This window comes from Lissotriton helveticus, chromosome 7 (assembly GCF_964261635.1).
Source record: "Lissotriton helveticus chromosome 7, aLisHel1.1, whole genome shotgun sequence".
Classification (NCBI taxonomy): Eukaryota; Metazoa; Chordata; class Amphibia; order Caudata; family Salamandridae; genus Lissotriton; species Lissotriton helveticus.
Genome location: NC_136068.1, coordinates 1,655,207,118 through 1,655,279,206, shown reverse-complemented (window position 1 = coordinate 1,655,279,206; position 72,089 = coordinate 1,655,207,118).

Sequence of the window (72,089 nt, the reverse complement as noted above, 5' to 3'; positions counted from 1 at the left end):
GTCTGCGTTTTTGAAGCATGATTGCTGTTCTCTACTCCCATCCCTCGGCCCGGGCGTGATTGAATTGAGTCCTATTAGACTCCTTCTCCATTAGGTGCTGCACCAGAAAGCTTGCCCCTTGCCCAACCTTAAACACAGAGCCCCTGGCCCAAATCATCTGTTGTTACTCGCTATTTAAGGGTTGGCAATGTGCCGCCAACCATGAGGATCACAACGCTCTATATGTGGATGATGGCGTCCTGTATTTGGCGCACCCAGCGAGGAGCTGCCTCCGATGACTTCACCTCTTCAAGGCCTTTAGACAAGCCTCAGTCCTGAAAGTGAACCCTTCCAAATCAGTGCTGGTTCCTCTGGCCCCTTCGAGGGACTACTCTGACTGGCAGTCATCCCTCCCTCTCTGTAAAATAATCTTCAAATATTTGGGCGCATGGGTGGCACTGTACCCAGAGCTCACCTGGGCCCTGAACCTACAACTGTTGCTCCTGAAAGTAAAAGTGGACCTGGCCAAGTGGCAAAGCATCCCCCTTAACGTGATGGGATTCGTAGCACTATACAAAATGATGATATTGACCCGCTGCCTCTAAATCCTTCTAAACTTCAATCTCCAGATCCCGAGGTCCTGGAAGCTAGTAAGTGATGCACAGACTGTTTTATGGATGGGATCTCAGCTGGGGCTAGCGCTTACCCACTGTCAGAGAGGCCCCTATGATGGTTGGCTGGGCATGTCCAATTTGTATCTCTACTACCTTGCCTTTCAGCTCCTTGTCCCCCGCGACTGGTTCAACGGGGGATGGTCGGAGCCAGCCTATAAGTTAGAACTCTCTTAACTCTCAGGCACTGATATATGGCTCACCGATCCCATCCCAGTTGCCTGTTGTCACACGGGTAGTATTCCTATCTTGGTGTGCTGCCTTACGTTTACGCGTAATGGGAAAGTAGACTCACACAATAAACCCCTCAATGGCATGGCACCTGACTGAAGGAGGTGGCATCACTTTTCGGCTTCAAAACATGGGATAACATCAAAATCTCCCAATTGTTTGTCATATGGTCAGGAACACACATACGCTCCTTTGCAAAACTGCAAGAGTCCTTTGCCATTGTGCGCACCTAATTTTAGAAGTACCTCCAGGCCAGACACGCCCTTCACATCTACATACACGACGCAGCGCCCCTCCAGTAGTTCAGTCCGCTAGAGGCCAAACTCCTAATGGGTAACTTAGGACATGGGGGAGTCTCACAAATCTACTGAACCCTAATTATAAATTCTCCTGGCTCAATACACCAGCTCTGTACCCAATAGGAGGGTTGGGTACTCCCACTGGAAGAAGACGACTGGCGTGACACCCTGATGGCCCCTCGTGAGCTCACCATCTCCCCCAAATGAAGGCTATTACAAACATATTACCTTGACGCACAGTACCTTTTCCCTTAATGCCTGCATAGGGCTGGTCTCCATCCAGATGTCACCTGTCCCAGGTGCGCAGTTACACCTACAGTCTTCTTCCACATGGTGTGGTCCTGCGTCACAATACAAACATACTGGACTGCAGTCACCAGAGATCTGGCAGAGGTGCTGGGGTGGGCGATTCCCCTCTCTCCTAACTTGATTCTTCTAGGAATTATAGAGGGCGCAGAGCGCACCAGGGCCAAGAAGGCCTTTTTAGGTATGGCCCTTCTGCTGGCAAAATGTAACACAGCAGCAAAGTGTCTGAATCCCACTCCTCCAACCATTGCATTGTGGCAGCGCAGAGTATACTGGTGTACTCAGCAGAAGAGGGTGGTATTAGAGGCAAGATGCTATCCTCAAAAGCATGGCCATGTGTGGGGGAAGTGGCTGCAACTCTAACCTACTGTTTCTAACCCTACAGAGTCACCCATGCATACAACTTGGCTTGCTTTGTTGCTACTTATACATGTGGCATCATATGCTAAATGTGTGCCGTGTGTACTCGTTGGCCACTCCATGTTCAAACTCAATAAAATCGTTTATCAAAAAAACAATAACAAGGAAAGCGCATTAAAAGTTGGCTATAAGGGCTGACCTGTGAAGAGTAGTTGCCGAGTGTATGTAGGGATTGAGGCACACCTGTATGGGAGACTGCATGCATGTGTGCTGGATTGTCACAGGCCATGACTCAAGAAGCCCACAGCTGACCCCACCGACCTCAAGAACTACCAGCCCATCTCGCTCCTCCCCTTCACGGCCAAAGTAGCAGAGAAAACAGTTAACAGGGAACTGACACGATTCATCGAAGACAACGCCGTCCTCGACCTGTCCGAGTCCAGATTCCAAAACAACCGAAAACCAATCTGCTCGCGGCTACACAGACAACATCTCCACCCTCCTGGACCAAGGCCACTCCATAGCCCTCATCCTACTCGACCTATCAGTGGCCTTCAACACTGTCTTCCACTGTACACTAAATTCCAGGCCACACGATACCCGCATACAAGGCCCATCTACCCACCAGCACCTCTGACCCAGCCAGATGGCAGGTTTAGGACAGGAAGTTGCAGATGGTAAGGGGAGGAGAGCTATGGAAATGAGCCATACTGGAGGTTGGTTTAACTAGTTCTAGCCCCTCTGGTGAGATTTTAGCCATACTGAATGTTGACAGAATAGTGCTTTCTGGGAGGCGATTATGCCACACAAGTAGTCATGCTCTGGGGTGTTTCCCTACACCTCACTAAATAGAAGTGCTCTCCTGCTTCACCCCACAGAACACTGAATAACTATGTGAGAGGAGCAGAGCCTCTCAGATCTGCTGCTGGAAACTAAAAGAAGAAGGCTTGTCAAGCTGGAAACTTAATTTGCACCATCAGGCCCTGCATTCTGATTGACTGTGCCTGCTGCATAATCTGGAACTACAGCCCTTTGGATGTGCCTTGCTTCAAGAGGGATAAAGAGTGGGCTCCCTGTAAGCTACAGGTTAACAAAGTTCACCGGGGTCATCACCACCAAGAATCCTCTGACTGTTGTGAGTTGAGTGGAATTGTAAGGGTTTTATTCATGTGCATTGTGGGTATTGTGGTCTCATCATTTCATGGACCATCTTGGAGATTCCAGACCCCTGGATCGTGTTTTGGACACTTTGGACCCTCAAGAGGAACTTTAAGAGGAAGTTCCAGATGTTTGGAGCAACTTTGAAAAAAAGCTCCATAAGGGGATCGACTCAAAAGCAGGAGCTAAGCCGGCCTCAACTGCGAGTCGGCCTTACATGCTGTTCGTCCCTAGTGAAAAGCTATGGAGATCCGGCTGCCAGAGTTTGATCAGGAGCTCCCTGAAAAGCAATCCAACAAACTCTCACTGAATCAAGACTCGTGAATAGCATCCAGGGGTCCGGCAGAAAAAAACTCCAGAAAAGTTTCTAAGTCAGAAGCTAACATTTTGACCAAGGCCTATTGCGAGGTGTATCCGAGCAGGGCCCTATCGCGGTCATTCTGAAACTTTGACATTGTCCCGGTCAAGCGCAATCAGATGTCCCAGACTGCCACTACAGGTCTCTAAGTGCTACATAGTGGTCCCTTTTTGTGAATAGAGTTGTTCAGTTGCTTTCTTATGGTCCAGCAGATGTCCGTAATTAGGATGAGGTAATGGTGGTGACCCTATTATTCGCTGATGACACGTTGCTATCTTCCAAAACACCGGGATGGCTTCAGTTGCTCTTAAATCGCTTCAAAGTTTTTTGTGATTCTAGAGGATTAGGGGTTAACACTACACAGACGAAGCTTCTATTACTTAATCCTCATAAATCTTTCAGAGGTATATTATCTCTAGGAGGAGCCCCTTTGAAAAGGGTGAGAACTTTTGACTATCTAGCCATCACACTCTTGGAAGAAGTGAGATAGTTGCATATCCGTTTCTCTCTTTTTAGTAGCTTTTTATATGTTTTAATTGGATTGTTTGTCCATTTTTATTCATAAAATGTAAATCGGTCTTGAGCGCTGTGCTCTTTTAGAATTAAGACAACATAGTGGGCCACGCTGTATATCCAGGAATTGGCGAAGTGCTTTGTAGTTGTGGCCCTGTCTAATTATTGAACGTAATTTAGATCATGGCTTAATTGATGTTTTTTACTAGTCTACTATAGTATATTGGCAGTTTTTTAAAACTATCTGAATGAGCTGTATTGCACTTGCACTTTTATGGGCTCTTGACCGAATTAAAGTTTTTTATGGTGTTAATATTTTAGAAATTCATGTCTCCAGTTCCCAATGTTGGATTTTTGTCACTTTGTTGTCATTTTAAAGATACAAATGTTTCCTATTTTTATAAATTGAAGTTGGATTTTTCGAGTGTTCTTTCCTAATTATTTACTGAATTGATGTTGTTAAATGTTTTACATACCTGTCTCCTAAGTTAAGCTTGCCTGCCTGCTCGTAGCCATGCTACCCAGGGTTGAGCATGTGAATAATTTACTGAGAGCTTTTCTGAGTCCCATACACTATTAGTGGCCTTAATTCTGGTGGTAGATGCATATTTACCACTACTAATAACCCACTTTCCAACATAAGGGTTTACGAAAGTGAACTTCATTCAAATGTGTATAACATTTACTGGAGGGAGCTGCAGTTTAATATTTCCATTAAAAGAAAAATACTCTTCATTCAACATAAGGCTACTGTTCCATTAGTTAACTTCATCTAGGGGATGGTAAGTGTTCAATTCTAATCTGAAAAAGTTAATATTTTTAATTAAAGCTAGTTACCCACTCCTAACAACCTAACCAGACAGTGCTTATGGCCTCATACGTGACATCACAAATATATTATTTTGCAACATAACTGATGTTATCACTGGGGAAAGGAGTGAGGTTGTGGAATAAAGGTCAGAGCTGCTGACATCAGAAATGGATAAACAGGTTTGAGTCCCGACCTTGGCTCAACATCCTGTGATATAGGGCAAATCACTTTTCTCCCATTGTCATACAATAACTGTGTGATGTAATCTGCGACATTTAGTAAAGTCTAACATACATGGTCCAGTTTAGGTGTCATTATCATTTATTACATAATTGTTGTCCCCCCAAATGATATAATATATGTCTTAACTGGTGAACTCATAAGCTACGCTATTATTGACATCACTGATGATAACCCAGATGATATTATTGGTGACATCATAGATGACACCAAGATGTGATGGCACTTCATTGGGTGTGCTCTGTGTGCATTGTAGGCAGCTGGCAGATATTTAGTGAGGAATGACTGATTGAAAGCCGGTGTGTGCTGCTGCAGACCTGAATGAGGGAGGCTTCTCATATGGGCTTGAAGACCAGATTGGTCTTTGACATGTTGCCAACAAGGATGTCACTTGTGTACATTGTGTAGGCTCTTCAGCCATTCCTGGTATGGGGTAAGTTACTGATGTTACATGTTTTTGTGTTTCAGAATACTACTTTTAATCCTCTTACAGTGAAGCTTTTACAGGGTATTTATTTATTTTTTATGACCGTGAGGCAGCCCTTTTTCCTAACTAGGGATTCTTAACGTTCAATTAACTAATGTTTTGAAGCCAGTTGTTTAGAAATGTATTTGCAGAGAGAGAGACGGAAACTGTGTGGATACACAATGTATTTATTACAACACTCTCTGGCCTGGTCTGTGCAGGGCACAGCCTGAACTCCGTTAGTGGAGTGCAAGTCATTTTAAGTTTTCTTAGAGTGAAATAATTTACCAGAATTAAAAAAAATGGTGAAACAATATCCTGAAGCCCTGTTTTGGTAATTGTTGGAAGTGGTGGTCCTTATCGCTTACTGCCGCCACCAAATGCTGGAGGCGGGAGTCCCCGACCCCTCGCTTCAACGTTAGGCTAAGTAAGGACACCGTCTGAGATATCCCTGCTCACCCCCTTAGTAGCTTGGCACGAGCCGCAAGGCTTATCTCCAAAGAACAAGTGTTCAATATGTGCAACCACGCTCACAGTAAGCCCATGATGTCACCACAAATAGACTCCACACAAGTTTTGATAAAATGAGTATAATATTTATATAGGCAATTATACGATACAACCAAACGATGCAAAATCAACATAAAAGAATGGGTAGTATTCTTTCTGGTGGGTTGGTGGGTTCTAATCCCAACCACTGATCCTAACCAACAGCTGAGCTCACTTCTAACCATTTCCAAAAGTTTAGGCTAGTCGTATTGCTAGAATCATGTTGCAAAAGGAAACAAATACTGCAATGCGTAACGATATTCTGTTATACTGTGCAACGGAGAAACAATGCCATAGGTAGTGCCACAGTCATGTACTTTGCAATTGAAGAAATAATGCAATGCTTATCACCACCACCATGCCCTGTACTGGGACGAAACAAAGCAATGCGTCACACTACAATCCTGTACAGTGCAATAAAGGAATAATACACTGCACCACGTTATACTCTGATACTGTGCACTGAAGAAATAATGCGATGCGCCACATTAAAATCAGGAAATATGCAAGGGAAAATATAAGGCAGTGCGTAGCACACCAGGCATATAGTTTGTCAGGCCCAAATGAGGTCAGGGATCATACGACAGTTTGATAATTCGTTAACTGCAATAATGCAAAGTGTAATACGACAGTTTTATGTGCTCCATTACCAGTGCCCCCATTATGGATCAAATGATGACACAAAATTATTACTTCCTACTCCGGCTCCAGCACTGCCCCTCCTTGGGTCAGTACGGGCCGGGATCGGAGCCGAAGCAACGGCTTGCGCAGCTGACTGAAACGGAAGGCCAAGAGAGTGTCCTTAAGGCAGATGTATGTCAGAACAACAAGATCATTTTGATCGCGGTACTTTACAACGCGGTTTTCACAACGCAAGTCGTTACAACGACTTGCATTGGAGTGCGCTGTATTGTGGAATAATTTAATTTTCTATTCCAACTCCAGCCCACGTAACTGTAGGGAAGGTGTTGGAATAGAAAATCAAACTATTCCTTAAGCTGGAGCGCCATCCAGCGCAAGTCGAAGTAATGACTTGCATTGTAATGGCTGCGTCGTAAAGGTTGCGCGGTGTAAACACCGCGTTGTAAAGGATGTTTCCCCTCCGGGCCCGCACCCCACCCCAGGTTTGATTCATGTTATCTGGGGTGGTGCGATCCCACTCTCCTCCTTACCTCCTCAACTTGGGACTTGATCCAGAACTCTGTCACGGGGTGCGGCGGACATGGGCCGGCGGCTCAGCTCTTCCATGTCTGCCGGTCCGTGTCTGCCGGTCCGCGCCACTGCGAGTGACTCCGAGGGCCCAATGACTTGGCCATCCTTCTAGCAGTCTCAGTCCACACCGAGATCCGCCCTCAGCACTGTGGAGACTTTTAATTCCAATTCGGTGCACCCCCTACTCAGGCACTCTTCACCAGTGCTTCAGGTTGCACTTCGACACGCCCCCTGAACGTCCGAGACTTGCCTCTTCTCTTGTGATCACGAGGATCCGGCACTCTTCACCAATGTTCTGCTTGCACTTCAACAAGCACCCTGCTCGGTCAACTCTCTCCTCTTCTCCTGGTGCACACAATGTCCAGGCCCCCCTCACCAAGTCCTGGCTACACCAGAACACGCACCCAGCGCGTCCGAGACTCACTTTTTCTGTTGGTGCCTACGAGACCCAGGAGCTCTCCACCAAAACCTGGGACACACCACGACACGCATCCAGCACGCCCAAGACTCACTTCTTCCGTTGGTGCACACGATGCCCTGATGCCCTTCACCAGTGCCCTGACTGCATCCCGACTCGCACCCAGCACGTCCGAGTCTCGCTTCTTCCTTTGGTGCACACAAGGCCCAGGCGCTCCTCACCAACACCCGGGCTGCACCACGACATGCACACTGCATGTCCACGCCTCACCTTGTCTCCCCATGTACACCACGACCAGGCGCTCCTCACCAATGCCTTGGCCTGCACTTCAACATGCACCCAGCGCGTCTGAGACTTAGCTTACTCCTGCGTGCCCAAGATCACATGCCACAACTTCTGAGGCCCTCAAGCTGCAAAAGCACGCCCACACTGCGCTACTTGGGACTTCTCCAGAACTTTTATGATCTGTATTCCCAAACAAGGAGCCAGCCCATCTCAGGTCCTCGGGAATTACAAGACACAGCACAAACCACAGTCTTCTTCAAGCAGGGGGACCCAGTGCCTCCAAGCACAGTCCCAACAGCCTCTACCTTAGTTGGAACAGCAAACTGCAGATCATCCCCAGATCACGAAGCAAGGATTGGTCTGTCCACAGCAGTGACTTCAGTTGCTCCTTCTTTAGCAGAGGTTCCTATTGACCACATAGGGGTCCAAGCCTTTACAGTCTCAATCCATATCTGTTTCATTCCTACTTTCAGAGGTTTCAACTCTCCTCGTTATACCCCTTAATGTCTTTGAAGTTAGAATGTGCTCAGGGGTCCCTGACTCCTCCCTAAATCAGTTCTGGATGTCTCCCTCCCAGTGTCACCTCTCTTCCTTAAATACTAGGGGTCTGGATCCCTACTCACTCAGCGGAAGATGGGTCAATGGGTTTATAGCACAAGCCAATGCCTTTTCACCTCCCGGGCTTATTCTCCCGCTACTCTCCAGATGCAGGGCAGCATTGTGCCATCTCACCACCTCCCTGGGTCAAGACCTGTCCCAGCTCCTCTCACCTTTCAGATCCAGACAGACATCCCACATTTCAGAGACACATAGAAATGCTCAGAGCACAAAACTCAGCCACTTTCTTAAAGAGTGGTTTATGAACACACGGTGACAAAACCACCTACACAGGAAGATGTGTTATAACACTGTGAGTTCATACATACTAAACATCATCTCTCCATTATAAACTGACAGGAAACTAGGCTAACAGACACAAGAACCAGCCTCCCGATTCTGTCCTATGGGCAGGATGGCCTTTCAGCAGTGAAAAACGGAATGAAGAGTTTTTCAGTGTCAGAACATAGCACACATTTCAGCATATGTTCTGCGTTTTACCTACACTGCACCCTGCACAGGGGTTACCTGGGATCTACCACAGGGGTGCCCAACAAGAATGTAAAAGGGAAAGTCAGGCTTGACAAGTGGTTGCACTTGTCAGGACTACATGCTAACTTAGCATTCTGCGTGCAGGCCCTACACTGAAGGCTGAGTTCCCTTCTCTGCGCGCCCTTGCATTACTAGCCCTGGCACACACAGTGCACATTACTAGGGACTTTTACTAGAAAGACAAACATACCAATCATGGCCAACGAATCACCATTTCAATTTAATAGGGAACTTGTGTACTTTAACACTGATCAGCAGAGGCAAAGCATCTAAATTGGCTACTCTATCTCAGGAAAACGGTCTAGGGGGAAAGCAAAAAGTTTAGGGATCTTCAGCCAAAAAAGCCAGGTCCTACAGTAATCACCTGTGCTGATTCAACAAAAAACACACAAAGACTGACCCCGCCGTGTCTGCATTAGTGAAGAAATCAAGATAGGTGGTGGAAGTGTATTTATACATCGCCCCATGAGATTAGTTTGTGATGAACATAGACAACCGACTCTCATCTCAGAAGAACAGCAAGTGGTAAAGAGTGAAACTGAAATGTTAAACTCTCTCAGAAATCAGTAGATGTAATTGGAACACAAAATGAAACATGGCCCAAGTATTTAATAAAAAAAGGTTATTGTCTTGGCACGGAGTGTGGAGTAACATCTAGAGCTGCAGAGTTTGGATCTGGGGAACTGGGTTTGAATCTTGATGTCAGCTCTCATTTGATGAAACATGAAAGCGGGCTTTCTCATTCCAAAAGCACACACGTACCTCCTCGGAAGTAAACAATAAAATGAAACATTAAGCGCACTACCCGTCCAAGAATTGGGCACCATGCCAATAAAACAAAAGAAAGTTTGTTTAGACACGCTACTGTTTAGAAAATGCTAGCGCTGCATCATATGTGAAGAGTTTTTCAGCTGTTCAGAACAAGATGCAAAGAGTGCACAAACTCTAAAAAAAATCCTTGAGAGAAAGGCTATGTTAATAATCCAATACTCCAGGGGAGGAGTAAGACACGAGAAGCTTTTCAGAACGACACACACTTTAACATGGGCGTCCGCAGAATTTTTTCCAGGGGGGGGCAAAAGGTTGACCTCATTACCAGCTCGCCAGATTTGTATGAGTGTCAATTAACTCTGAGTATAGAGTGTTATTGCAGAAACCTGATGTCCATCTGCTAGTATATTAGTACTGTGTTGGATGGGTGATATGCACTGTTTGATGATGTGCTTTGATGGTATGTAGGAACTCTGCTTTGGGCACATTGATATTCATTTAAGTTCTGAGGCTGAGTACTTTTGAATGTTTACGAGTTGTTCATATTTATTTAATTTGTACTGTGTTTATTAACCATACAATAAAATCAATTTATTTTGAATTGTTCAGTCTAGTGTGTTGGGCTTGGTAGTACTTGTGTGTCATTATTAGTAGTTTTGTAGGTAGTAGGTTAAACCTCAAATATATGCTGTGCTTGCTAGTGAAGAATCCTGTCTACTGTGTGCTGTGGGAGGTTGTATTAATGAGGAGTCCTTGTGAGGCCCACTGCAGTATGTCTGAGCTGTGTTGGGTGCATTTGCCACGTTCTATTTAATTTTAATTTTGGACTAAAGTATAATTGCATAGAAAGATAGTTACAAAATAAAAAAAACAACAGTACATATCAGTCATTTAAATTAAGTGCTGATTTTAAAAGGTAGAAAAGGCTCAGTCAATGTTACACAAATTCAACAGCAACCCTTGTACCTACACTCAAGGTAATAGTGTTAAACATTGGATAAGCGCACACAGCAGCATTGGTTGCTCTCCCTTTGACCACAGTGCACACAAGGTAAGGAAACACAACATGTGGGGTCAGACTGCCAGGGAAGATTGCATAAGACTGAAAAAGTGGGGAGGCTGCAACAGTGTAGAGCAATGTCAACACTGTAGCCCAAATTAGCTCCCTTCTCTTACCTGGCTCACAATCGTGTCGTACTACTAGTATTCAAATACTAGAACACATACCCTACTCTGCACCTTAATTATGCCCTATACCACCACTGCTATTGGCCTCGCTGTGCTTCATAACTGACAGACTGTAGCAGAGCATCCTATTATGGCATAAGTTGTACTTGCACACAGGTAGGCAGGCACTTCGATTCTTCCTGGATGCAACTTCAAAATTGCTAATTGATGCCAAACACAGTTCCCATTGCACCACAAACCTGCACATTACTGGAACTCACAGCCCTGCTAGTGCATCTCAGACCTCGTACCAAGTAATTGCTGTCACTTTGTTACACGATAATCCTGTTTCCTACACACCGCTCTGCAATAACACCGCAGTTGAACTACCAGAAATTCCAATGCTGGAATATGCACAAAGTACTGCCATTGCATCTCAGTCGATACCATGAAGTGCCAGCACTAGTAGCATCGATAGATCTCTGTGCACTTCAGTCCTGTATGCAAACCCCATGTTATTCCACATAGGTCCCCATGCCACAGTCTACATCTGCAGTTGCACAAAGCAAGCATATTAACCTACTGAGTTATCCTGTTAGGAATTGAATTGTGATATACAGAATACACACTGACCTTAGCAGCACACGCATTCACCCACTGTGGAACCTTACTAAATGAAGTTTTACGAAATGCTACAATTCAAAGTCAAACTCTTTGTAAAATAACAACGGAGTAGTCTACCTGGAAATAATAGCTAAATAACTATTATAGCCCCCTACCAACATACTCACAGCTACAATGAAACAAAAAAACAACACCAGCATAATATAAACACGTATAAATATACACCCAAGCTCCATGAGTCCTTGAAAAGGAAAAAGGGCCGCAGGTCACAATTCAGCTGCATGTAGCAAACAGTAGACTGTGCTTTGGTGGGAAGCTGCTGCAGACCAGTTCCCCAAAATACCTTTCAATGACTTGTGATGCTCATGCACTCTCCCAGGCACTATGAGGAGACACTATGCAAAATTTCAGGTATCTAAAAGTATTGTGGGAGCCCGAGGCTTTAAATACTAATAGACGGTCTCCAAGAGAAATGCCTCAAAGGCAAGTGCCTTTGTGTTTGCTTTCTTTTCAAACATGGATGCCCACCCCAATGGAGCTCCTGCTTGTGGCCATAATTTATGATGTTAGGAATTTAGAAACACGGGCGGGCTCAGAACCACGGCACTAGGTAGGAGCTAAAGGCTGATGATCAGAGGAATGTTAGCCCCCCTTGCCCCCCCCTGCGGACGCCCATGGTCAGGTGGCAATCCTAGTTGCCACCTGATCAGAATTGCGTGGTGGGAGGTTGGGTAGTGAGACCAGGGCCAGCTTTAGGTCTGGTTGTGCCCAGTGCAACAATCTTTGTCGGTGACGCCAATGACCTCCTTCTATTTCCCCGCTATCACCCTCCAAAGGTACCCTCAGCTCACCATAGCCCTTCTCTAACATGTATTTAATTTCTTTTATAGCAGTAGTCATACCAATATAGGGTGTCAGAACAATTTACCATCAGATACATATTATGCAGACAATGAATCATGTGTGTGTAAATCAACATATAAGAAATATTGCAAAAAACAAGAACTGCACGGTGTAGGAGTCACATGTCATCTATTCTGGTAGGCAGTATATTTTAAGTGCTTCATCAGAAGAAGTACAAACTCAAGATTTAAAATGCAACAGTGGTTGGGATTGGTTTTACAATAATAATTTATTTCCATCCAAACACACTTATATAAACCTTGAGATAAGGAAAGACAGAGGAAAAACATACATTTCTAATCCATGTCTTATAGTCTGCCTGCAGCTCTTTGTTGCCAGTTAATAGTTCACTGTGCTACACTAGGACTTTAACTTATGAACTGTAAGCGACCAAAGGATCTCTGTGACAAACGCAATAACCCACTGTGCTAATGGATCTTTGTGAGTGGAAATACTCAGTCCACCACGAGTTACATTTTGGCAGCTGTTTTCTTTATTTCACGTGTTTTGTTCTGCACTTTTGAAGACAGCAAAATTGTCAAAAACCACCAACACACTAAAAGTTTCCCACACGAATATAGCATATATTAAAGCTAGTTTAATGGTATTGTGTTTGAGAACGGAGTTCTATGACAATATAGGAGCACTAGTACATTCAGGTCATTCTTAACTCTGCGTAGGCAGATCAAAACGTGTAATTTGCGAAAATTAAACGCAGACTGCCAGGCCTTCCATCCCGAGGCCGGGGCTCATTTTGGAGATTTTATAGCGTCGACACCACTCCCCCTCCGCCTCCTCACGAGAACCACTCAAATGCCTGCTACTAATTTGATTTTAACTAGGTTGTTGCAGACAGAAAGGTGTCTTGAAACAGGCCTTTTTGGAAGCGGGGGTACCCGGGGGTACCTGGCTTACCGAGCAATAAAAAGGTTTACTCGCTGGATCCAGCCTCTGTCAGCGTAGAAAAGACACATGAAAAGGCAGCAGAATTTCAACATTCCGCAACATAGTCTACATGACCATTTTGTAGCCGTGCACGGATGCTGAAAAGATGTCCGGTGTTCCATGTAAAATAAACTTTTACAGCTGGATTCCTCTCCATTCATTCAAGAAAAGGCAATTCTAAAACCTTTACTTATGCGCTGGCGTCACCTCGCTTTACAACGTTTTGGGGATGTAGATAGCCATAGATCGGTCCGGGGCCACTGGAATTAGGCATCAAGGGAGGAGGGGAGGGCCAAATTATGCGGCAGGGCTGACTAAATTATGCGCATGAATAATACCTGTGAGGCTTTCTGTAGTTAATGGGTCCTGGGCGGCGGCTCAAGCAGACGTAAGGGGGGGCTGTGATGATATGCGAGGGAAAGGTCGTGATTCGTCGTGAACCCACTACCGCCTTCAGATAATATTATACACACGACAAACCATTATTTTTTTATGAGAAACAGATTTCTCTTACTTGCAGACCTTCGCTAAATGCTACTCGGAACAGGCAAGGCAGCAGCCGTTTTCCCGAATTCCGGCTCGGCGCCGGGCTGCTCCTAATGTTGTGTCACCGGGCTGGCCCTGGAAACAAACACCACTGTGTGTGTGTGGTGGGGCCCGGCTGTGTGTGACCTAACGCGCGGGCGCGCCCTGCGCGGTACTTTGCAGCGTAAGATAGGTGGCGCAGCACTCTCCGGCGTCATGATGTCATAGGGATTTTGGTGCTGCTGCTGGCCTAAATTCTACAATGAAGAGGCCTGCTCACAAAATAAAAACTTCCGAAGTTCGGTTCTTCCATTTTATTTATTGTAAATAAATGCCACACTGACTCACCAGATCCAGGGGGGGGCAAGTGCCCCCCTTTGCCCCCCCCTGCGGACGCCCTAATTGGCAGTGAGGGCGTGACCAAAGCCCGTAGAAGTGAATACAGAATGCCTCACGTGGTAGCGAATGCGCACTGCCATCCCCGACCTAAAAACTACACTTTAAAATTCATTTATTAATTAGCAATCCTGGTAAAGAAGAAAACAAAGGGAACATTAAAAGGAGGGTGCCCTTTGATATATATTTTAGTACTGGAAGTGCTGGTTTGAGATTGATGTAGGTTCTACTTATTTATTAAATAACTATTTAGGGTCGTTGTAGTGATAGGTTCAGAATGGTGGGGGATGATTTTGTGGTAGGCCGAGGATTTGGAGTTCAAATTTCTCACATATATCTCTTTGCACAAACATATATCTGGAATTCAAACTTCTGGTAAGCAGAAAAGGAACTTTGCATTGTGTTACTGTCCTCATCACAGAGATCAGCTATTGTTTGCGTTTATATGGTATATGTGGATGGAGGACACGCCTAGTTTGCATGCCTAAGTGCAGCTTAAGTAATTGATGGACTGTCACTGTAACCCTAGATGGGTATACTTGTGAGTTTATCTAGTTCCTGCATGTGGAAGTGGTATTTTCACCATTCCTCACAGGCATTGAGGCACTGCCGCTACTGTGCTTTTCACCAAGATGTGGCTAATCATAGCCGTGTAAGCCAAATGAGGGCAAACCACTTCAAGCCATTGTGATACCCTCTAAAAAAGAGAGGAATAAGTGTTTCATGCTTTTCTAGAAATAGCTTTAAATGTATATATATATTTCTCATCTTGCTTAAATTTCTGTTGGTGTGACAGCCTGGAGACTGAGGGCCTGATTCACAAAGGTAAAATTAGACTTTTGTTCTAAGTTTGCACCGCAAGTCTAACTTAACTACTTTTTGGTATTCACAAAGATAAGTTACAAATAGTATCTTCATGTCCGCACTCATGGAGGAATCTTCGTACTCATAGAAGAATAGCATGAGCCGGGTTCTTGAATATCTTCATAAGGTTCATTTCAGTTTTGCCCAATTCCCGTATGTCAGCAGAGGGGAAAATGCCCTCATTTGTCTTATAAAAATCAGCACAGCACACATTCAATATGTGGGAAACTTCTGAGTTTGTTTATGAGTAGGAATCTGTAGTGGAATTATACAATCTTTCACCTCTGGACCATGGTGAAAGGCTGTGCATTACAGTACAAAGCCTTGTTTGAGTGCTAGCTCTGGGGATGACTCGAAGGCCAGTATGTATATTTGGCTTTGCACGGTGGTTTCCTCCTAGCGCAATGCAGCATATCAACTTTGGATGCTGCTCTCCATTGCCTGGGAGCTTAGTAAATCTGGGCCACAATCTTCCCAATATGGCTATCAGTGTATGCATCAAATATAGGGAACTGTTCCATTCTCTCCATCGGTAGTAGTTGCCAATCAGAGCATTCGAGTGCGCATTGTTATTAGATTACGGCTTTGAGACTAAGACTGCCTCGAAAAATAAAATGAATGCCCTTTCTTTTATTCTCTTTGCCCAATGAATCTAATATTTCATGCTTAGCGCTCTCAAATTTGCTTAGCTTTAAATGTATTTCCAGCATTTAAAATAAATGCTAATTTCTTGCCCTTTTTTTTGTTCATGCCTTTGTAAGTGTGGTAGCGAACTCCTACAATGTTTGTAATCCAGCATTATTAATCAATTTCAATGCCTCAGGTTCAGAAGACTTGTGTTTTAAACCTCATCCTTTTGGATGTAGTACTATGTTTTCAGGTTAAAGCCTACCCGTCAATGCTGTCTGGTTTGCTAAAGACGTCTTGGGTACATTCAGAAATCTGATCTAGGAATGCATTCCATCCATTGCTGGCCATTGACTTTGTGGTTTGTAACTCACATTTTCTGGCTTTCTAGTTGCTGGATTTATTTGCTTTATGCTATTTGACTTGAATTTGTTGCTCCCTTTGTCCAATCCTTGTTTACTGTTTTCTTCCACAAACTCGCTTTCGGTAAACAGGCCTGTGAATCGTGCTCCTATCTCATCACATTTGCTGTGCTTTTAAAGACAGTAACTATGTAATAGAAGAGTGTGTAGGATTTTTTTCCTAGAACACACCCAAAAAAAAAGAACTGTGCTGATGTTTCAGAATATTTCATAATTAGTATAAATGAAGAACAAATATTTGAATTTGATCAAAACAAATCAATACACTGGGTGATGACATTTGCACACATTTTTTTGTGCGTAGAAAAACTGTATTTCGGTTCCATTGCTGTCTTCAATGGCAGTGTGCGACCACACCATGTATGCGGCACACTATGCCACTCTGCTCCATGCCCTTATACTCTATATCACACCACTCCATTCTATGGCACTCCACTCCATTCTATGACATGCCTCTCCACTCTATGCTTCTACACTCTAAGACACTCTATGATATTCCACACCACACAACTTGACTCTTCACCACTCCAGTCTACAAAACTTAATCCATGAAACAACACGCCACTCCACTCTATCCCCTGTGACTCCACTCCACATCACGTAACCCACACAACTCTCAACCACTCCAATCTCCCCGCTCCATTCCAATCTATCCCACTCCACTCCAATGTACCATAATCTTCCCCACTCCACTTTGCTACAATCTTCACCAAGCTGCTCCACTACAATCTACCCCGCTCTACTCCACTCAATCTACCCCACTCAACTACACACAATCTACCCCACTCCACTTCAGTCTACCCCACTCTTCTCCAGTCTACCCAACTCCTCTCTAATATATCCCACTCCAATCTATCTCACTTAAAAGAACCCAACCCCTCCTCAATCTATCCTACTCCAATTTATCCCACTCTACCCCAATCAACCCCATTCCCCTCCAATGTACCCCACTCAATTGAACATCTATTTTAATTACTTGCTCAGCACACACTGTTCATGTGCTATCTTCTGCTGCTCTTATATTTTAATTGATTGTTCTTCTTTCACCTACCATTTTAAATAATTGCTCTGCGACGCCTGTCTCATCGCATTGTTACCTACGGATGGAGCCTTTGCTTTCTGGTCCACCGCAGCTCTGTGCTGATTGTGCAGGGAAGGCCTTTTGATCCCTAGCTCTCTTAAGGTAAAACATAATATTATCCACCATCACTATTACTCAGCGGCTACCTTACACCAACTGAGAGCACAGAATGATGCCAGCACACCACAAAAACTCCTATGTACCTATTGTTAAGCCCATACCCTAGAGAGTCCGGTGGCCTGTTATAATTGTCATTTTCAAAGTAACAACTATTCAGGACATTGTACAGAGAAGGACCCCAACTCCACTCCGATCAAGTATGATCTAAAATATTTTCTCTGTAACGTAAGGCCATTAGCTAAGCACGTGATTGAGGTATGAATTGTAATCACATCGCGGTCTCTGGACATTTCTTTCTTAACAAAAATATGGTTAAATTCCTCTAACCTCCCAGCTATCAAACTAGCTATTCCAGATAACCATAAACTCATTAAACTCAACAGAGGCTTGAAAATGGGTGGAGGTATTACCATAGTTTTTAAAAGCACAATCAATGTGACATGGATCAAAACTATCATCTCCGACTCTATGGAGTTAGGGATCTTCAAGTTAAAATTCTCCGCAACTGATATCTGGAACAGAGCTCTGGTCTAGCGTCCCCCAGAGCCTAAGGCCAATTTCAGTCAACAGCTTGTGGAACAGAGAGCCACACATGTCTTAGCCTCAAATACATTTCTTCTCCAAGGTGACTTTAATTTCCAAGGGCAGGATTTCACTAACATGGAAGTAATTAAGCTATTGAGGGACCTAGAAACACTAGGACTCTCCCAAACAGTCCGAGGCCCTACACACATAGCTGGAATTCACTTGATATACTATTCTCTAAAATTGAATGTCTGGACTGTAAGGTACCACTTTCCCTTACATGGACCAACCATTTTTAATCCCTTTTGATGTTCAGTCCTTTCACCCCCGTCAACAACAAGGAACAGCAGATTGTTAGATCTGGGGGTCTCTAGTTGGCAGAGGTAGGTAACAATGTCCAAATAGGGACCCTTGCTTCTAGTCAGGGTATGGGGGATACATTCTTTAGATAACCCCTGCTCACCCCCTTGGTAGCTTGGCACGAGCAGACAGGCTTATAAAAGGCAATGTGTAAAGTATTTGTACCAACCCTCACAGTAACACAGTGAAAAAACCACAAATGGACTCCACACCAGTTTGGAAAAATAAAGTATCTTTATCTCAACTACACAAGACCAAAATGACACAAATCCAATATACACAGTTCAAGAATATGACTTTAAAAGAGTTCTAGGGTTTAGGTCAAAATAATCCACAGCTGCGTCACTTTTAGCTCCAAAGTACCTGTTGATGTGACAAAAAGTTCCTAGAGGCAGCTGCAGGGTCAAAAATCAAGCGATGCGTCACTCCCGAGACCTTGGGGAGGCGATACGACAGCCCCGCTGTATGCAGCGGGCGTGTTGCGACAAATCCTGTCTGTATCGGGAGCGATGCGATACGTTGTATGCATTCTGGGGCGCAGGTTTCTCCGGTAGAAGTGTTTTGCAAAGGCATGATTTGGTGATCTTCGGGACGGCGATGTTCTTTGGTGCGGCAGCGAAGCACGGAGCAGTGTCGATCTTCTCCTCTCGCGGCCCGTCAATGCTTTGACTCTGCAACGATGTTCGCAGTGAGGGGATGCAGTCCGCAGGCAAGCGGTGCAACGGTTTCTCACAGCGACGACAGGTTCAGCGACGATACTCGCAGCAACAGGAATCTTCCCACACCGGGGCGATGCGCTCCGCAAGCAAACGATGCGCCAGTTATTGTAAATCTGCCCCTATACATTTTGCCAACGAGTGAGCATTTACTGATTAGACAGTAGAAAGTACTCCAGTTGAGTAGAGGTATTGCACAAAAAGGTGGCATCTTCGTGGACAAACACGCAGGGCGGGATTCATTCTGCCTACTGTTAGACTCGTTTTTTGTGCCTTTCTGCCCTCTGTTAGACTTGTTTTTTGTGCCCTTCTGCCCTCTGTTAGACTCGTTTTGTGCCTTTCTGCCCCGTTAGACTCGTTTTTTGTGCCCTTCTACCCTCTGTTAGACTCGTTTTTCCCTTGTTTTTCTGCCCTTCTGTCCTCTGTTAGACTGTTTTTTGTGCCCTTCTGCCCTTGTTTTTCTGCCCTTCTGCCCTTTGTTAGACTGCTTTTTGTGCCTTTCTGCCCTCTGCATCACCACATCATCACTCAGTGCCACCACAGCATCACTCAGCACCACCACACGATCACTCAGCACCACCACAGCATCACTCAGCACCACCCCAGCACCACTCAGCACCACCACAGCACCACTCAGCGCCACCACAGCATCACTCAGCACCACCACAGCATCACTCAGCGCCACCACATTATCACTCAGCACCACCACATTATCACTCAGCACCACCACAGCACCACTCAGCACCACCACAGCACCACTCAGCGCCACCACATTATCACTCAGCACCACCACATTATCACTCAGCACCACCACAGCACCACTCAGCACCACCACAGCACCACTTAGCGCCACCCCAGCATCAATCTGCGCAACCATTCAACAACAACTGGTTCAAATATGTTCTTTCAATGTTTCAAACTTTATTACAAATGTCACAAAAAGATGTTAATTTTTCACTTCTGTTCTTAGATTTTCGTCACAATAAAATACACTGAACATAATCTTCACAAGAGTTATTTACAAAAGTTTAAGCTACTACCATTATAAATTAAAATCACTTTTACTTAAGTATTAATTATTTAAAAAAATTAAAAGCCATTGTAATTTGTAATATCAATACAGCTAAGTCATGTAAATACAAAACATGTTGCATTACAAATGCTATAGGTGTCACATTTGCAAAAGTTATAACTATTTGCATTGTAAATGACAAAGCTATTAATTTAGCTATTATCAAAACCAACACATAAATAAAAAAAATTGTCATTTACAAGACCAATAGCTCAAACTTTCCTAACGCGAGACCTATTGCATAGCAAATGCTTGTTTTTATATCTGTCAGTGCTTCCTGTTGAGGTTTAATTTTCGTGACAGGCGCCTCATTGCCTACTTGTAACTATTCTCTGACCCTGCTTCAAGGGTCAGAGCAGGGTCAGAGAATAGTTGCAAGTAGGCAATGAGGCGTGAGGAAGCACTTACAGGCTTACAGCAGCAGGTGCCCAAGTTGAAGTTAATTTCTGTGTAACCCTTTTGTAAAAGGTTACAAAAAATTAGCTTCAACTTTTGCACCTGCTGCTGTAACCCTGTAAGTGCTTGGCTGAAAATTCTTCCCCGCTGATTCGCGGATTTTACCGCGATTTCAGGAGATTCGTGGATCGCGAAATCGCGGAAAATCCGCAAATTCCACGAGCGGAACTAATTTTCAGCCCATGCTTAGTTAAAATAGAAAAATCAAAGTGGAAAAATCTAGAGAGACACTGGCTCAGAAGCAAAGAGTCACAAGATAAGGATTGGTATAAACAGGCTCTGTCCTGCTATCACCATAACATCAAATCTGCTAGGCAAAGTTTTATTAATAATCAAATCGACCAGGCCGGCAATTCCCCCAAAGCTCTTTTTAATGTAGTTCATGATTTTATTTCTCCTCAAGCGTGCACTCAGTCTCCTTCTGAATCCCAGAAATTCTGCGAATCTCAGGCCAATGTCTTCCAGGATAAAATCCCCCACAGCTATAACACATTTCATATTGCGTACCCTCAATGCACAGAGGTCCTCAGAAAGATCAGTTAAAGGCTTCCCCTCATACATTAGATAACTTTGAGCCTTTCACAATGGAGGAAACCCAATGTTCTTTGGTGCCAGCAAAGTCGGGCTCTCCCCTGGACATCTGTCCACCTAAGATAATGTCCTTGCTGGCTACCCTCTGTGCCCTACTGATTCTAGAGCTTTTTAATTGTTCTATCAAAACAGGTACTGTCCCTCCAGAGTGAAAGGAACCATGTGTAAGGCCAATTGAAAAAAAAAAATACTTTGAACCAAACATCTCTGAGTAACTACCGCCCTATATCCTCGTTACCACTTTTAGGCAAACAGCTCGAAGGTCTAATTAAAAAATAATTGAGCTCTTATCTCAAACTTAACCATGTCATTGATCCCTCTCAATTCAGATTTTGCCCAGGTCATAGCATGGAGACGGTGCTCTTAGCAGTGACTGATTTTCTGCGTCTAGGGGTAGATGCAGGCAATCCAGTGATACTTTATTATTAGACCTTTCTTCAGCTTTTGACACCATCTCGCATATGAAGTTGATGAAAAGGCTACAAGCACTCAAATGGCTCCACCATTTCTTGACAGACAGACACCAAATGGTCATCCTGAGCCCTTACTCTTCAAACAAGATAATCTTAGACAAGGGTATCCTGCAGGGCTTATGCCTGTGGCCCACCTTATTTAACATCTACATGGCTCCCTTGGCCCAGATTGCAGAGCATTCTGGCTCTTATATATTCTCATACCTGGATGACATCCAGCTGATATTTACACTTGGCCATGACCTAATAGCGACAAAAAAGCGTTTAGCCTCAGGCATGTTAACTATTTCCTACTGAATGAATGAGAACTATCTCCAGTTGAATGCATATAAGACAGATCTTGCTGTTTGGCAAAATCCCCTCTAGCTGGATGGATGACTGATGGCCTCATCAACTGGGCGCCACTCCCATGCTTAAACAAACAGTAAAGAATTTGTGGATAAAATAGGACCGAGCCTTAACGTTGAGAGAGTACATTTTGGCTACCATTGGCACATGATACCACAACTTACACCTATTGTGCAGAATTTTCCCCTACCTCCCTACCTCTGCCTGTAGAACTCTGGTCCAGGCCATAGTAATAAGCTGATTAGACTATGGCAATGCCCTTTGGCAGATGCTAGTGTCTCTAAACTTCAGGTTATTCAAAATACTGCAGCCAGGCTTGTTCGTATCCACCATTCTGGCACTTCCTCATCCCCTCTGGCGAAAGAACTACACTGGTTGCCAGAGAAGAAATATTCTTATTTTAAGATTTGCTGCCTTACAAATAACACCTTAAAGGGTAAAGGCCCACTTTATCTTTGGAAAAGAATAAAAGATCATGCACCCTGTCATAATGTAAGATCCACGATAAAGCCTCACTGTGTTATCCCTGCATTAGGATAACACGCAGTGTTGGAAAGAAGTTTTTTTCCGTCTACAGGAATAAGCTTCCTCTTCACGTTCCCACCTGTCCAAACTACTGTAAATTCAGGAAACAACTCAAAGCGTATCTATTCTAAACATTCTTCCTGTTTCATGATCTTGTTTCTGCAACAGCGCTGAGTTGCCCCCTGGTAATTTGTGCGCTATATCAAGTCATATTAACATAACATACCAACATTCTACCCGAATCCACCCCAGTCCACGAAACTCCGAATTACTCCATTCCACTCCAGTCTACCCACTCCACTCAATCTCACCCATTCAACCCAACCCGACTCCAATTTATGCCACTCCACCTCAGTCTACAGCACTGAACTCAAATCTACCCCACTCTGCTCTAATCTACCCCTGTCTACCAACTCCACTCCAATCCACTCCAATCTACCCGACTCTAATCTACTCCAATCCACCTAACTCCATGCCAGCCCACTCCCCTCCAAATTGCCCAACTCCACTCCAATCTATCCAACTTCACTCTACTCCATTCCAATCTACCCCAGTCCAATTTACCCCACTCCATTCCAATTTACCTCACTCCACTTCAAACCCTACTGCAATCTATCCAACTCCTCTCTACTCTATTCTACCGCACTCACCACAGTCTACCCCACTCCAATCTACCACAACCCACCATAATAAACCCACTCCACTCCAATCTACCACACTCTAATCCACACAATCTACCCCACTCCAGTCCACTTCAATCTACCACACTCCACCCTAATTTACCCTACTCCATTCCACTTCAATCTTCCCCACTTCTTTCTTCTCCAATCTATCTCACTCCACTCCAATCTATTCAACCTCACTGCACCCCATTCTACTCTAATCTACCCCCACACCACTCTACCCCAATCTACCCCACTCCAATTTACCCACTCCAATCCACCCAATCTACCCCACTCCAATCTACCCACTCCAAACCACCTAATCTAACCCACTCCATTCTACCCCAATCAAGCTCACTCCATTCCACTCTCCCTCAATCCACCCAATCTACCCCACTCCAATCTACCCACTCCATTCCACCTAATCTAACCCACTCCACTCTACCCCAATCTACCAAACTCCATTCCACTCTCCCTCTATCTACCCCACTCTGCTTCACTTAAATCCACCACAGACCTCTCAAATCTATCCCAATCCAGTCTAAACCAACCCACTCCACCCCAATCCATCCCCTCAACCCCACTCAAATCTAACCCATGCCACTCCAGCCCAAACCACACTACTCCACTCCACTTCAATCTACCACACTCCACTCTACCACACTCCACTCCATTCTTTGATGCTCCTCAAGTTTTTCCCACTCCAATCTACTGTACCCCATTTACCCCAATCTTCCCTACTGCAATCTACCCCTCACCAATTTACCCTGCCCCAATCTGCCCCACTGCACTTTACCCAATCTATCACACTCCATTCCCCACTACCACAATCTACCCCACGCCACTTTGCTCTAATCTATCAAACGCCACTCAAATCTACCCCACTCCAGTCCCCCTACACTGCAATGCACCTCGCACCCAACTCCAATCTACCCCACCCCACTCCAGCCCACACTGCACTACTCCAATATATCCCATCCAAACCGCACACTCCAAACTACCTCACTCCAAACTACCACAATCTTCCCTACTTAAAACAACCCCAATGCACTCATTCTACCTTACTATAATCCACTCAATCGTCCTAACTTCACTCCAATCTACTGTATGCCACTTCAATCTATCGCACTCCACTTCAATCTACCCCAATCCACCACACTACTCTCTTTCCCAATCTATCTCAATCTACCCCAATATAAGCCACTCCACTCTACCCTAATCTACCCTAATTCACCCTACTACTATTTACCCCCTCCAGTCTACCTTACTCCACCCCAATCTACCCCAATTCATTCTTCTCCACTCCAATCTACGGTGCATATCTACCCACCCCCCTTAATTTAAATCAATCCAATTTATTCCAACCTAGCCCACTCCACCCAATTCCATTGTACCTCATTTCACCCCACTTCAATCTATCCCACTATCCCGCACTCCGCTCTACCCCGATCTATCCCACACCATTATACCTCAATCTATACCATTTCACTCTACCCTAATCTACCCCATCACACCCCACTCCATGCCATTTCGATAACTTTTACACATGCTAAACAGTAGCCACACAGGTGTAAAACATGGCTAAAAAATCTTGTCAAAGCTAATATTTCTCAAATAGGCATGACCTATTGGCTTTGCCTTTGCTTGTTTAAAAAAAAAAACGGAGTCATTTTTTTCTCTTAATCTAAAGTAGTAAGATGCTCTTTGTCTAAACATTGTTATCACTACGGAGAGCGAAAGATAGTCAAAAATACCTGTTTTCTGAAACCAAAGTATTGAAGTGCCTTTTTAGGTTGTGTCTCTTCTATGGACTCTGGCACACCCACCAATTGCCATTGGTTATTTCATGTGGCATTTAGAAATGCTGGCTTATTATTGTGCATTTGTGTAAATGTCCCTCCTGTATGTGCTCAGCTCTCTTTCCGGTGATTTCACTCAGAGAATATTTTGGTTGGTCATACTGTACAGTTTGTGATGGTTCCTCCCCCTCCTACTGGCTCTCCCATTGATCGTCCTTCTGTTACATGACATTGTGAAACCCTATTAGCAAAGGCTGTTGGTCGATGTGATTTCTCACCACAGCACTGTTCTTTATGGGTGGAATTTGCCCTATGTAAAACTGCAAAATCAAAAAGTTGCATTAGATTGACACCATGTCTTTACCGGGTTAAAATGGGCTCTACTGCTGTCCAAGGATTCAATCGATTGAATAAGCAAAGTTTCCCTTAGGTAAATTTCTTAACAGATAATCCGGCTTAGGGGTACAATCACCCTGATCCGCTCTTTCATTTCAAAATTCAGCCACATATAACAGGGAAATCACTCTACTACTTAGTAAAAAAATATATGACATATATTTATTATTCACAATACAGAATTAGTCAAGGTAAAAATTCGGGAATATCCCGTCAATTCATACAATTAATATCACAAAAATTCATAAAATCACAAAAAACAATAAATTGTAAATCACAGTATGCATTAAGGTATAAAAAGAGTGAAAAAACAAGTGTTAGACAAAACAGCTCGGTCTTAACAGTTTACACATCCGTTATCGTGTCATATTGAGGGCATGGAGATAAGCAATCTATAGTTAGCTTTATAGACACCAATGCCCCCTGGACGTATTGTGTATACAAAAATAGCATTGACGCGTTTCGATGGAGAAAGCCTTATAGATCCATCTCTTTTTTTTTCAAGACTGTGGTATAAACACTCTGTATCTTCTAAAATATGTTCATGCAGAACCTACAATAAAATACAGTCATTAATTTCATATAGTTTAAATGTATCTATCAACACATTTATAGGAACATGTTAAAATGCCAGCAGTAGAATGTTATGCAACCTTCCTATTCCTCCACCTCCTTGACTAGACAACATTGTCCATAGTACAGTCCATATTTCACTGCTGGTCACTTCCAACCCTGTACCTTCCAAAATCAGTAATACTCAAAACAGCTTTAAACCACTTCTAGTACTATGGCTATCGACCAACTTATTGTGATTTTATGAATTTTTGTGATATTAATTGTATGGATTGACGGGATATTCCCGTATTTTGAACTTGACAAATTCTGTATTGTGAAAAATAAAAATATGTCATATATTTTTTTACTAAGTAGTAGAGTGACTTCCCTATTGTATGTGGCTGAATTTTGAAATGTATGGTTAGGAATCATTGAATACAAGAGCGGACCAGGGTGATTGTACCTCTAAGCCGGGTTTTCTGTTAAGAAATTTACCTAAGGGAAACTTTCCTTATTCACTGTGTAAGTGCCCTATTCGCTTCGGTGCATAAGGGGCCCCTCTCTTTCTCCAAACAAGGATTCAATCAATCAATTGATCAATCAATCATAGCATTTGGAAAGCATGTGACAAACCCGTGAGGGTCTCAAGGCGCTAAGGGGGGAAAGCTAGTACTATTTGAAGAGCCAGGTCTTGAGGAGTCTTCTGAAGGTCAGTAGGTCTTGGGTCTGCCGTAGGAGAATGGGGAGGGTGTTCCATGTCTTGGCGGCGAGGTGGTAGAATGGTCTGCTGCCGGCAGTCACTCTTCGGAAGCCGGTGACAAAGGCGAGGGCGTGGTTGGCGGAGCTTAGCTGGCGGGTGGGGGTGCAGAAACTGAGTCGGTGTTGTGGAGTGCCTTGTGTGCGTGGGTGAGGAGCTTGAAAGTTATCCTCTTGCCGACAGAGAGCCAGTGCAGGTCTCTCAGGTGGGGTGTGATGTGGTTGCGTCGAGGGATGTCGAGGATCAGGCGTGCGGAGGCGTTCAGGATGCGTTGGAGTCGCTTCAGGAATTTGTCTGAAGCTCCTGCGTAGTGGGCGTTTCCGTAGTCAAGTCTGCTGCTGACGAGGGCCTGGGTGACCATTCTTCTTGTTTCGGTGGGGATCCACTTGTCGATCCTACAGAGCATGCAGAGGGTGTTGAAGCAGGTGGAGGAGACGGTGTTGACTTGCTTCATCATGGAGAGGGTTGTCAAGGATGACCCCTTGGTTGCGTGGTTGGTCGGAGGGTGTCAGAGCTGTTCCTAGAGCAGTCAGCCACCAGGATTCATCCCAGATGAGGGGTGCATCCGAGGATGAGGACCTCCATCCTGTCCGAGTTCAGCTTCAGTCGGCTGTTCTTCATTCAATTGGCGACAGCCTTCATTCCTTCATGGAGGTTGGTTTTGGCTGTGTGGGGGTCCTTGGTGAGGGAGAGAATCAGCTGGGTGTCATCGGCATAAGAGATGATGTTGAGGTCATGCAGTCGGGCGACGTGGGTGAGCAGTGCCATGTAGATGTTGAACAGTGTTGGGCTGAGGGATGAGCCTTGGGGTACGCCGCAGATGATCTCGGTGGCTTTGGAGCGTAAGGGGCGGAGGCGGACGCTATGTGTTCTGCCGGAAAGGAAGGAGGTGGGCCAGTCGAGGGCCTTCTCTTGGATTCTGGCATCGTGGAGGCGCATTCGTAGTGTGCGGTGGCAGACCGTGTCGAAGGCGGCTGACAGGTCCAGGAGGATGAGAGCTGCGGTTTCTCCGTTGTCTAGCAGGGCCCTGATGTCATCGGTGGCGGCAATGAGGGTAGTTTCGGTGCTGTGGTTGCTGCAGAACCTGAACTGGGATGGGTCTAGGATGCTGTTCTCCTCGAGGAAGCTGGTCAGTTGTTTGTTGACGGCCTTCTCCATGACCTTTGACGGTGAACAGGAGCAGGTAGATGGGTCGGATGTTCTTGAGGTCCCTGGGGTCCGCCTTGGGTTTCTTGAGTAAGGCGTGGATCTCTGCGTGCTTCCAGCTCTCTGGGAAGGTCACTGCCTCGAAGAAGATGTTGATGGCTTTCCGGAGATGGGGTGCGATGGTGGTGCTGGCTTTGTTGAAGATGTGGTGTGGGCATGGGTCTGACAGAGATCCAGAGTGGACGGTGTTTATGACTTTGATGGTGTTGTCGTTGTTGATGTTGGTCCAGGAGAGCACGCAATTGATGCGAATGGTGGTCGTGGGAGTGGAGGTCTCAGTGGTTGCCGGGGCGGTCGCAGCGTTGAAGCTGTTGTGGATGTCTGCGATCTGGCGGTGGAAGAAGGTGGCCAGCGAGTCGCACAGGTCTTGTGATGGTTTTAGGACGTCCTTTCCGGTGAGACTTTGAAGAACTAGTGGAAAGTTAAATTTGGCGTGATTTACAGACGTTTTCCGTTACAAATAATCCGCGTGTGGACCATATAACTTGGATAAGTCGCGCATTATGGATATAAGGTTGTACCGCCGAAATGGATAATGGCCATATGATACTCTTGGTATAACATATAATTGTATATACGATCTTGAAACTAGGCTGGGACTTTCACCAGTTGTGTATGCGGTAAAATACTGCGTGTTTTGTTTGCCCATTGTCCTGATGAGGCCTGAAACTGCTTGACAGGCCGAAACGCGTCGACAGTTTACCATTGATTTCGACACCTTTTGTTTGATTTAGAAGCAATATGGGATACGTTCCCTAGGAGTTAGATTGACTTGAGGAGCCACAAAAACATTTAGTTGTGCTTCACTGACTCCTACATATAATTTTGGTGTTCGAAAAAGGAATTAAGGTTACAAAAGATATTACCAAATTTCCTTGTGTTACAAACTTTTGGGCTTCAGACATAACCCATGGAGCAAGGGTCAACGATTGTTTAACTTTCTTTGTTATTTTTCTTGTATGTCCTGTTGAAAATTAATCGACACAAGAATATATATTGTGTGATTCTTTTGATGTGTATGATCGAAATACTGAAGATCTTAAAACGATTCTTTATAGATTAATACATGAAGACTACGTATCATTTATGTGTTTGGTTTTTATTTATTTTTTCTTTAGAAAATTAGCCATAAGATGAACATAGAAATGGGACAGTTGATTGAATCAGTATAAAGGTGTATGTTGGAGATAGACAATTGATGGTATCTGTTTCCTCAAATAATTACGTTTCAATTTGAATACCTTTGGCATCACCTGTATTTCGTTGGTCCAGGAGAGCAGGCAATTGATGCAAATGGTGGTCATGGGAGTGGAGGTCTCAGTGGTTGCCGGGGCGGTCGCAGCGTTGAAGCTGTTGTGGATGTCTGCGATCTTGCGGTGGAAGAAGGTGGCCAGCGAGTCGCACAGGTCTTGTGATGGTGGGATGTCGTTGGTGTTGGAGCTGGGGTTGGAGAGTTCCTTCACGATGTTGAAGAGCTCTTTGCTTTTGTGTGCATTGTTGTCTAGGCGGTCTTTGAAGGAGGTTAATAGAAGCTCACAGGGTATGGGATAATGATGACTGCAACTATCCCCTAAATTGGGTTACAGTTATATGTTCGGGTGCCAAGGATCAGGGACGCAATACCCTTACACCTGCTATGGAACACTCCATAAAGACAATAATGTACACACAATGATCCGGCACTCCAACCAGTAATATATACTCTTATAATGAACAAAATTTTCAGAGATGAGTCAGCAGGTCGTGGTATAACTTCTTTATTCAGTGTTCTTTTCTTTCTTAAAAACTATGACACAGAGTAGCTGACTCAGGTACTGGTTGGAGTGCCGGATCATAGTGTGTATATTATGGTCTTTGAAGGAGGCCCTTTTGGCGGATCTGATGCGGGTGGTGTTCCTGTGGGCTGCGTAGCTTTCTGGTGTTCGTTCACGGCTCCAGTTCTTCTCTAGCTTTCAGCATGTTTGCTTGGAGGCCTGGAGGTCATCAGTGAACCAGCTGGCTTTCTTGCTGTTGTGGCTATTGGACGTTTTTTTTGAGTGGTGCCAGTGTGTTGGCGCAGTCAATGAACCATTGTCTGAGGTTCGGGCAACGACGACGGTGTCAGTCAGGTCTGAGAGAGGGCTCCGGGCAAGGGCGGTGGATATCTGGTCTTCGGTGACTTTGCTCCAGCAGCGGCGAGGCATCTGTTGGGTGCGGTGGGTTTCCGAAAGGTGAAGTGAATGCACCGGTGGTCGTTCCAGTGGAGTTCGGGGGTGTGGTTGGCGGAGACGTGGAAGCTTGCGGAGAAGATGGGGTCAAGCGTGAGGCCGGCGGCGTGGCTGGGTGTTGTGACAAGTTGACGGAGTCCGAGGTTGGCGAGGTTGTTGATCAAGGTGAAAGATTTGGCATTGTTGTTGCTCTCTAGGTGGAAGTTCAGGTCCCCGAGGAGGATGAGGTCTGTGGAGGCGAGGGCGTGTGTGCTGACGAAGTTGGCGATGGAGTCGCTGAACTATGGTCGGGGTCCGGGGGGTCTGTAGATGAGGGTTCCTCTGAGGGTGGTGTTGGGGTCGGTGTGGCTCTGGAAGTGCAGGTGTTTGGCAGTGCTGAGGGTATCGTCAGTGTTTGTCGAGATTTTGAGGGTTTCCCTGTGGACAATGGCGATTCCTCCTCCTACTCCGTTGGTGCGGTCCTTGCAGGTGATCTTATAGCCTTCCGGGATGGCTATGGCGATGTCGGGTGCCAAGGAGAGGTTCAGCCAGGTCTCCGTCAGGAAGGCGACGTCTAGGGTGTTGGAGTTGAATAGGTCCCAGAGTTCAACTGCATGTTTGCGGGCGGAGCGGATGTTGAGAAGGATGCATTTGAGGTAGTTGGGTTCTTTGGGTGGTGGTTTGGCGGGCTGGATGCTGGTGAAGTTGCAGGTCCGGCAGGAGAAGGGTCCTTGGGTGTGCTTCGGGGTGGCCAGGCAGCAGCATCATAATCGTCTGGCGTTGAGTGCGTGGAGGGTGCTGGAGTCGTAGCGGTGTCGGGTATCGTGGCAGTCGCGGGGGTCAGGGGTTCTGGCACTGGGCGCAGTCCAGGCATGGACGGGCAGAGACGGGCTTGCTTTAGGCACGCCAGCGGCGCAGCAGTGCAGCATCCACCATATATGAGGAAGTGGGAGGGAGGAGCAGCTGGGAGGCTGGAAAGTGCGGCAAATGGGTGCACAGGTGGGGCGGGCCGCAGGGGAGGCAGCGGTGGGAAACAAGCGGGCGAGAACAATGGCGTGAAGGAGTGGTACAGACAGCACAGCTAACCACAGTAAAATCACAAAAGGGCAAAACAATGCAAGGGCACAGAAAGGAAAAACGCGGAGAAGGTGGCAACTGACAACAGTGGAATCACCAAAGGGCAAAAGCAATGCAAGGGGCACGGAAAGGAAATGCGGGGAAGGTGGCAACTGACAACAGTGGAATCACAAAAGGGCAAAAGCAATGCAATGGGCACAGAAAGGAAAACGCTGGGAAGGTGGCAACTGACAACAGTGGAATCACAAAAGGGCAAAAGCAACGAAAGGGGCACAGACAGGAAAATGCTGGGAAGGTGGCAACTGACTTACAGTGGCGGCGTTCACAGGCAGCAGGCACGGACACCCAGGTGGTGCTGTGCGGCGTGGGGAGCAGCCCATCCTGCAAGCAGGGTAAAGGGTTGTTCCTGCTGTTAAGATCCAGGCTAAGGGGCTATGGCCTGCGCAACTATTTAGTAGGGACCAAAAGGGTGCAGAGGCCTTTGTGTGCAAGATTGGAAAGTTATGCAATGTGTAATATGTTCGACAATGCTCAGGACAGCTGCACATTTTAAAAGGGTCATTTTTCTCTCCTCTTGTGATGCTACAGCCAACTCAAGAGCTCACGCACAGTTGTGGCACGGGCAGAGCTGTCTGAGTCAGTGAGGTGAACATGTAAAAGGCAGTCTCTGGGATTGGGCAAAAGACAATGCATGTGCTGCGGCACTGGCAGATGTAAACAGCTTGCTTTACCCCAGTGACTCACTCTTGCGAAGTCCCCTACTCTTACCTTGAGCTCCGCTCCCTCGGACATTGCAGGCTCCAGGTTATGCAGCCCGTGGGCCTTGCACCCTGTAATGTTGGGGGCCCTGGGCCCTCATTGCTAGAAAGGACTGACGCAGACACAATCAGCTACTGGGTGCAACTGGCCCTGAGCACATGGGCTCGGCCCCTATTATTAAAGCTGTGTCACATGACCAGTGACACCAGTGGTGGGTGGGTGTTTAGTGTAGGGCATACAGAAACACTAGACTTCTGACTGTGACTCTGGGTCACTACATCCCTCCCAAACTTGGGGAAAAAAAAAAACAAACGAAAGTCCAACCTGTGGGAGAAAAAGTACAATTCGCAAACCCCACGACAAAGTTCAAACCTGTGGGAAAGAAAGTGTACATACAATATAACACTGGACTCTATGATTTGAAGTGAGTCTCTTTGGTGGATTGCAGGTCGCAGATGGTGTAGTTGCTGCATCCAGGACTCATGAGTCACTGTGGCATGGTTTGCCGTTATTCGGCGGGTCCTATCTTCTGTCTACGCCGCCTGGACGTTGTTCTCGGTCTCGCCTTTGCTTGGCACCACTGGTGACAGTTGGTAGTTATAGAGAAGGGTGACATGATCTGAGTATTGTTTGTCTTCTCAGTTCTCCTCTTCAGTCCTGGTCCTTGGTGATGTCTCTGGGCAGGCTTCAAAGTATTTCTGGGCAGATGAAAGGAGTAGGTGCATACATCCCTCTCACTAGGATGCCCCTCTCGCCGGTATTCCTCTCTCACAAGATGTCCGGGAGGACCTCTTTGCCAGGTTTCCACTGGACTGGTGTTGTCGGTCATGTTGCTCCACCATAGCCTTCGGGCCGTGAGCGGGGTGCTCCACGATCTTCACCGTTGTGTCCTAGTTCCACCTGAAGGTTACGCTGTCGACTCTTTTCTTGCACGTGAAGCTTTCCTCTCCGTGGGTCTTGCAGACGCACCGTTGTGGATCTGTCTCTCTTGCGGGACTTGCTGCCACCAGAGTCCCTTGAGGCCTTTGCTTCTTGGGCTGCCACGGGTTGGTGTGGAGTGGTCAGTTCCTCAGCCGGATGTGTGAGCACTCTCGCCATCCAATCTTTCGCTCAACCCCAACGGTAGATTGTTGTCAACAGTCCAAACTTGCCCTCTTCTGCGATCGCCACCTGGATGGATGGCTCGTAGGTGGATATCTTTGACTGGTGCCGCCAGTGTTCATGCCAGGCCTTGTTCTCCGCTGCACTCCGGTGTCCTGGTGTATGTCACCATCTTCTTCGGATGGGTGTGTGAGTTGACTGGTCACACCTCTTCTCTTCTTGTGATCTTCTAGTGGCACCGTGGCACTCACTTCCCTTCTTGTCCACCTTTCCTTTCACGACGTGGTTGGTCCCTTTTCTTTTCCTCAACCACCCAGGCCATCTCCGTGTGGCGTGCACTCCACACGAATCTCCCTGGTTGCGTCCTACCCTTAGGACACGCCTTCTCTTCTTCCGATGGCCAAACCAGGCATCGCACCTTTCTTCCTGTCATTCCTTCTTTACTTCGGGTCGGTGTCATCAGACCTCTTCTGGGTCCCGTCCATGGACCTCTTCTAAATCTATTCAGTTACTATGCCTTTGATCTTCTGGCATGTCTTCGCAGACGTGATCTTGTGACTGTCAGCTTCTCCTTTCTTTTCCGGGCGACCAAGTGTAACTGGTCATCTTCTCCTTTTCTTTCCGGGCGACCAACTGACTGGTCATCTTCTCCTTTTCTTTCCGGGTGACCAACTGACTGGTCATCTTCTCCTTTTCTTTCCGGGCGACCAACTGACTGGTCATCTTCTCCTTTTCTTTCCGGGCGACCAACTGACTGGTCATCTTCTCCTTTTCGTTCCGGGCGACCAACTGACTGGTCATCTTCTCCTTTTCGTTCCAGGCGACCAACTGACTGGTCATCTTCTCCTTTTCTTTTTGGCGACCAACTGACTGGTCCGCATCTGGCGGTGACTTTCTGGCAAGTCATCTTCGCTGTGACTTACTGACAGGTCTCTGAGGACGCGATCCCTGCATCACTCAGTCGTGGTGGCGTGGAGTTACTTCACTCCTTGCACGTTCCTGCGCAATGCTGTGCTGTCCTGAAGTGTGGAGTTCCTTCACTCCTCGCGCAGTCCTGCGCAAATGCTTTGCTTCTGGCGCGTTCCTGCGCCATCTCTTGAAATGTCCCTTGCACTTCTGGCTCGAGTTCCTTCACTCCTTGCGCGGTCCTGCGCAATGCTTTGCTTCTGGCGCGTTCCTGCGTTGACTCCTGAACACTTCTTGCGCTTCCTGGGGTGTTCTTGCTCCGTCTCCTTTTGTCCTCAGGAGGTTGCGTATTGACGTGGCATCGTCATCTGTGAGGGAGAGTATTCTGCGCATATCTTCCACCCTGTTGATGTGCTCACCGCAATGTCCCTGCGCTGTCGTGTGCTTGTCTTGGGTTAGGTTTTGTAGTTGGTTAGTCCAATGCTCGTTCATTTGTGTGGAGCCCTTCTGATTTCTGGTGGTTGCGGCAGCACCACTGGCCGACGTGGATGTGGCTTATCCCCTTGCTTCTATGGCACTTGGTTTGAGCAATGCTTGCTTCGTTGGTGTGGGTAAGTGTAATGGAGCTGGATTGCCACTAGATGGCATTGTGTCTTTTCTCTGGTCCTGACTTTACTGCTCCCAGCAGTGTCTGTTCCTTAGCTGCGTGAGGAAAAGGGGGCAGGGAGAAACCACTGTCGCCGGCTGGCCACTGCAGCACCCTCGTGGGACTCCCCTGATGCGGTGAGTCTCTTTTGCTTAATGGGAGGGGGTGTGCCTGGCCTTAGTTCGTACCGGTCGATCTGGACAGCCTTCAACCGCCTCACTTGTCTGTATTGGGGGCTTAGCAGCACACTCCTTGGGCGGCGGCCCGCGCTGCCAGGGGGTGTGTGGTGGTTGCCATCCTCAGCTTGCGTTGCTGCGGGCTTGTCTTGTTGGTTCTTCCGCCCCTCGCAGCAGGCCTCATTACCCTTGGGCTGCGTGGGGCCTGCTGACACTGCTGTTACCGGCTGTGGGCCGGACGCTGGTTCCTCGCTCCTTCACCCCGCAGCCTCACACATCGCACGCTGCGTGTGGTGGGGTCGGAGCTAGTCTGGGCTCGACTCGGTCTTTGGACGGTTCCTCGGTGCCGCAGATGCGGGCAGGCTCCACTTTCTTCAATCGGGGCCCGGAAGCTCTCCACACGCTGCGGGGCCCCTTCCCTACCGCCGCGGCAGCTTTAGTCCGACGCTGCGCGGCCGGGCAGGGATGGCTATGTGTAGGCCGCGGGTGGGCTCCGCTTCATTAGTCGGCGCCCGGCAGCTTCCTTCACGCTGCGGGCGCTCTCTGGTACACGTGTTGTTTTTCCCCGCCACCGCACTTCGCACACGCGGCGGGGCACGCTGCAAGCTGGCCGCGGGTGGGCTCCGCTGGTCTTTCTTAATTATTGTTCATTCACCCTCGCAGCGGGCGACAAAAGGCACCACAGGCAGGCCGCGGGTGGGCTCCGCTGGCTTAGCTTTCACGCTCTTTCACCCTCGCAGCGGCAGCCGCGCTCCACAGATGCTGCGCTGCGGGGGCAGGGGGCAGGAGACGCTGCAGGCTGGCCGCGGGTGGGCTCCGCTGGTCCTGCTTTAATCAAGGGGGCAGTAGCAGGAGTCACTTACAGTACGGGCACAGTTACTGTTCATGGATTATAGCGGGTGGGCTCCGCGTTATGTGCTTGACTGTAGGCTCACCTGCAGCCTGCTGGCTTCTTCTGCCACGCGGGTGGGCTCCGCGTGGGCTTTCTGCTTCACCCCACGCAGGGGGTAGTTCACGCTGGGTACAGGTGGTGCGGGGTGAGCTCCCGGTCACCTCCTCCTGGATGCCTAGGCCCGGGGCACGGCACACGCCCCTCGGGCCTCTCGGCGGCCGTCGCTGCTTCCCCAGGAGGGGTGCCCTGCACATGGGCACTTCCCTTCTTCTTTCCAGGGTTTTTCTTCTTTTAAATGCGGCACGCGTGGCTAGCGTCCGCCCTCCTCGTCGCCAATGTATTGTTGGGAGCCCTGGGCCCTCATTGCTAGAAAGGACTGACGCAGACACAATCAGCTACTGGGTACAATAGGCCCAGAGCACATGGGCTCGGCCCCTTTTATTAAAGCTGTGTCACCTGACCAGTGACACCAGTGGTGGGGGGGTGTTTAGTGTAGGGCATACAGAAGCACTAGACTGCTGACTGTGACTCTGGGTCACTACAGACCCCAAGTCCAATACAAATTTGACCCTGCTGGTAGCATCACTGAGGTGCATGAAGCGCAGCTGGAATCTGGGACAGGGATAATAGCGCAGGTGGTCATCATCCTGCAGCACAGCGGCAGTTCTGCAGTCATGAACCTGCAGCAGGCGGCACACCGTTCAGCCACTCTGCACTGCTCCCTTTTCAATTCGAGCGGTGGTAGGTTCCAACCCTGTGCTTCGTACGAAGGCAGCTGAGGCACACAGCGGCTCAGGGTTCGTCCATGGGCAGGGAGCAACGGTTTGGGCAACCTGCCCAAGAACAGACAAGCTTGACGAAGCGAGAACACGTTCATGGCCTACAGGGTGTACAGCTGTGTACCGTGCAGCTTCCTGGTCTGTCATTAACGAACTGGCAAAGCCGTTGCTCAGCTTCAGCCAATCAACAGCAATTTTGTATGCATGTTGCGTACTCTTATCCACCATGTTGAGTGTTGCACTCTGGTTAGATGTGATATTGAAACATGCTCCTTTCTTGCTCTGCAGCAACAGAGACACTGTGCCCTTATACCTGCCTCTGACAATATTCAATGTGGCAATCAATGTCAGTCAAGGATTGCATATTACTTTCTATAATGTCGCAGTTATTTTATAGACCGCCTATTACCTAGATTGGTAAAGCAATACCAGGTGTATAAAGAGCACGGAACAGGTACCCAGAATTTTCGAAGTGTTTCGCAATCCATACTGAAACTTGAGTAAACATCTTACGCATAGCTCCCACCATCAGACCGGCTTGGAAGGCAAGTAAAGTGTAAGATCTGGCTAAGTTTGCAAGTTTGAATAGCAGTTACTGAGCAGCAACTTCCATAATACTAAGAATGTGCATATACTTTAAAATCTTGAAAGAAAGTCAGCATATGCACACAGTCACTTAGCATAAAGGAGGAAGTGGTGCCAAAGTGACATCATTTAAATTTGCAGACAAGGTGAGCACACAACTATGACAGTAGTTGGACACTGTTGAGGTTTTATGGGAACACTTTAGAGCACCACAATATTGAATGTCACTAATGCAAGATGCTGCAAAATTGGCACAAATCCAATAGTGTGCCACAAAATTTATTTTTTTGTGCTGTTAACTTCCCTAATTCATACAGCAATATTCTTAGGGGTCTTGAGGAAAATTGAATTTTGCCTTGTCATGTGTCCCTACGTGTTCCCCATTATATGTTATATGTGCATGATCGATATGCATATGTTCCCCCTTGACGAATAAAGACGCAATTATAGTTGTGTCCAACGTTAGTATGTCAGTTTCCCGTCCTCGTGAAAGCAACGAGTATTAGGCCTATGTTGCCAACGTTTTATATTGTGCACGTTAACTCATCGAGTTGTCCCCGTTTCTAGGCCTCAAAGGGCCCGGACACCAGAATCAAGCTCCAGTCTTCTGAAACCACTCCGAGGAGCGATACAGCCCCTCCCGCATCCCTGACCCTTCGCTTACTTTCTGCCAAGCAGCGCGGTGCCCGGCCTGGCCTGCCTGCCTGTCTGCCAAGAATATGTTATGCTTACAGTTATCAGTTCAGCTCCCCGGCTTCACATTCCTAAGCTAACGAACCGCATAAACATCTTCAGCTATAGTCTAGTCTTCCTGTCTCCATGCAAGAGAGTTACTGAATTTAATATCCATAGAAGATTCATAGCACACGCAATACATGTAGAATATATGCATGCACCAGCCCTAGTGTCAAGTAGCCTTTGCCCTGATGACATTTAGATTCTATCAACATGTACTCCAAACACCAGATACCAGATATGCTATAGGTACATGTCGTCCTGACATCCCAGACTTTAGTCTCCTCTTCTAGTGCAGAAGTCAGAGCCCCCAGCTCTCCCCAGGTACACGTCATGGCCCGTTTGCGCGCACCAGTAGGTTAAAGGTTCCGGCTGCCCAGGTAGCCCCCTCCATGTACCCACCCATTTATGACACTTCTGTGACGTTTTCATCACATGTCTCCGTGCACGCCCTGTGCACGCCTTCTTTGTACGCCCATGTGTTCTTATCTTACGTTTGTCACTTGTTACGCCTACTGTATGCAATGTAATTGTACTGTTTTCCTATATATACTATGTACTGTTAATGAGACGTTGCAGCTGCCATTCCATTCCATTGCATGCCACTCCATGGTCTTTAGGCTCGAGCCATCCGATTAAAGCCATTCTGACTCAGATATCACGGATCCTGCCTCTTATTTATTGAGCTATCTGTTTTGGTTAATGCATAGAAAAATAGTACTGGTAATTAATTATTTATTTACCACATAAAATGGCGCCCGAACAGGGACGAGCCCCTTCCCCACGCGCCGGCGATGTAACGCAGGCCCCCTGACCCTTCTACAGCCGTGACGGACTTCTACTGCGCACCTGCAGATATTTCTGCTTCAAGTCTCCCTCAGGCCCACGGAGGAGACGGAGACTGCGGTCCGGCATCCAGACGAGGCGGTGAGGAAGGCGGGTCGTTCCGACCAGAGCCCAAGCCGAGAGAGCAAGGTCCGAGGTATCCGGAGGCCCACCTGTAACCGAAGCCCGAAGCGCATGCGTAGTGCGTAGCAGTTACCAGACGTCGTAGCAGTCCAGTCCAGTCCGAGGCCTTCAGTTTGCTTCCCGGTGAGTACCGTTGCTGGGGGTATCTAGACGGGTGTTCATTAATTTGTGCCCGGTCCGACGGGTTTGGGTACACAGATCCGGTCCGACGTGTTCACCTAGGTGGATACGGTATGACGTGTCTCTTTAGGAGACCGGTATGTTCTGTACTGTTTTAGCAGTGCATCCAGTAATTCTAGTAAATCCGTTCTCGAGAAATTCAAGTATTGTGTTTTCTATGTATCAGGTAGTATTCTGTTCGAACTGTTATTAATGTGTTCTTGATGTCGTGGTATGAATGATTGTTTTGCTATTCATTACTGTGTTCATTGTGTATTGTGTTCAAGTTCAAGTACGGTTCAAATATGCCGCTGTTTCGGAAATTACGTCAGATGAAAACCAGAAAAGGGTTACTCGAAGAATCAGTTCCTGTCCCTCCCAGGGACAGTCCTGGACATTTCATGTATCACAAGCATGGCTTAGATGCCATACTGTATCTAGATTTATGGGTTGATTACACCAAGCATCTTGAAGAGAAATATAGATGGCCTGTTTCAGGAACATGGGATGCCGAGTGCATCATGAGAGTAGAAGAAGCATTATGGAAAAAGAAAGCCAGACAGTCTCAGAAAGATGCCATAGAGTTGTGGCGTAAAGAATCTCATAAAAGAACCGAGAAAGAATTCAGAAAAGCAGAATTAAGTAGGGAATCCTCCGAAAAAGCCCAAGAAAGGGAACTACTAGAAGAAGGTGAACGAGTTAGAGCAGAACAGTCAGACAGACAGAGAAATGCCCTTATTAAAGGAATGTATCCTCTTCTCGCCGAGGGTTTGCCGAAGGCGACCCCGGAAGCACTCCATAATTTACCGCCACCCTTGGTTCCGACTAAGCTGCGTCATAAACCGACTGCAGTCGAAATTTTTCTTTCTTCCTATTTAGACGACACTGTCCCAGAATATGCTCATACAGATCCTACCCCGCCAGTCCAAGTTCAGGTCCAGCATCCTGTTAATAATGTAATTCCTGTGCCTCCAGTCGTTGGTCCTGTCCATGCGCCAGTCCCCCAGGATCAACCCACATTACGTATCCCTACTGTACCAGTCACGTTACCAGCAGCCGCACACCCAGTATTAATTGACGATTCCAGTTCAGGAGGGGCAGGGGGAGGTGCTCCTACCACCCCGTCTCAAACAAAGTGCCAGACGCTGAGAGATGCAGCATTACAGCGTACGCCAAAAGTGGCTACGTATGAAGCCCTCAAGAAGTTCCTTACTGATTGTAGATATGATCCAGTGCCAGGCGAAGATCACATGATATTATACTCCGTACGTTTACGACGAGTTGCAAACTTCTTGATCACCATATCAGATATGAAAGAACATTTAGACAGAATATATCATTTTATCCGAACAGGGGAGAACCCAGAAAGTATTCACGAAGCTATGGCACACAGGAAAGTCGAGATTCAAGGCATGATTTTGCAATTTCTAATAAATTGTTTAATAAGAGAACAGGATCGTCCTGATAAAAGTCCAGAAGAGATGAAAGTCCTGACAAAATGGAGTGACAATATAGCAGATGGAAAACACAAGACACAAAATAGTATAGAAACCATGTACAGAAAGATCCGGAAAGAAATTATAGGTATACACGAGAAAGAGAAAGCAAGAATAGTAGCAGACAAAGAGAATGATTCTTCAGACGAAGATGTAGACACCGAGAATCCCAGCAGAATAGCGTATGTAGGTAGAACGAGACTTTCCGATAGACACACACGCCTAGATTACAAGAAAGTTTTTCCTCCTCCTGTACCAGAACAGTGTTCTCTTGAACAAGTATTCCAGGCTACCGATAAAGTTCTGAAACTACGAATAGGTTACCATGAACTTAGTACCATGCATGAACAAGAACTAGCCCGATCAGCAGTCCGATGGGTTAGTGATTCTGCCACGTTTCCAGACGAAGTAGTGGCCCAAATGTTTCTGAAACTGCCCCCAGGCGAGCAGCGACTGGTGAGTATGTACATGATTCAGCACCTCATCACACTGTACGAGAGTCAGCATTCTGATCCAGGTCCCTTATATACTGTATTAAACGAGTTACTCCTAAACAGATGGAAAGGTATAGGTACCGATTTAATTAGTGTCATTTTAGAACAGCGCCACAAATACAGAACGTTCCTGACTCCGCATTTTGTTCCTGTTTCACCTCCGTTCTACATAGACAGACAGAATCCGTTACGAGAAGTGCATCCAGTTAAGGGAGAAGGAGGTAATCTTGAACGAGTATTTGTTTACACCCCTATCACGAAAATAGAACTTCTAGAAATGAAAAAGTTAATACCCTGTCACGATAAAGATCCAGCAGGGTTCCATCGTGAATTAAAAGACATGCTCCGCATGGGAGAATACACGTATCCTGATATCATAAAAATGTTAAAGGTCCTGTTGCCTGCGGGCATATATGAAAAACTTAAAGAAAAAGAATGGGAGGTGGGAGAGAAAAAGATAGACTGGACCGCGTTAGAAACTGAAGATAATGCACGAGTCCCAGGTACTGGTCTAGGGGATAAAGCCAAAGAGTTGCCCGAACTGTTAATACAGGTCTTGCCAAGATTACTAGCCACGAAAAAGGAAGATTGGGATGCCATCTCAGCCTGTAAACAGAAACAAGACGAAGACACTAGTGATTTTTATTCCAGATTTGAGAAATGTTTCATTGTTAATAGCGGTCTGAAAACAAGTAGTGAATCGTATCAACATCTTTTTGTTACCAAACTAGTTGAGAATTCTTTACCGCAAGTTAAGAATAGAGTATTGAAAGTCGAGAGTACTTGGCAAGCTAATACCCCATCTCAAATGCTCCAGATGCTACAATATCACCAGAACAGAATCAGGGAAGAGCAAGAACACGAAAGGAGACGTATGAAGGACACGAAAATGAAAGTACTAGTTGCACAGTCTGTTCAACCAGATAGTCAGAAGAGGGGTCCGAATCAGACTAGTCATTCTGCAGCTCCTGTTAAAGGGACCTGCAATTACTGTAAACAGCCAGGTCATTATATAAACGAATGTGCAGTTCTGAAACACAACATAGCTACAGGTAAGACGAAAGAGAGACCACGTCCTCCTAGACAAGAACAAGTTCCGCAGAATTCCCAGCCACCGCAGAACGCACAGCAGACAGTTACAGTACCGCAGCCTATAGCTGCCACACAACACGTTACACAACAGATGTACCAGTACGCACAGTCAGATTATCCAGAATATCAGCAGTATTCATGAAACAGCCTAGAGAGGGAGGTTGGCTTGCCTCTCATCGAAGTTCCTGTAGATCAAGAGGGTCCCTATGTACACAGTCAAGTATTAGGGAAAGACAGAAAGTTTCTGATTGATACAGGGGCAAGTAGGACTACCATCAGTCATGACGAGGTTCCGGGGGCTCCACTCTCAGGCTCAAGAAACGTTTCCCTGGGATTTTCAGGAAAGCCTATTGTTAATGAAATATCAAAACCAGTTTCCCTAGAAGTTGGTCCATTGTCCCGAACTACAGACTTGTTACTTACGAAATCATGACCTGAAAATGTACTTGGTATTAAAACATTGAAAGAGTTAGGTGCAGTCATATGCTGTTCTCCGGAAGGAGTGAGATTGTTTTTACGTGATTTTAAAGGTCATTATGTGTTACGAGATTTTGATCCAAGATTACTGAATGTACCACAGCATTTATGGGCGCAAGGTCCAACTGATGTAGGTTGTATGCACATTACACCCTATCGTGTCACTCTGAAACAAGGTGTTGTTTTACCACGAATCCAACAGTACAAATTGCCACTTGAGGCTGTAGCAGCCTTATCGAAAATTATTGACGAGCTCATTGCTCAAGGAGTGGTTGTAGAAACTGACTCCAATGTATGTAATTCTCCTATCATTCCGATTCTTAAACGTACTGATCCAAATGCACCTCCAGTTTATCGATTAGTGATTGACCTTCGAGAACTTAATAAATGTATCATACCCCAGTACCCTGTAGTTCCAGATATCTCTTCCCTATTGACTGCCATTGATTCTGAAGCTACGTTCTTTACTGTTATTGACCTCAAGAACGCATTCTTTAGTGTCCCCATTCATCCAGACAGCCAGTTTCTTTTCGGTTTCTGTTTAAATGGAAGAAGCTATAAATTCACACGAGCTCCTCAAGGTTTCACAGAAAGTCCTAGTATTTACAGTCAAGCACTTAAAAGACAACTAGACAGTATTCACATGCCAACTGACACTGCCCTGCTCCAGTATGTCGATGATCTATTAATCACAGCCCGTACAGAACGTGACTGCGAACGTGCGTCACTTACAGTCTTGTATTTTCTGGCCGAGATGGGGCACAAGGTGTCCCCTTCGAAACTGCAATTCTGTGTCCAGCAAGTGGTATACCTTGGACACTTACTGTCCAAGAGGGGTAGACAGTTGACACCTGACCACATCCAGTTAATAGCACATCTTCCACAGCCCAAGACACAGAAGGAGGTACGAGCTTTTATCGGCCTCACTTCTTACTGCAGACAATGGATTCCTCAGTATGCATATCTAGCCAAACCATTGATACAGTTAACGACACAGGAGGCAGCGACATCGACTGTCCTCCCTTGGACCCAGGAACATACACTTGTTTTTAACGAGTTAAAGAAAGCTTTATGTAATGCACCTGTGTTAGCGACACCAAACTACAGTAAGCCTTTTACACTTTTTGTTACTGAACGTGATGGTACAGCATTGTCTGTTCTCACTCAAGATCAAGCAGGACAACACAAGCCTTGTGCTTATTTTTCTAGCACATTAGATCCAGTAGCCCAGGCTTTGCCTGCGTGCCTCAAGTCAGTTGCAGCCACAGCTTTAGCTATCAGACAAAGTGATTCCATAGTGTTAGGACACTCCCTGACAGTACAAGTTCCACACTCCGTGGAAGTTCTTTTAAACCGAACACAGACTCAGCACGTGACAATTGCACGATTAACAGGTTATGAACTGACACTGTTTCAGCCACACATAGAAATCAGACGCTGCAATATTTTAAATCCGGCTACACTGTTACCCTCGACTGTTCCAAACCCTGCCACACATGACTGTGTGGAAGTTATTGACATCATGACGAAGCCAAGACAAGACTTGACAGACATTGCATTACCTGATCCCGACCTGACACTTTATGTGGATGGTTCATGTATGAGAACAAGTACAGGAGAACTAGTAGCCGCGTATGCAGTGACTACTGAAACTGAAGTTATAGAAACACATCGTATTGACACCCTGTCTGCTCAAGCAGCAGAGCTCATCGCTCTGACCCAAGCTTGCATACGAGCTAAGAACCAGAAAGTAAACATATACACAGATTCACGTTCTGCATTCGGAGTCGTACACGACTTTGGAGTGCTCTGGCAAGAAAGAGGTTTCATGACCTCTCATGGAGCCAAGATTCAGCATGGCCCCCTCATTCAAGCTCTGTTAGAAGCAATACATTTACCGACAGCCATTGCCATTATGAAGTGCAAAGCACATACGAAAGCTACTGACACCATTTCCCAAGGTAACGATCTAGCCGATCGAACAGCCAAGCTTACAGCTCAGACTCCAGACATTCTAGTTAACATGACAAAGACAGATGTTCCAGATCAGACTACTTGTATGACAGTTAAGGACCCTACACGAGATGTACTAGACATACAGACACATGCTACTCCCGATGAAATCAAGAAATGGTCTGAACAAGGAGGGGTCCAGACAGATCAGGGATGGTTGACGAAGGGAAAAGCCACATGGTTTCTCCCCGACTCTATGGTTCAAGTTATTATTAATACCGCACATAGTCCAGCACATTTAGGAGAGAAAGCCATGATAGACAGTATCCAGAATATTTGGTTTAACAAGCATTTGCGAGCAGCAGCCAAACAGAAAGTACGTACGAGTATGATATGTTGTCAATTCAATCCAGGTAAAGGTGTTCCGGTGGAACAAGGTGGATTCCATCCTCCTGACCACCCTTTTGAAGTCCTCCAGATGGATTATATTCAGATGGATCGATGCCGAGGTTTCAAGTATGTCCTCGTAGTAGTTTGCGCTTTGTCCAGATGGACGGAAGCATATCCAGTCCCAGATTACACTGCCGCGACCACTGCCAGGCAGTTGGTTCGTGAGTTTTTTCCCCGCTATGGTTTGCCCAGGGTCGTGTATTCAGATAACGGCCAGCCATTCTCATCCGAACTCATGAAACAAGTATCTCTTCTGTTAGGGTACCAGTGGAAGTTCCATTGTGTACGACACCCCGAGGCAGCTGGCCTCGTCGAGAGACATAATCAGACTCTGAAAATCCGCATTGCAAAGGTTTGCGCAGAGAAAGGCGTAGATTGGATAGTAGCACTGCCAGTCGCCCTTTTTTATATGAGAATGGTCGCTCACTCCCGTTCAGGTCTGTCACCTTTCGAGGTTGTTTTCGGTCGTCCCCCGAACATGTGGGGTACACCAATGCCACGTAAAATTACAGATGTTGACAGTAATATGCTGACAGATTACCTGGCTTCCTTGATGTCTGCACTACTCTCTTGTCGTTCACAGGTCGCTGCTGCCTTTCCAGACAACACGCAAGTGAAACCGCACGAGGTCGTTCCAGGTGATTTGGTGTTGATCCGGAATTTTGATCGTTCAAGTCCGCTGGAGCCCCGCTGGAAAGAGCCGAAGCTCGTTTTGATGACCACAAGGACAGCAGTCAAAGTGGAGGGCCGCAAGGGCTGGCTCCACTCCAGTCACGTTAAACGTTTTCATGGACTCCGTCCAAAGACTTTTTTCAAGGACTGCCCAGATACTGACTCTAAACTCCCCCTGTTAGAGAAAACTCCGCAGCAGGAGTATAAACTAAAACTGAGGTCTAGCAAGTCAGACAGTTTAATTGTTTAAGTCCCTCTCGGGTGAAGCGGTTAGACAGGTTCCTGACATGTATGAGATAGACCCCCATAGTGAGAGAGTTAGTCGAAACTCCAAGAAAATACGTTATTGTAAAAATTTGCGCAGCCGATGCGTAATCACGTTACTGTTTATGTTATTTCTGAGTCTTACGGTTACATGCATAAGTTATGTTTTACATGTATATTTTCCTCCTATTGATTCACATGTACATTTGTTTTCTAATGATACAGTAGAGCACACTTTTAGTGAACTACCTCCTCACGAGTTATCCTACAGACTTGCCATGCGCAACAATACTTTTATCCGAATGTTACACTATTCACACCAGACTAGCAATGCCACTAATTGTTGGGTGTGTGGTCGACTCCCCCCTTTCCAGACACCGAAGGGAGTTCTGCCACTCTTTCCCTATCCGTTTTCACACAATGGTTCGTGTGGAGCATGGTTTACGATAACGTCATCCACAGATGATAAGTCCCTTTTGAATAGAACATGTTTCCCAGACAAGGAAGGACTTTCCCATAGAACAGGGTTAGATCTAGAAAATGAAGTATATGATCTAGGTAATTATTCCTCGAATTTCATGATTTTGAATGTTCAGTCCGAGACTACTCCAGATTTGCCTGCTATTACAGTCCTACCAGTGAAGGGCGAATTATGTGTCAGAAAGAATGGTTCAGTACATCTAGGACATAGTGATTGTACTACTGTGGTCGAGTATAGTGACAGTGGGAAATCTAATTTCAAAGCCTCACGTCATTCATATTTTGTGTGTGGTCAGACCGCATATGTTCGTCTGCCCCTCGATTGGGATGGAACATGTTACATTGCCTTCCTACTACCACCAGTTTTCCTAGCCCCATCCGATTATCACAGAAATACACATCTAGTACACGTTAGACATAGAAGGGAGACTGAGTCCCCAATTGTCGACCAAACTGAAACTGCCTTAGAACAGTATCAAGACTTCAATAAAGGTTTCTTTTTCTTCATAGGTCCTGTCCAGAATAGTAAGCTAATACGTAGGTTAACCAGAACCCTTGAAGCAGTAGTGAATGAGACTACTTCCGCCCTAGGTAACTTAACTGAGGAACAATCTGCTATGAGATTTGTCGTGCTTCAAAATCGCCTCGTCCTTGACGTCATACTGGCCGATAGGGGCGGAGCTTGTAGAGTCATCGGATCTAGTTGCTGCATTTTCATTCCTAATAACGCACCGTCTGTTTATTCAGCTATAACCAGACTTCACAAAATAGCCCATCAGTTACACCAGAATCCAGGCACCTGGACATGGTCCGGTTGGTTCTGGAGTATAATATCTGCCTGGGGATGGAAAGTATTGTCATTCCTAGGAATAGTAGTAATGATCATATTCAGTTGTTGTCTATGTTTACAATGTGGCCCTGCGATTTGCGGCTTGTGCGCTACCTCTTGTATTCCTAGTCCTAAGTCCCGTTCCAAGAAGATTCGAGACGGGCAAATGATGCTATATGAACAGATAGATGGTATCATGAATATTGATGTTTCCTGAAGGAAACGTAGGGCACAAGGAGGGAATGAGGAAAATTGAATTTTGCCTTGTCATGTGTCCCTACGTGTTCCCCAGTATATGTTATATGTGCATGATCGATATGCATATGTTCCCCCTTGACGAATAAAGACGCAATTATAGTTGTGTCCAACGTTAGTATGTCAGTTTCCCGTCCTCGTGAAAGCAACGAGTATTAGGCCTATGTTGCCAACGTTTTATATTGTGCACGTTAACTCATCGAGTTGTCCCCGTTTCTAGGCCTCAAAGGGCCCGGACACCAGAATCAAGCTCCAGTCTTCTGAAACCACTCCGAGGAGCGATACAGCCCCTCCCGCATCCCTGACCCTTCGCTTACTTTCTGCCAAGCAGCGCGGTGCCCGGCCTGGCCTGCCTGCCTGTCTGCCAAGAATATGTTATGCTTACAGTTATCAGTTCAGCTCCCCGGCTTCACATTCCTAAGCTAACGAACCGCATAAACATCTTCAGCTATAGTCTAGTCTTCCTGTCTCCATGCAAGAGAGTTACTGAATTTAATATCCATAGAAGATTCATAGCACACGCAATACATGTAGAATATATGCATGCACCAGCCCTAGTGTCAAGTAGCCTTTGCCCTGATGACATTTAGATTCTATCAACATGTACTCCAAACACCAGATACCAGATATGCTATAGGTACATGTCGTCCTGACATCCCAGACTTTAGTCTCCTCTTCTAGTGCAGAAGTCAGAGCCCCCAGCTCTCCCCAGGTACACGTCATGGCCCGTTTGCTCGCACCAGTAGGTTAAAGGTTTCGGCTGCCCAGGTAGCCCCCTCCATGTACCCACCCATTTATGACACTTCTGTGACGTTTTCATCACATGTCTCCGTGCACGCCCTGTGCACGCCTTCTTTGTACGCCCATGTGTTCTTATCTTACGTTTGTCACTTGTTACGCCTACTGTATGCAATGTAATTGTACTGTTTTCCTATATATACTATGTACTGTTAATGAGACGTTGCAGCTGCCATTCCATTCCATTGCATGCCACTCCATGGTCTTTAGGCTCGAGCCATCCGATTAAAGCCATTCTGACTCAGATATCACGGATCCTGCCTCTTATTTATTGAGCTATCTGTTTTGGTTAATGCATAGAAAAATAGTACCGGTAATTAATTATTTATTTACCACAGTCTGATGAAGGAGTAATCTAACTGGTGCTTATGTAAAGCACTCGGGTCGAGTTCGCACTATGTAAAACTGCAACAAAAAAGTTGCATTAGATCGACACTTTCATGTTTTTGCTGGGTCAAAACAGGCTCTACTGCTGACCAAGGATTACATATTGCACAGAGGGTTATTGTTCGTTCCCCCATCTCTCTGTGGTAATCTCATTAAATGAAAGCTCTTTTTAGGTCGATGTGCTTGTTTGGTACAGCTTGCACTTATTTTCAAAATGAATATGCCACTGCAAACAAACAAATAGGTAAAAAACATTACAATTTACAACACCATTAGCTCTAACTTTCAAAAACGCGAGACCGATTTCATTGCAAACGCTTGTTTAACAGAAGCCATCTTGTACATGCTCTAATCAGAAACCTGACTACAGCATTGCATTGCTTATTATGTCCGCATTTGAGGAGTTCTATTTATCTATCTATCTATCTATCTATCTATCTATCTATCTATCTATCTATCTATCTATCTATCTATCTATCTATCTATCTATCTATCTATCGATCTATCGATCTACATGTATATCTTTTATTTCTTTGCTGAAAAACCTATTGTTAAATTTACGACATGAGCTAATATTAATTAAGCACTAAAAATCACTGAAATACCGCAGTGATAGTTTTATCGCCTACCTAAAATTTGCACCCGCTTCTTGCTCATCCACATTTATAATGTCATGAGTGATAGAATAATAATGGAGGTCATAAGTAATGCATGAAGAGGACACTGTAGTAGAAAAGAATGATGGGGTTGCCTGCATACATGTGTTGGCTACAGTCCCAACGGTCGAAATATCACTAACATTTCTAGTGGATCAATGCCTTCATGACCACCCCAAACGCCTTTATGAATGCAAATTTCTCAAAACCTACTGAAGGAATTTGCATAAAATAATGAAATGTGTCATTTGATTCAGCGTTTTTTCTATATTAGAGAGCAAAGTCTCCTATATTAATAAACATAGGAAATTGATGTTTTGAGACTCATTCTTTTTTCTTGGCCCCTGCATGACAGATCAGTGCCGCTCGCAGACTTGGATTTCGTGCTGTTTTACCTCCCTCCCTTTCACGGAAGCAGCGGACTGGGGCCAAGGACTTTCGAGCGCCAGGAGGAGAAGGAGAGCAATCCCAAGGGGAAAGTTGGCTCGGGGCTCTGAGGTCCAGCCGGCCTTGCGCTCAGGCTATTGGCCGCAGCTGGGGCCTCTTCCTGAACCCTCCCCCGCATGCACGCACATAATGCTTCGCGGGAGCCGCTCGCAGGCTTGGATTTCGTGCTGTTTGACCTTCCTCCCTTTCACGGAAACAGCGTCCGGGGCAAAGGACTTTCGAGCGCCAGGAGGAGAAGGAGAGCAATCCCAATGGGAAAGTTAGCTCGGGACTGCGAGGTCCAGCAGGCCTTGCGCTCAGGCTATTGGCCGCAGCTGGGGCCTCTTCCCGAACCCTCCCCCGCACACACATAACGCCTCATGGCCCCCGCTTCGTGGGAGCCGCTCGCAGGCTTGGATTTCGTGCTGTTTGACCTTCCTCCCTTTCATGGAAGCAGCGGACCGTGGCAAAGGACTTTCGAGCGCCAGGAGGAGAAGGAGAGCAATCCCAAGGGGAAAGTCAGCTCGGGACTGCGAGGTCCAGCGGGCCTTGCGCTCAGGCTATTAGCCGCAGCGGGGGCCTCTTCCCGAATCCCTCCTACTGACTATTTTAGACACGCCCACAGACGCGCTAGTGGAATGCGTGCGGGACGAAGACCGGGGCGAAGCCTGCGCCAAGGGCGGGCCTGTTTAAGCCCGTTCGAGCACGGGCGAGACCGGACCTGGCCATCCCTCTTGGACTGCGGCTAGCTTACCTGGAGGATAATTACCACGCACTTTAACAGACCTGGCTGGGATTTCCACAAAGAACAAGGGAAATGACATCAAGGGAGATGAGATGTAAAGCCACGGTATCAACTTCCATGGTTGCAGGTACTCTGGATAGTTTTCTTATTAGAGCTAATTCTGTGGTGAACAATGAACTAACTGTTCTAGAAAGACGGCTCTCGGATGGGATTGAAAGCGCTAGATGATCCTCCTTGGGTTTAATCGCGAACGCCAGAACCCCTGAAAAGGTTGATGCTTCTCATATAGCCATTTTGGACAGTATCGACCAAACAATTGAGTCTGTCTTGCAAGAGCTAAGGACTACCTCATCTTCACATCGAGACTCGCTCCAGACCATACCTGAGGTTGTACCTGCCCCAACATCCGAGGCAGTTTTGATTTTCGATGAGGGGAGTGACTCAAATTTATCCAACTCACGAGGACTGCGGGAAGGTGCCGTCCCGAAAAGGAAAAGTGGGAGGCAGCTCAAGGGAGGAAAAAGTGCCAAATTAGACCCTCCCCTTATTAACCCTGAGAATATCCCCCATACAGAGGACTGCCCTCCCCCTTCAACTGTCAATGTAAATGCCACCCCAACTCAGCCCTTACAAACACAGGTGATAGAACAGGCTGTTCCTTTTATCTTTGGCGAGGGGTCATGTGGTGGGAGGAATAGTCTACCCATGCTCTCACCAATGTTTTGAAGAATTTATTAGATCCCCTGATGGCCAGACTGGACCGTATTGATACTAGGTTAAAAGTAATAGAAACCGTCATCAGGGGTATCGAGGATCACTTGAGAAGTATAGGTAGCACCCAAAGAGTGTCTATGATGAACGTGGGGGTTCCCCTTCTATCTAATCCTTCTGGTCTGATAACTGCTAAGACAACTATCCCCCCCCCCCAGCAAACGTACCTCTATCCAACCCACCAATCCCAATTTTAGTACACTCCCCCAGGCAACCACCCGCCTTACCCTTAGCACAGAACTCCAAGCTGGCAGTCACAAAGAACTTACTTAGTTAGGCCAGCAAAGATCCCCACTGAGACTGGCGACCATTCTGCCGAGGATTTAAGTAGTTTAAGTCGGAAATTGTAGTATATCTACCACCAGAGGCAGCATCCCATGTAGTAATTTTAAGCGGTGTGCCTGAGCTTACCAACTCTGCACTAGAAACTTTTGATTCCTTAAAAAATAAAGTGATCAGTTGGTTAAACATCCATAGGCCCCTTCCCCCCAATATGAGAAGCGAGCTGCTGATGGTCAGGACAGTCGCTTGGGTGGGAAAAACCACGAAGAAAATCAAGGGTGATTGCATCCTGGTGAACTTCAGGAATCCACAGATCGTTTCTCATATCTGCAATTAGTTGGGTAGCTCGGGAAACACAACCATTGAACCGTTGCCATTATCTTTCTTTTACCCACCATCAAACATCCGATTGCATCCAGGGACTGATGAAGGTTGGACAAGGGTGGGACCAAGTTTCCAAGGCAGAAGGTACTGGCCTATTCGATATGATGCACCTATACCGGGTGATTATTCACATACCAATAGGTACAGCTGCCTAGATCAGGTAGATTGACTCCAGTGGGAGGCAGGCACTGGAGGAAGAGAAGGGGGGGCCCCCCATTTAGTTCAGCAGGGGTCAGTGTCAGACATCCCTGATAGTGGTCATCTTTCTCGAGAATATTTACTCCCTGGCCCGGTGAGCACTCCCAATGAAGAACCCTCTATGCAACTTCCCGGAAGCCCCTCCGACCCGTCTGCACTAAAAATCCTTTCCTGGAATGTAGCGGGCCTTTGTAACAAACTGGCCTGCTCCGATTGGGGTTCATTTATAGACCTGAATGATATTTGTCTCTTCCAGGAAACTTGGGCGTGGGAGGAGCAATTTCGCCTAGGATTTGCCTCATTCTCAGTCCCCGCTAGGTGGGGGGGAAAAGATCGACCGTCAGGGGGTTTAACAATTTGGGTCGCAACCCATTTAGGTTGCAGTGCTAGAATTATGGAAACAGCATCAAAGGACGTTCAGTGTGGGATTCTAGATTGGCAGAATGGCTTCAGACTCGCACTGGTCAATATCTACTCTAGACCTGTGAGTTCCATCTCTGAGTCTGAAGCTATTGAAGAGCTATCCTCCTTCTTAACTAGGATTCAGGAGGGAGTTACGCTTGTGGTTGGAGGAGATTTCAACTCCCACTTCGAACCACTTGAGGGTTTGCTGGATGGTGTAAATCAGGAGGAGGATGATCTTTGGAAAATCCCACAAGTGGCAGGCCCCTCGACAAGGCCATGGGCCCCTCTGGCCGTTCAAATTACATCCCTGATGCTGGCCCATTCTATCAGGGCATGTAATGGCCGTACAAAGTCTGACAACTCGCCTATGTCCACCTTTAACAAGCCAGGGAGGGAGGCACGACTTGATTATATTTTTGTTGAGTGCAGGGCTTGGAATAGAGTATTAGACTTTAGGGTTGTACTCAGGGGAGAGAGGGATCACAACCCCTTGATTCTGGACTTTTCCGTGCCTGGCATCCTTAAGGGCTGTTCATCACCACAGTCCGATACATCTAACGGGGCTATCCTGTCAAGCAATAGACGCAGGGTAAGATGGGATAAGCTGGTCAACAACCCAGAGGGACTAGGCGAACTGTATGCCCGGGTTATCCCAGTACTAGTTGATGTAGCTGCTCTTATTGAACAGCACCCTACGTGTGATTTTTACGAAAGGCTGGGAGAACTTAACAAGGTATTACTTAATAGTCTCTCAGATATCTTAAACCCCCCAGGTCTTAGTGGGAGAAGGGCTTGAAGGAAGCCAACCTGGTATAACAGGGCATGCAGATTGGCGAAAAGGGAACTCCTTGGCGCATTGAAACAGAATAACAACAGGGAACTTATAAAGCGCAGGAGGCATGTATACCGTCAGCTAATCCATCATGCTAAGATCGAGTGGGGAAATTAAAATTAGGCAAAGTTAACATCAGCCCTAGCGGTTAAAGATGCACGGAAGTTCTGGCAACTTGTGAGCACTGGTTCGGCTGAACCAGAGTTGGCAGTAGTGCCGAACATTGCTGCAGAGGTATGGGAAGAACACTTTAGCACCCTGTACAAGGGGGATAATTCCCGTATGGAGTTCCCTCCGGGCGACATATCGATCAACCCTGTCGTTGGCTCATCCGAGATTAGCTTCACTCTAGGCGAGGTCCGGGCTGCTATATCCAAGCTCGCTCTGGGTAAAGCACCAGGGTTGGATAAGGTTCCGTGCGATCTTTATAAACACGAACCCGGGATTTGGGCTCCCTATCTTCTAATGATTTTCAATGCAATTCTTGGAGGTATGGCGGTCCCAAGTACTTGGCTGGGAGCAGAGCTAGTCCCTATCTTAAAGAAGGGGTCGCCTCTGCTCCCAGCCAACTACAGGCCAATCAGCCTAATAGATGTATCCCAGAAACTCTTTGCAAGGCTGATTCTAGACCGCCTCTTGGACTGGATAGAGGACTCTGACATCTTAAGCCAGTATCAAGCGGGCTTTAGAAAGAACGTATCCACCTCTGACCAGATTTTCAGATTAACTATGCTTTTCTGGAAAACAGTCAAGGTAGAGGGCGGTTCTTTATACACCGTTTTCGTAGACCTCCGTGCGGCCTTCGATCTGGTCCCACGCAGGAAACTCTAGAGCGTTCTAGGGGACTTAGGCATCCCAGTCCCCCTTTTGAACATCATAATATGACTCCATACTCAGAATTTCGCAAGGGTCAGGTGTGGGAGACAAGGCAATTTGTCATCTAGCTTCTCCGTTGGCAGGGGGGTAAGGCGGGGTTGCGTTTTGGCGCCAACCCTGTTTTGCCCCTACGTCAACGGAGTAATCCCTCATCTGAACACGGTCCCCAACAGAGATGCCCCAAGGCTCGTTGGGTCGGGGATCTCTGCGATCATGTTCGCAGACGATACCCTGTTACTCGCTAAGACTCCGATGGGTATACAGCGAGTCTTGGGTGGCTTTGTCACCTTCTGCCATGATCGGGGGCTGGAAATAAATACATCTAAAACGAAATTCATGATTTTCAATCCCCCGAAAACATCACGCCCAAACCCTGCTATAGGTGGTGTTCGGTTGAAAAGAGTGCAGACGTTTGAGTATCTGGGTCTGACTCTTAATAAAAATATGACCTGGGCTCAACACCAGATCAAATCTCAATTAAAGCTCTCTCAAAAGGCGGGGGATTCTAAAACTACTGAATAAATCCATGCTAAAACCTATTGGCCCACCTCTTGAAATCTACAAAATGCAGGCACATGGGGCGGTAATATATGGAGGTGAACTGTGGGGCCACAATTGTGCCCCTGCAATTACCATCACGGAAAACAAGTTTCTCAGGCAGTTGGTATCCCTGCCTACTAGTACACCCCTGCTGCCCCTAGGCTCGATCTGGGGCTGAGATCACTAAAAGAGGAATTGGGCCTTAAGCCCTTAACTTTCTGGAGACGATTGTGGGTAACCCCGGAACTCTCCAGTTACAGGCAAGAACTTTCGGAGCTGTTAAATCTCCCAAATGCATGGAAACTTCCCTGGCTAAAATATATAAGGCAGGAATTTGAGAGGCTAGATTGCCCTTTATTGGGGACTAGCAGCCCGTGCCGACGTAGTCCGGGTATGAATTGCTGCCGGCCAGTAGTATTTTTTTGTAGGATTTCGTTTTGATAGCATTTCTTATCTGTGACAGGCCTGTGAAACGCTCCGATTTACAGTGCACTGCTGATACACTTAAGACTGCGCGTTCAGTAGTGTGTGAACTCGAGTTTCCCTACTTTATTTTTCCTTGCAATATTATATAGTGCGAACTTGACAACATGGCATGAGAACAATTTACATTACAGAAGAACACATTCATTTGAGGTAGGCACGGGGAGACAAAGCGATTTGCCTGGAATCACAGGATGTTGAGCTGATGCCGAGATTCGAACGTAGCTCCCCATGTCGTGTTTTGGCAGCTCCTGAGTTAGCGTTTAGCACAGCTACACGGTCTTTTCGTTAACTTGACCAAAATGTATGGAAGCCATTTTGAATCCTTCTGACTAGCATTTTCTATGAACACACTGCCTCGTGGTCAGTGTGCCCTTTCGTCCTTTCTCGATACCCATGGTCATCTACTTTGCCCAGCAACAGGCTATTTTTAGTACTGGTCAAGCGCACATGCGCACTATGCATTAACTAGTCACTCTTTAGGAATGTTAGCACAAACTGACCAGTACTACTAAACTCCTCCCACACGCTGGCTGTGTTCCAAAGATTACCTTATATGTACCTAAAGTGTGTAGCTTGTAACCGCCTACCTTTTTATTGCTATTAAACTGTATAAAAGAGGTCGCGCACCGATGTTCGGGGTGCTACTTCTTACATTGCCGAAGGGTGCTGTAGGAATGTACCACCACCCCATGGGGTCTTAATAAACTTGTCTTTTGCATTTTTCAGTGTCCGTGCCAACTTCTATGCTAAGGTGTCCGAGAGTTTAGCAGAGTATGTAGGTCTGATTTGAACCCAACACCACAAATTGGCGACCACGAAGGGACTCATCGGCGACTCGGATGTCCGAAGGAGAGGTCGAGACGAAGGTTTGGAAACTCGCCATGGACGCGATCGCTGCCATTGAGTGACCCGAGTCTTGGCACCCACGGTGTTTCTTCCTTTCCTTCTGATCTGACCTTCCAGGCGGCGCCGTTCTCCGACTGAGATTCTGATCTTGGATTGTCGTGATGTGCCGTTTTGGCTGATTCGATTACAGAACTTGGCAGTTGGACCTTGGACGTTTGAAGAAAATCGGTAAGCTTTTGACTGGTGAGGTAGTCTACTGACACTTGCTATGGCTTTTTGAATTTTGAATTTGAATTTGAATTTGTTTGAAGTTAGCTAACGTTTGAATCTTTGAATTTGAATTTGAATATGTGGAGTGCACCTCACATAGGCAGGCATGTAGGGATATTTCTCTGATTATTGGATTTGAACGGCACACCGTGTATGAAGCACATTAAGTGCCATTTGGCGTAGTATCACGTTCTCGTGTTACTTTTGAACATGCCTGTTTTCAGCGCACTCCGAGGAATGTGCTGTTTTGACAATGGTACCAATTATCGATTAAATGAATCACAGCCGGCTCCCCCAGAGGGGACTCCAAATCGTGAGATGTATGTGAAATTTGGTATTCCGCCAATAATGTATAGTACGTTATGGCATAAGTATACTAAAACCGATCGCGAGTTGCAGTGGCCACTACATGGGTCATTCGACCTTCGAAAGGTTCAAAATGTAGAGCAGTGTTTGTTTCAGCGAAGGTCTAGACAAGATATGTTTGATTGTGTGCGAATGTGGGAGAAAGAGGCGCGTGAACGAGTGAAACGTGAGGAAGCCTTGGCGGAGAAGGTGCAGCGGAAGGCTGCACGTGATAAAGCTTTACAGCTACAGGAAAAAGAGTTACAGGAAAAGAAAGAGAGGGAGACTCGAGAACATAATTTGCAGGTTAATGGTCAGTTTCCCATCCGTCGTCCTCTTTATCCGGTCCTTACTAATGAAACAGATGATTTTTCGTTACTAGATCGCTGTCCACCACCGTATGTTGCACCTACGGCTCCGAACCAGGACTCGGATGAGGACGATCAGAATGCCCAACGTACGAGGTTATCGGCGGAACGAACTGCGGAGTTGCGTTCGGTTGCACGAAAGTTAAATATTAATTCCGTGACTGTTTTTGACGTTAGTAAGCAAATGGAAGGATGGTCTGATAGGGAACGGTTATATTTTTTAGATCATTTTGGTGATGAAGTTGTTGAACGATTTAGGAAGTATTCCACAGAGCTAGAACCGAAGGATATATCCAAGGGTCGTGATAATTTTCGTAAAGGTCTTTTTGTTCTTTCAGATGCGGATGAATTTTTCAAACGCTTGGTTCAGCTACGGAATGAGGCGACACAGCTACGGGAGTTGGAAAAGTCAAAGGGTCCGCCTGCGTCCGGATCGACGGAGATATCCAAAGAATGCTCCATCTTTGGAACAGATAAGATCGCTGCGATTAATGTTAGACCTATGCGTGAAGCTGCGCCTTTGTATGTCCCCCATAAAGGGGATGGCACAGATGATGATAAAACATCTAAAGATGCGAAGGGTTATTTCATATATAATTGGGTTTATACGCCATGGAATAGAGCAGATGTTATGGCGCTTAAAAATGCTTTGCCTGATCCCCGTAAAAATCCAGCGGCTTTCTATGAAAGTGTCGAAAGTGCAATTTCCTCGTGTATCATGACGTTAGTCGATATTGACCTGTTCTTTGGGCTAATATTGCCCCCTGATATGTGGAGAGCGATTCGTAAATTTGATGATCATACGACTCTCGGGGCGAGTTGGAAAGATTTAGTCCGACCTGATTTAGATAGAGAACCAGCATGCAAGCCTTGTCAACTAATATTGGATCTTCCAGGTGCTATATTAAATAAATTGAAAACGCTTGTTCCCGCTAAAAAGATTGACTGGACCGTATTAGCCTCTTGTAAACAGAAAACGGATGAATCGGTTTCAGATTTCTTTTCTCGCTTCGAGGAAGCTTTCCATGATTACAGTGGGCAATCATTAACAGAGGATACAGGCAGGCACTTATTCGTTGACAAGTATGTGGCTAATCTCCCACCGGAGATTGCAAAACGATTAAAAACGAATGAAAGTTCGTGGACCACGGCAACCCCTGCTTCTTTATTGACTATGGCTCAATATTATGAACGACAGGAATTGGAGGCAAAGGAAAGTAGTGACAAGAAAGCGAAGGATTTGAAGACGAAGGTATTGTTGGCTCAGGTTCAGGCTACGAGGGGAAACACTCGAGGGGACGAGGATCGTATAATAATGCTCCTCCTCCCCGTTCCGACATATCTGTAAATCAGTGTGCATACTGTAAACAGTTTGGGCATTGGATTGCAGATTGTCCGGTGTTTCGAGAGCAGTGTACATTGAGGGGACAAGGAAGTGGAAGGCCTAAGGGTAATTATGGAGGATCGAGAGGATGGGGAGCAAATGATCGCGGAGGTTATGGAACAAATGATCGCGGAGGTTACGGAACGAATGATCGTGGAGGATATGGAGCAAGGGGCCGTGGTCAGACAGATTATAATACGTTTGAAAATCGCAATCAGTATCAGATCAATGAAGGTGGTTCTGCTGAGCCACGCGATGAGCATTATGCATAGGATTGCGTAGGATGGGGTGTGGAATCGGTTGAGGTACCAGTTGATCAAAGGGGTCCGTATATAGAAGCACATGTTTTGGGTTCCACTGATCAATTTCTGGTCGATACAGGAGCTACTCGTAGCGCTTTGTCCAAACACTTGGTTCCAAGGGCTCCCCTGTCTGGCGAGGTAATTACAGCTATAGGGTTCGATGGAACACCTACTTCTAGCCCACTGTCTCAACCCGTTGCATTTTATGTTGATAAATTTGCTGCCCCCTGTCCCTTTTTGCTGTCCCCAAATACACCAGATAATATTATGGGACTCGATATGTTGAAACATTTTCGAGCTACTATTCGCTGCGCCGCGGAAGGAGTGCGAGTTGTATTGAACGAAAATTATCCAGAAATTGAGCATGTATGTTTTCTCCATGAATCTGAAGTATTAGCTTCCCTACCGAAAACTTTGTGGGCCACTTCTGATACTGATGTAGGGCAAATGAATATTCCCCCAGTACGTATCACTGTAAAGGAGGGAGTATCTCTGCCACGTGTCCCACAATACAAAATTTCGAGAGAAGGTGAACTTGCTCTGATACACATTGTGAATGATCTGATTTTGGCAGGAGTAGTTGAGGAAGTTCCCTATAATGTTTGCAACAGCCCAATTCTACCAATCCTTAAAAGAGATACTGATGTGAGGGTTTATCGTTTTATCCTTGATTTGAGGGAAATTAACAAGATAGTAGTGCCTCAGTACCCGGTGGTGTCTGACATCACCACTCTGCTTACGTTGGTTCCACCGACGGCAACTATTTTTACAGTCATCGATTTGAAGAAGGCCTTCTTCTCGATTCCTGTACATCCTGACAGTCGATATCTCTTTGGTTTTACATTAAATAATAAATCGTACAGATTCTGTCGAGTTCCTCAAGGCTATACAGAAAGTCCTAGCATCTATAGTCAGGCTTTAAAAAGGCAGCTTGATTCCTTTGAATTACAAGATGGAGTGGCTCTTATTCAGTATGTGGACGATATCTTACTTGCAGCAGACACGCAAGAACAATGTGAGAAGAGTACTTTTTCCTTGCTTTCCTTCCTAGCAAAACATAATCACAAGTTTAGTTTAGGACATTTATAAAGCGCCTGGTGACGCCAGAAGGCGGGTCCCCGCGCTATGATAAGTGAGCAGTTGCCATCCCCCCCTCCCCCAGGAGTTACCTGCTAAAAAGGTGAGTTTTTAATTTTTTCCTAAACAGGGCCTCTGATGGCTCAAGACGCAGGTCTGGGGGCAAGACATTCCAGCATTTGGGAGCAAGGTATCTGAAAGATCTCCCCCCCCATCCTTGCCTTCCTAACTCTGGGCACCACCAGTAGTCCCGTCTGAGAGGACCGTAAATTGCGGGTAGGCTCATAGTGGGACACCAAACTCTGGAGCGGCACAGGGGCTTTGCCGCTCAGAATGCGATGGCACGTTGAGAGGGCCTTAAACTCAACTCTCTTCTCCATCGGGAGCCAATGGAGGGCTTGGAGAACGGGTTTAGAAGGTGACCTTCTCGGGAGTCTAAGCACGAGCCGTGCTGCGGCATTTTGGAGCACCTGGAGGCGACCCATGACCTTGCCTGAAGCCCCCAGATAGAGCAGGTTCCCATAGTCTAAGCGCGAGGTGACCAGGGCGTGCACCAGCGTCCTACGAGCCGAAATGGGAAGCAGATGTAAATCCTTCCTCAAAGTTCTCAGGACACCGAAACACACCCCCGTCACCCGGCCAACCTGCGGGCCAAAGGCAAGGTCCTTGTCAAGCCACATGCCAAGATTCTTGGCCTCCAGACTGGGAGTGGGGGCCTCGCCTAAGCAGGGTGGCCACCACGCAGGCGACCATGCAGAAGGCCCGCCCCCCACCACGATCACCTCGGTCTTGCTACCGTTCAGTTTTAAACAGTATGCGGACATCCAGGCTGAAAGATCTTGCATGCAGTTCCTGAAGATGTCCGCCGCAAGGCCGGGGGAACGAGACAGGGAGACGACCAACTGCGTGTCGTCGGCGTAAGACACCAGGTGGAGACCGTGGCCCTCCGCAATGGCTGCTAAAGGGGAGACGTAGATATTGAATAAGGTCGGGCTCAGGGACGAACCCTGTGGTACGCCCTGGCCCAACTCGATCTCCCTCGAGTAGCATTCTCCCATCCTGACTTGGAAGCACCTGTCAGACAGGAAGGACTTGATCCAACCAAGCGCAGCGCCTGTGACCCCACCTTCACTCAGACACTGTAGCAAGATGGTATGTGCTACAGTGTCGAATGCTGCACTTAAGTCAAGTAGGATCAGCGCCATAGTCTGGCCCTCATCCACACCCTGTCGGAGTGCCTCCACCGCCGCAAGAAGTGCAGATTCCGTTGAGTGACGGGGACGGAAGCCAAATTGCGAGTCGTGGAGTAGCGATGCCTCCTCCACGAACTGCATCAATTGAGTATTAGCAATTTTCTCCGCTATTTTAGCCATATAAGGCAAAAGAGAAATGGGGCGGAGATTGTCGAATTTCTCGAAATTCACATTGGCCTTTTTTTGCAGGGGGAGAACAACTGCCCGCTTCCAAGCCTTGGGGACACTCTGGGACAGAAAAGAGGAATCGAGTAGATTGCGAACATAAGGTTCAAGCACCTGCAAGCTACCCTTAAGCCGACTAGGGGTCGTCGGGTCTCTTGGAGAGCCAGATTTAATTGACCCGCAGATGCGGATTAGCTCTTCTGTGGGCGGGGTGAAAAAAGAGGTAAGCTGTCGTACTCCCATCTTTTTGACACCCTTCCCCCATGTGGGAGCGTTTAGTGCCTGCCGAGGAAAGGAATTGTAGAGGTGAGTGACCTTGTTAGTGAAAAACTCTGCAACACGGTCACAGCCCTCCACCGTGCAGAGTTTCGAGGGGCATACAGCAGACTTGCATATGGTGATGGACTTGTAGATTGAAAAGAGCTCTTTAGTGGACTGCTCAGCTCCTTCAATCCTAGCGCAGAAGTACGCCGATTTGCCCTTCCGAAGTAATTTATGGTAGCTACGCCTACAGTTAGTATACTCTGCTTTAGCGGAGGCGGAATATGCTACTCTCCATTGTCTTTCAGCCCTTTTGCACGCTGCTTTTGCCACCCGCATATCAGCATTAAACCAGAGAGCAGATCTCTTTGCTCGGCCCCCCAATTTGGCCGCACCAAGTGGGGCAACCAGATCCAAGGCCTCTGTAATACGTTGGTCTAGGTTGGAGTTGATGTCTACCACACCTATTCCGCCTGGATGACCTTTGGCAGTTAAAGCCAGATTGAATGCGGGTTGGGAGAATGCTGCCCATCTCCGCCTAGTGTGTTTATCGGCTGGAGGGTCAGTCGGAGCAGGTTCTTGACTCCCTATAGTAAAGGGAATAAGGTGGTGGTCTGTCCATGGGATGGGGACCGGTGCGCATGCTTCCACTTGACTCCAATTAGCAAAGATTGGGTCAAGAAGATGACCCAGGTTGTGGGTGGGATGCTGCACCTTCTGCTCAAATTGTAAATTAGCCATTGTGAGACAAAGATCGTTAGCTGTCTTATCTGTTAGAGTATCCAGATGTAGGTTCAAATCACCTAAGACTAGATACCTATCAGTGCTCAGAGCGGCTTCAGTAACAGCTTCCACTAGTTTCTCAATGAAAGCTGTGGGGGAGCCCGGTGGGCGGTAGATCAGGAAGCCTTTTAAGGTGGACTTGCCATTCAGTGAAATGGAAAAGGCACCTGCTTCACTACCTTCAATAGTGGTGCGTTCCAGCTGGCATTGGTATTCCTGTTTCGCCACTATGGCGATACCCCCACCTCTCCCTCTAAGTCTGTCTAATCATTGAAGGCAGTAACCCTCTGGGATGGCCTCAATAATTTCTGGCATGGAGTCCGAGTCCAGCCATGTCTCTGTGAGGAAGAGTAGGTCCCATCGCTTTCCAGCAAGGAGGTCATGGATGTCGAGACGGTGCTTTCGCAGGGAGCGGACATTCAACAGACCACACATCAAAGGATGGTGGGCACTAGTTTTGGTTTGCCCTGAGCAGAAGGTGAAGCCGCAGTAGTTGCAGTCCACGCTCTTGTCCGCCTCCATGCCGTGTAAGCATGGTGTCAGGTGGCCATGGCGGAGGAGAAGTAGTTCCTCTCGGCTCCAGCGAATATGTGCTGCAGGAGGACCAGGGGTTCTGGCCCTGGGCCGCAATCGGCCGCGGACGGGCGCAGACGGGCTTAACTCAGGCGCAACTCCGTCGCGCCCGCTGCGCTCGTCCGCGAACAAGGTTTCGAAGAAAAAGTTGCAATACTGTAGACCAAAGGTGACCTACCTAGGTCATCTTTTGTCTAAGGAGGGCCGTGCATTGACACCAGATCGAATTCAAGCAGTTCTAGATACACCAGTCCCCTGCACACAGAAGGATGTTCGTGCCTTCGTAGGTCTGACGTCATTTTGTAGGCAATGGATATTGGGTTTTTCACACATTGTTAAGCCTTTGTTAGCATTGCTGTCCAAAGATACACCAATTCCCATTGAATGGACAGATGAATGTCAGAATGCTTTTGAACAATTGAGACAGGCTCTCTGTTCTGCACCAGTGTTAGGTACACCTGATTACACAAAGATTTTTACATTATACGTGCACGAGAAGGATGGGTGCGCATTATCAGTCCTAGTGCAGACCCACGGAGATAAACAGAGACCTTGTGCGTACTTCTCGGCGGTACTCAACCCTGTAGCTCGAGGATTGCCTGGATGTTTTCGGGCAGTTGCAGCAACAGCAGTAGCTATACGACAAAGTGAGGGAATAGTGTTGTCAGACAAATTGTTGGTGTTAGTTCCCCATGCAGTAGATGCATTGTTGAATCAGACGAAAACACAACATCTAACAAGCGCTCGCTTAACAGGATATGAACTAACGTTGTTGGCGCCACACATCACACTTAAACGATGTGCGACACTGAACCCTGCGACTTTATTGCCGGATCCTGTTGCTGAAACCCAGGAAGAAGAACAACATGACTGTGTTTTTCTAACTGAGGAACAGACAAAGGGTCGTATTGACTTACAGGATACGCCATTTGCAGATGTAGATGGGGAACTGTGGGTTGATGGGTCATGTGTGAGGTTACCAGATGGCACGACTTCAGCAGCTTATGCGATCACGACACTTAAAACAGTGATAGAAACAGCACGAATACCCCAGAAATCGGCCCAAGCAGCTGAATTGATAGCCTTAACGAAAGCATGTGAGTTAAGTGCTGGTTTATGTGTGAACATCTGCACAGATAGTCGTTACGCTTTTGGAGTAGTGCATGATTTTGGCCTACTCTGGAAGGAACGAGGATTCTTGACCTCACATGGAGTGCACATCATGCATGGAGAATTGGTACGCGATCTCCTGAATGCACTATTATGTCCGAGGAAAGTAGCAATTGTCAAGTGTAGTGCACACAAGAAGGTGACAGACAAAATAGGACAAGGCAATGCTTTCGCAGATCGCATTGCGAGAGAGACCGCCATGTTACAAAATTACTCCACCATGTACGTGGTGAAGTCACAGGCTGAACGGTGGCATGATGCTAGAGAAGAAGTATTAGACATACAGAGGTCGGCATCTGAAGCAGAGCTTGTGAAATGGGCCGCTGAAGGAGTTTTGGATGATGAGGGCTGTTGGCGTAGTAAAGATATGGAGAAATGGAAATTACCAATGGCTTATTTACAACCAATGGTGCAAATGACGCATGGGTTGGCACATATTGGAGCTCTTGCAATTACTAAACTGCTTACAAGGGTTTGGGAAAATCCTGAAATTGCTAGTACAGCTAAGAGAGTAGTACAGACCTGTCTGATATGTTTACAGCACAATCCTGGACAAGGAACTCCTACTCCTAAAGGAGGGTTTGTTCCACCTACTGCACCATTCGAAGTACTGCAAATGGATTACATCCAGCTGGAACACTGTAATAACCTCAAGTATGTCTTAGTGGTGGTGTGTGCCTTCAGTAAATGGATTGAGGCTTACCCTACGAAAGACAATACAGCATTGACAACGGCTAAGGTTTTACTCAAGGAGTACTTCCCGCGCTATGGTGTCTGTAAATTCATGTGGAATGACAATGGTCCTCATTTTATTGGAAAAGTTGTGGAGTATGTCTTGAAAGGATTAGGAATCAAGCAACGATTCCATGCTGTCTTTCACCCGCAATCAGCAGGTTTGGTGGAAAGGTATAACGCGACTCTGAAGCTGAAGCTAGCAAAGATCGTGGCATCCACATCTTTGAAATGGCCGGACGCTTTGCCTTTGGCATTGCTGTCTATTCGATCAGTGCCACATTCCCGATCTGGCCTCACACCCTATGAAGTGGTGTTTGGAAGGCCGATGAATATTTGGGGGGTTCCTAAACCTCGTTTGATACATGATGTGCCTTGTATAATGATGAACGATTATTTGGCACGATTAACAAATGATTTGCTTTCTATTCATCAACAGGTTCGAGAAGCGCTCCCTGATAACTCCACGGGTGAGGCCCACAACATTCATCCCGGGGACCACGTGATGGTCCGTGTCTTTGAGAGATCCAGCAGCTTGGAACCGAGGTGGCGTGGCCCTGAGCAAGTACTGCTGGCAACGCGGACGGCGGTGCGACTCACCAATAAGAAGCGGTGGATTCATTCCAGTCATTGTCGTCGTGTTTCCCCGGATCTGGTGAGCCCTGCGGTGCTGTCTAACTATAGAAAGATTCTGGATGCAGAGAAAAGCCCAGCTGTGAAATCTAACGAACTGGAGGGAGCCTTCCCGGACCACAGTGTTTCTGATGGAGTGAAGTACAATCTACGTCCTAGAAAATAATTCCTTTTTGCAAATTTTTTTTTTTTTTAACTGGTTGGTGACCACGCTGAGGTTTGTGAAACGGAAGCCGGGAATATCAAGGGGGGGGGGTCAGTTCTGTCCAGTGTAGCGACACCCGTCTTGAATCTCGGAGAACAAACCAACGGCAGCCTCAGTCTAGAACCGTCGTTTTTTTTATTTTTCCGTCTAGTGTTGCTTTTGAGAAACATTGTTTTGCGAACTATGGCATCTTCTTCGACACGAAAAGGGAGAATTCTTGGTGCTGCTTTGTTTGTCCTGACTATAGTGGTGGTTGCAGTAATAGCTTGGACTATGGTATGGACCTGAGCTTAAACTTCTAAAAAGAAATTGCACTTCTTTTGAGCATAAATGGAGAATATCCAAAACAGATGAGACCAAAGATAACTTCAGGAAAGCTCAAACACTCTATCACAGGGCAATTAGAAAGGCGAAAAAGGAATACTTCACACGTAGAGTATCTGAGAATAAAAATTCCTCAAAAGAACTTTTTAAAATCGTCAAAGAATTATGCAACCCAACCAATCTCTCCCTACATCTTACCCCCTCACAGGAAAACTGTAACAAGCTCAATGACTTTTTCTGTGAAAAAATTGATACCATCTATGCCTCCTTTCCAAATCACCTGACCGAAATCAATGAACAATATGTACCAACCATCGCACATACCAGCTGCCACGGTTTCGGCCCTTTTTCAGAAGAGGAGGTAGAAAAGGTCATGCTTGAGGTCAAGTCGGGTTCCCCACTTGACCCTTGTCCACATCATATTTTCTCCCAGTTAACCCCTGTAATATGTCCAGTGGTTACTAGAGTACTCAATCTCTCCCTTAGTTCTGCTGAATTCCCAAAATCATGGAAACAGGCCCTAGTCACCCCTTTAGTAAAGAAAGCTGGAGCTGACGTAAACAATCCGGCCAATTACAGGCCAATTTCCCAGCTACCTTATTTATCAAAGGTTCTGGAGAAGTTAGTCAACAGAAGTCTTTCCACATTCTTGGAAGCAAATGGTCTGCTGGATGATTCACAGACAGGGTTTCGGACAAACAACAGTACCGAAACTACACTCTTAGCGGTGACAGACAGTATCAGAGCCAAGGTGGATCAGGGTAGAACAGTTGCACTGATACTCCTTGATCTATCAGCGGCTTTTGATACCGTACCCCACAATCAACTATTGAACATCCTGGCAGAGAAAGGAATACTGGGCAAAGCATTAGGATGGCTACAATCGTTCCTAGCGGATCGAACCCAATCAGTACGCTTGGGTGACTACACATCCCCTCCACGACTCATAAAATATGGAGTTCCCCAGGGGGCATCACTGAGCCCAACTTTGTTTAATGTGTTCGTCTCCTCGCTGGCAACCATTGGCAAAAAGTGGGGTGTCGAAATGTGCTCTTATGCTGATGACACTCAGCTGATGGTCACCATTGATGGAAATGATGACTCTAAAACCAGATTGACGAACTGTTTGACTGAATTGGCAACCTGGATGCAGGACCACTGTCTTAGACTAAACGCCGACAAATCCGAAATCCTATTGTTCGGCAGAGGTACACAGGCCTGGGACAATAGCTGGTGGCCAAGTGACTTGGGTTTGCCTCCCAATCCCACTGCTAAAGCAAAAAACTTAGGAATAACACTGGATAATGATTTATCTATGAAATCCCATGTCTCTATAACTTGTGGAAGGAGCTTTGGACTTTTGAAGATGCTTAGACGTGTCTTCCCCTGGGTGCCAACGGAGTGTAGGAAAACCTTAGTCCAGTCACTACTGATGAGTAGGCTGGACTATGGTAATTCTCTGTTTGTAGGAATGGCAGATTATCTCTTCTCTAAATTACAGATGGTTCAGAATGCCGCTGCAAAAGCCATCTGCAATAAAAGAAAATATGATTCAGCTAAAAGTTGCATGCGTGAGCTTCATTGGCTCCCAATGCGGCAACGAGCCATTTTTAAGCTGTTGTGTATTGCTCACGAGGTACTCTACGGCTCAGGCCCTACCATCCTACATGACAGGGTCAGATTTCATAAACCCTCTAGACACTTACGATCTATGACGTTAGGAAGAGCAGTTATTACCCGAGTTCGTACTGTCAGGATGGGAGAGCGGGCTTTCTCTCACATTGCGGCAACAAAGTGGAACGAGCTACCCCCTAGAACTAGAACAAATGACTGCTTTGTCTCATTTAAGAAACAACTGAAAACATTCCTTTTTCCCAGGCTAGATCAATAATCCTCAATCAGAACTGATGTCAAACCACTTGCAACTTTCTTCAGCGCCGTGATGTCCTTTTAGGATGAATGTTAGCGCTTTATAAATAAATAAATACAAATACAAATACAAATACAAATATAGAACTATTGTTTCCTGCACGAGAACATTTACTGCCCACCACTCCAATCCCATCTGAACATTTTCATTTTACTTTGCCCTATCATGAAGAGAGACATAGGCAGACCTATTTGAATAACAGTTTTATTCAGATTTTGCATCACACTCACAATATGACCAATACTTCAAACTGTTGGGTATGTGGCATGTTGCCCGGACATCAGAAGAGGGGAGGAACTCCACTCATACCTCTCCCGTTTTCTCATAATGGTTCTTGTCATGCTTGGTACACTCTTCTTTTCACTTTACGATGGCCAACGAAAGGTGGACTACTCTTTCGATTGAATAAAATATGCTACAATGACAAAGATGGTTATCCACAAACTGAAGGAACTAAATTCGAGTGGGAAGAATACCGTCCGGACAATGCTTCTGCACCACGTGTTTATACGAATCAAAGACTTATAAATGTAACGAACTTACATGTGATAACGGTCATTGATACAAAAGCAGATCTGTGTATTAGAAATAAAGGTACTATCCCTGTAGGCCGCAGTGAATGTAATATTACACTTACCTTTGACACACCAACTGGAATTGCATTTGTAGCCTCACGTAACACGTATTTCATTTGTGGAAACAAGGGATATCATCGTTTGCCCCTGGGATGGTTAGGAACATGTTACATAGCTTTTGTACTACCACCTGTATTCATTGCTCCTCCTATGTATCACAATGATTACGTTCTGTACCACGATTTTGTCCTGAATAGAGTTAAGAGAACATTGAATCTTGATGAAATAGACCAAACTGATACCACTTTACAGCAATATGTAGATTTCAATTTGGGTTTATTTTCATTTGTAGGAGCTGCACTAAATAGCAGAAAGATAAGGCGGCTTACACGTGTGGTGGAAGCTGTCGCTAATGAAACTGCCTTTGCTTTAGGGAATATCACTGAGGAACTACAGATTACCAGAATTGTGACGCTCCAGAACCGGATGGTTCTAGATGTTATGCTAGCTGATCGTGGTGGAGCATGCCGCATTATCGGTAGTAGTTGTTGTGTGTACGTACCTGATAACTCACCTTCTGTATATGATTCGATTACAAAATTACACAAGATAGCTGCTGAGATCCACCCAGGAAATGGGACTTGGACTTTTTCTGGTTGGTTCTGGACTCTACTTAGTACTTGGGGTTGGAAATTATTGACTATTCTATGTATGTTTATTGGAGTATTGTTTTCCCTTTGCCTATGTATTCAATGTGGCCCGACAATATGTACTGTATGCAATACAACCTGTATCCCATCCAAGCGAGCTATTTTTAAGCAAGAGAGACTGGTCAATGATGAAGTGATGAAAATAATGGCCATCGACATTGATGATGAGTATCCGGATTATGTTCACTATGAGGTAGCTTTAGCTAAACGCTAAAAGGGCCGTCTGTCGTGTTTTGGCAGCTCCTGAGTTAGCGTTTAGCACAGCTACACGGTCTTTTCGTTAACTTGACCAAAATGTATGGAAGCCATTTTGAATCCTTCTGACTACCATTTTCTATGAACACACTGCCTCGTGGTCAGTGTGCCCTTTCGTCCTTTCTCGATACCCATGGTCATCTACTTTGCCCAGCAACAGGCTATTTTTAGTACTGGTCAAGCGCACATGCGCACTATGCATTAACTAGTCACTCTTTAGGAATGTTAGCACAAACTGACCAGTACTACTAAACTCCTCCCACACGTTGGCTGTGTTCCAAAGATTACCTTATATGTACCTAAAGTGTGTAGCTTGTAACCGCCTACCTTTTTATTGCTATTAAACTGTATAAAAGAGGTCGCGCACCGATGTTCGGGGTGCTACTTCTTACATTGCCGAAGGGTGCTGTAGGAATGTACCACCACCCCATGGGGTCTTAATAAACTTGTCTTTTGCATTTTCCAGTGTCCGTGCCAACTTCTATGCTAAGGTGTCCGAGAGTTTAGCAGAGTATGTAGGCCTGATTTGAATCCAACACCACACCCAGCTCTAAAGTTCGCAATTCTAGAACTTGTGGCGGGAGGTGTGCCTAAAAGTGTATGTCGGTGCTGGCCATCAATGAGATAGACCTGTGCATTTTTCAAATGGGTGGTGAAAAAATATGAGTATGTTGCTGGAGATATGAGCCGCCGTGCCACCAATGTACTTACCGGGGAAGGGTAAACACCCATTATTACGCAACTTTCTTTCCACATACCATCACTCCGCATACTTTCATTACGAAAGTACCATGACTCTGCAATGCCATTATAACGCATGGCATTACATTTTATATGCTTTTACCACGCATACATTTACAACGAAATTCGTTGTAAATGCATGAATGGTAAAAGCATGTTTTTTTTTAAATGTTTGGATAAGGTAAGTATGGGTATAGGGGTATATGTTTTGGGGTGTTTGGGTATTTTAAGGGTTCAGATATAGTTTTGGGTTATGGGGTACAGGGGTAGTTTAAGGGTTTAGGGATAGGTATGGGTTTTGGGGTACAGGGGTATTTTTAGGGTTCAGGGCTAGGTTTGGGTTTTGGGGTACAGGGGTATTTTTAGGGTTCAGGGGTAGGTTTGGGTTTTGGGGTGCAGGGGTATTTTAAGGGTTCGGGGCTAGGTTTGGGTTTTGGGGTACAGGGGTGTTTTTAGGGTTCAGGGCTAGGTTTGGGTTTTTGGGTACAGGGGTATTTTAGGGTTCAGGGGTAGGTTTGGGTTTTGGGGTACAGGGTTATTTTTAGGGTTCAGGGCTAGGTTTGGGTTTTGGGGTACAGGGGTATTTTTAGGGTACAGGGGTAGGTTTGGGTTTTGGGGTACAGGGGTGTTTTAAGGGTTCAGGGCTATGTTTGGGTTTTGGGGTACAGGGGTATTTTAAGGGTTCAGGGCTAGGTTTGGGTTTTGGGGTACAGGGGTATTTTAGGGTTCAGGGGTAGGTTTGGGTTTTGGGGTACAGTGGTATTTTTAGGGTTCAGGGCTAGGTTTGGGTTTTGGGGTACAGGGGTACCTTTAGGGTTTAGTGATAGGTTTGTGTTTTGGGGTACAGGGTATATTAATAGGGTTAAGATGGGTTAGTGTTTAAGGGTGTTGGGGTATTTTAAGGAGTAAGGGTGGGTTATGATTATGGGGTGCAGGGGTATTTAAAGGGAGCAGGGTGGGATTAGCACACAATATGAGACATGGCATGAAGGGCGGAACGTACCACACGCCCCCAGCATTTGTCACGCCCACAGCACAACGCAGACACGCCCACAAGGGACTACTTTGCTGGCAAAGTTCTTTTACCTTTTAAATGTATATTGGGGGCGTCTGCATAGCCTATGTCCTTCTGCTGCAACTGCCCTTTCCAACGCTGTATTGGGTGTTGTGATTGGTGCTGTGGTTCCTGAGATTACCCGCCTCAAAGGTTTGGGCTCTCTCTTTATTATATTAGTACAGGCTTGTAGAAGCATATCCCATAAAGACTTGGTCAACATGTATTATGATCACAATCTGTCAGCTTGTTTATCGAATGCCCAAATGGGGACACTGTCGAACACATTCGTAGCAATGAAAGACTACTACAAAATGGAGACTGTGCTTGATAATATTAGTCCTACCGGTCTTAGGAAGTTGTATCTCCAATGGAGACACGACTCTCTACCAATTAGAGCCCTTACTAGCCGTTGGTGCCCACCTACTCCCAAAAATTGTCCAGCCTGCACCGCGGAGCTATAAAATGATCTCCATGTAATGTTCTTCTGTCCTTCCTATCAGACACCCAGGAAGAAGTGGATTGTTCCAATTTGCAAAAACTTGGGGATTAGGCAGTGTTTTCACTCCTATCGAATATTAAAAACTGATTTATCTCCAGTAACTGTTTTTGCTGTAACTAAATTCTTAGCTGCTATGTGGAACATGAGAAGAAATCATGTGGCAAAATAAGACTTAGTGTATCTTTGTATAGCTCAGGGTGCGTGAAGGCTATCCCTGAGGAGCGGGACCTTCAGTTGACTTTCTTTTTAATTGTAGATAATGTTTTAATGATGAATTAAGTTTTATGATAAGATGTACTCTTGTTTTTTTATCCTAAAATTGTAATGATTTGTGCTGAAATTTTATTGTGACTTCTTTTATGACATTTCATGTCGAAATAAAGATGATAAAGAAAGAAAGAAAGCAAATCTTTCCACAAATGAGCGAATGAGCGAGTGAATTTCGTTTTTGAAAACATTTTATTCAGATTCTTCGAACAGCACTAAAGATAATAAAGATACCAACTTAACTACAACTACACT